We start from the raw sequence: 72,089 nt of genomic DNA on the forward strand, positions 1-72,089 counted from the left end.
TAGGCATGGCCATCCTACACCTACCCTTCTCAGATTCCTCCACCGGTCGTACATCCCGACTTTACAGCGGGCTATCTCTTTACGAGAGCAGTACCTCCGTTCGACGGAGGATTTGTTTGGCTACTACACTCCGCAGCAGCTTGCAACCTACAGCATTTCTCCGCAGACTACACCATGGGAAGTCAAGGAGGGACTCCTTACCTACAGAGCCTCGCACCGACGGCACCTCCCTCTACTCTCCCTTCCTATCGCCCTACTCCTATTCCATCGCAGGGTCCTACTCTCCTTGCATCATAGGGTCCTACTCCCCTTGCATCACAGGGTCCTACTCCCATGGCATCACAAGGTCCTACGCCACTCCATTCCACTTCGGCTTTGCCAGAACATCGTCGACGGACTTCCTCTGGCAGTGCGCGTCGACGCTCATCTCAGGACAGCGAGCGCCGTGAGAGACGAAGCGGCGGCGGATCTTGTGGTTTTGCATGTTTTGGTAGTGGCGGGGGAACGGAGTCCCCACTTGCAGAGCGTGCCGCCCCTGACACCGAGGATGAGGATACTGACGCACCCGTGCCAGACACGCATGGGTGCTACTACAGGATTAAATATGGCGGGGAGGTGGATTTTAGCACAGCACAGGGCAGGGCATTTCGTACAAATTCGTATACATTCAATGTATAAGAGTTGTTTTATAAATTTTAGAGACCAACTGCCCGATCATGCACAGTACATTGAGGACGCTTTGTTAGTTAGATTTCCAAACGCCCCCGATCAACGTTTTTCACAACAATGGTTGGAGGGCTACATAAAGACATTTCTAAAAAACAAGCAGTCCAGTGTGCGACGCGCAGCAGCCAACGAGGTCATAGATCCAGACAGGAGTTCCCGCGGTGCAACATGACAGATCCGGAGTGGGAGTGGGCAATTCAAGAGAAGAGCGATCAAGCTACGACGGGCTCATCATATAGACAACAACGCCAGGCCCGCGCAAGACAAACTCCCACGTACTATGGCTTAGGAGGCAAGGGAGCTTGGAAGGATAAATATGTAAGATTATTTGAATTATAACGTTGATCGGTGATTATAAAGATTGTAGTTGATGATTTGGTATTGTTATTGCTAACTTAGGAAAATGTCACTCTCTCTCGACCAATCAGAGAGATGGTCAAGTATCGGGAGCAACATACAAAATTTGATACTTGGCAATGATTGTTCGAAAACAACCACATCTCTCGCGAGCAATTCGACGCGACGGTTGGACCACTACAAGCGGTAAGTTTAACCAAGTAATTTTGTATCAATTGTTTTAAGATGTGGATAATTGTTTAATTTGGTTTGCGTTTATGTAGAGTCAAAGTGATCCAACATACGTGCCTCTGGACGACGACGAGGATTAGATTAAAAAAATGTTTTGTCAAAACTTCCATAAAGTCCCAATGTGGCACAATGTATATAGAACTATTTACTTTTTATTATAACTTATAAATGGTTGATCTTTTACTTTTTATTATAACTTTTTTAAATGCTTGATCTTTTACATTTTCAATTGTCAAGGTAAAGTTAATTCATATTTAGTTCTCTGGTATTTTTTATACTCTTTCAAAAAACAATTGATGTTTTATTGTTTTATGCAAGTAAAAAACAAAGGTGCTCATTTGGGCCACCCAAATTTGGGTGGCCCAAATGAACACCTTTATTTTTGAATTGGCGTGTAGCGGTAACAAGCGCGGTAATAACAGCAGCAAAGGTCACGGTAATAGCAGCGGGTATATTTCCGCGACTATTACCGCGCTTATTACTGAGAAACCACTATCGTGTTCATAGCCACGATTATTGCCGCCCCCGCAAATTTTTCTCTCTCCTTTTTCCTTTGTTTTTCCGCGGCAATACGATTATAGACAACTCCTCTTATAGTGTAACAAGCCGATTTTAAGTTAAAAGTGTGCCAGATGCGGCTCTAAGAGCCAAAAGATGCCTTGGTAATGCTAAACATTGAGTATGCTTGAAGTGGTCATAGCTGGGATTTTATTGATCAAAATTGTAGTACTTGAAGTGCTCTAAAGGGCTGTATTTACGGCTTGTCAATTGGAGCTACATATAAGAAGTTATGGCAGTTTGAAGTTGAGTGAGTAGCAGATCCGTACCGGATTGGGTAGTTGCTAATAAAAGGTCAAGGATGTTGTAAATGCATGGACATAAAGTGCTCACTTCCAAGAGCATGTCCGTCTTTCCAGTTTGTCAATCGGGGTTTCGATTGATAAGATATGGCCAGTTTAAGTATCACCGGGGCCCAGTTCCGTACCGCTCTAGTTGCCTTGATCAGTCAAGTTCATCTGGTATTTTTTTTTTAGCTTCAGCCAGGCTCTGGGAAATGGAGCCGCCAGAGCAGAATATATGCCTTGATCAATACATGTGCCAAGTATGGTGGCAACCGAAGGTCGTCTTCACTAGCAATGTATTTTCAAGTTCGCCAGTATACACGATTAATGCAATGCAGTGCCCGATATGTATGCCAAATGTGGGCTGATACACAAGCATTTGTTTTATACATATAATTTCTTGTCTTGACGGACATGTAAGCTGAATTGTGGGGGAACCGAAGTCGTGCTTGGCATTGCCTTGGCCGGGTTTTGAGACGTGTATGCCTACTATGGCACCGTAATGAAAGCACAAAAAGATCTTAATGAGTTCATAGTGCAGTGCATTGAGTGCCGGCGTTGCTTTGTTCGATATGTATGCCCAATCTATGAAGCCAAAAGGTCCGCCCACTTAAGTTAGTGGCCGCCCATAATGAGCCCACCACCAAGTTAATGGCCACCCTATTTTGTAATGGGTGTATGAAGCCAAAAGGGCCGCCCACTTAAGTTAGTGGCCGCCCATAATGAGCCCACCAAGTTAATGGCCACCCTATTTTGTAATGGGTGTGTGAAGCGATAAAGAAAAAATCCATGGCATGAAGGCAAGGAGGGCGCATGCAGCGTGGAGGAAGGAGGAAGGAGACACGCAGGCCGCAGCAGTGCTCGGATGAGCTCGCCCAAGAGACAAAAATTGCAGAGCTTGCCAAGGCGCTCCTATTTGGAGCCACTCCCCCTCGATTTGGTGCAAGCCCGAATTCGATTGCCATGTCACCAAGGGGTGCTACCCATTAGCGACATCGCTAATGGGTTAGCCGTTTTTAGCAAGAAAAGTTTCCCATGCAACCCAAAGTGGGCTATTATAAAAAGGGGAAGCAACTCTTTTGGGCTCTCTCCTCGACACTCATTAGCCATCATAAGCCCAAGCTCTCTAAAGCAAGCCAACATAATCCTAAGCTCTAAATCAAGCCATCATAATCCTCGGATCTCATTAGCCATCATAAGCTCAAGCTCTCTAAAGCAAGCCATCATAATCCTAAGCTCTAAACCAAGCCATCATAATCCTCGGATCTCATTAGCCATCATAAGTCCAAGCTCTCTAAAGCAAGCCATCATAAGCCGAAGCTCTCAAAAGCAAGCCAGCATAATCTTAAGCTCTAAACCAAAGCTTCATAAATGGGCTTATTCCAATTCTACTTGATCCTCCCTCTTCTTCTCATTCATCTAAGCCATAATCCCGAAGCCGACAACCTTAAGCCAAATCAAAACTCCTAAGACCATTTGAAGCTGAAGCTCCCATAGCCATAACGGAAGGAAAATCAACTCTCTCTCAACCTTGAATCAGCAGAAGGAAAACGAAGCAGATCAAGGCAGTTTTTGGCAGACCAATTAAGGCAAACGTTTTTATTTGGTATTGTTTCATCGGACCAGACATTATCATCACTACTGAAGCTTGAATTTCTTAATTAGCACCTGGATTAAGGCAGGTTAAACCTTGTAAGGAGCATAAACTCCTCCGTTAACATTTGATTAAACATGGATACTGTTAAGTATTTGATTTGAGTTATCAGGCTTCAGAATCTGAATCAAATTGTCTGTTTAAAGCTCTGTCCCCATTAATTGTGTCTACTACGACTCTTTTCCTCGCACCTCTCACAGTCAGGGGCCCTGTGCCTTCTCGGCTCACCTTTCGAATACAAATCCCCCGACAACGGTATCTTACATGTTGACCTACCCCCTACACACGGACAAGATATGGATGTTCTAACAATGAGCCATCCCCCCTCATACGAATTTCGTACAGAATGTAATGACCCACTATTGTATGCCTACTAGTAACATGACAACTTAGAAAGCACATGACATACAATCTCGTGATGGAGGTCCTGAGCTCGATATTTACTAGGTGTTGAGTGTGAGCCTTGAGGATTTTGCATAAACAAAAAGACCTAGTTGAAGAGGAAGAGGACTGTGGATAGATTGTATCCAATTGAGTGTGGAAAGACCCACTAGTAGGGGAGAAAAGGCATATCTTCAAGTTTAAAAGACTTTTCTTTGGGATTAGGGATGAAAAAACAAATCATTAACAAACTACAACTTCTTTGGAGCAGAGATGAATACAAGTCTACCATTACTATTTAACAAACTGATTGGACGCTAGTGAGCCACATGCCAACCAAAGATTCCTTACTATTCTTGTGCAAATCTTCTCGCACACTAGCAAGTGTCTTATTGGCCTACCATGGCCTATCCTATAGTAATTTGACTTGTTCTATCTAAGTTTGTGAAGCAAGGAGCTTATGACACCCTCTCAAGCTATCCATCTCCTTGTCTTTCCCCCCATAGTAGCATTTTCTTCACTCTCTTTATCCTCGTTGCACTACATTTGAACTTGGGGATTTTTCGTTCTGCAAACAAATTAAGGGGGCATATTCTCTCCATAACACAGAGGAGAAGCTTCAGCCTAGCTAGTGGCAAGATGACCATGTGACAACTGGAGGCAAGTGCAGCAGAGCAGGTAGTGGATAAGATGGAAAACATCCCAAGCACGGAGGAAAAAATCCCTACTACTTTATATGCCCTCAAGCTGCTCTCCATATAAGCTAGCTCCTTGCAGCACTTCGAGCATGCAGACACCTTGACAAGACCCGTCAAAGCTGATCATGGCAGAGAACATCGGAATGGCAACTATAAACTCTTAAAGTATGTTGCAAGAGTGACCATCAAAACATATTGTGCAGTTCCTGGGCTAAGCCTTGTTTCAATTATATTATGTAAAACTGCCTCTGCGTGCTCTGGATCACTTTCCTTGCCATAAGAGTCCAAGAGCACATGCATTGTCCCAAGTGTTGGTTGAGTGCATGTAGCTTGTTGGGATGCGAGGTTTTGTTGCATCTCTTGTGTGAACACTCTCTTCCACCTAGAAAAGTCTTATGTGTCAAACCATGTGAAGAACCTCTTACAACCTTTGTATAAAGCACCACCACTTGTATTTGTGCATGCACAGCCACCTCTTGTGCTCATATATGTCAAAAGGTTGTCTATTTGTATAAGCTTATATAGAGGCACATTATACTGAATATATGTAAGCTTTATCATTTGCAAGTATACTTTATATTGTATTGTGCAATAGCTCTTTGCACAAGCTCTATTTTGAATCCCTAAACTCTGAAATTTGATATGATTAACCCTCACTCTCAACAACCAGAAGTGTATGACTTTTGTCTTGAAAAACTTTGGAATCCCTTGGACGATTTGGAATTGTGTGTGTGTGTGTGTATGGCTTCTTGTCTTTTGGTGGTGGGAACCACTTGATTCTAGGAGGCAAAAAGGTCATATGTGAGTGAGAGGTAGGGCCTGGCTGCCCACTATCTACGCCCAGTTCAGCATCACCGTCCCTAACGTGTAATCAAGCCCTCGTTCGCTCGACCCCGAATTGCCAAGGTGCCATAACACCCGATCAACACCAATCCTCGGCTGCTCGGAGACCAACCCCGCCCCCTTCAGTCGAGCTGGCCTGGCTTGCAGAGCCATACTGCCAATACACCTCCGACTGGCTCCCTGTCGCGCTACCATATCATCACCGCAGTGTTTGAAGCTTGTCATCAAGGATGGGCCCAAATACCTATTCTACTGCAGCGCTACCACATCATCAGTGTTGCTAGGCATCGTCAATATTACCTCATGCTCGCAATCAGAGGCTTTCAATTAATCGTAACTTAACAGCCCTTTTGTTGCAATCAAATCGTGGAGAGCTCACATTGGTGGCATTGCTTCACAATCTCAATCAAACCTGCAATCTACGTTACCTGCTCAACAGCTCGCCTGCGCTATCTCAATAGCCTGCATTAACGCGACCTCAACCAAATTGGTGCCCCCTCTCTGTTGGTTGCCTCGTCCTGGACTCGTTCTGCTCTCTGCTCACGGACCCGCACCTGCCAGGTTTCCTACAACCAACCAATGGTGCGCTACTGATCTGCTTTGCTCATCCTCATTATCATCTTGCTGGCCCGCGCACCTGTAGCTTTTGACCCCACCTCCCTCGTCGACATCTGCAGTAGCTGTATATTCGTCATTTTTTTTGTTTTTTTGCATTAAGCATTCAAAAATAAAAAATAAACAAAAAAAATAGAGGCCCATTTCCACCGAGGTTTCAACACTATTTGGAGCTGTAAATCTCTCATCCTAGCCTAAGCCAGCTACCGTTCCCACGGCCAGGAATTTTTACCTCTCGACACAATAGAAAGGTCCTTCCCATAATCTACATCTTAGCCTTGTCCCACGAGCTTCACGCTCCTCCAAAGCTACAAAATTAGCAGTACACCACTTATGGAAAGGCACCAAACCGAGCTATGTATGTCAAACTCATGCACCACTATAACATCACAATTCATATGTATGTGTATACTAGTGCAATGTATGTATTGTACCCCATTCGCCCTGGACATTGCATCTTTGTCCAAACGGACCAACATCATGAATGAAGAAAATCAACATCAACATCCTGATGATGCAGAAAGAACAACACAGACGAAGCTCGCGACACCAAGATGCAAGGATAGCAGTTAGGAAACTTTCTCCCACATCTACAAATAATCCTTTTTGCATAGCTAAAATAATAATGAGGGCTTTTTCCCGCGTGGTTTTTTCCTCTATTGTCCATATATGTGCATTGTGTCTTCCTTTGCATTATGCATTGGATCAAAACATCAATGACAATGACAACAACAACATAACAATGAGGCAAAAACAGCAAACGACAAGTACTCTGAGAATTCTCTCAATTGTACCTTACCCTCTATTTGTGCCAGGGGAGGCTTGTGTGTGCCTACACCCTGATGTTTTGTGTGCCTACACCCTTTGTGTCTAAGGGAGGCAACTTTATGTTAAAGGGGAGGCTTGTGAATTGTGTGCCTCACCTTAGTGTGTTTTGAGGGGAGGATTGTGTAAGCGATATGCAACCAAAACCCACATAGGGGAGGATTGTTGGGATGCGAGGTTTTGTTGCATCTCTTGTGTGAACAGTCTCTTCCACCTAGAAAACCCTTATGTGTCAAGCCATGTGAAGAACCTCTTACAACCTTTGTGTAAAGCACCACCACTTGTATTTGTGCATAGGTAGCCACCCCTTGTGCTCATGTGTCAAAAGGCTGTCTATTTGTATAAGCCTATATACCACATTCTGTTGAATATATGTAAGCTTTATCATTTGCAAGTATACTCTATATTGTATTGTACAATAGTTTCTCTCTCAATCTCTACACTAACCTCTCCAAGCATGCTTATGCCATGAATGGCACACTAACCTATCCACCTTCACCCTACACAGCTTTCATCTTTTGCAATAGCTTCTCCACTTGGTCATGCTGGCCAGCTTTGCGGTAAACGTTCATCATAGCGTGAAACACCTTTGAGTTTAACTGGCAGCCATGCGCATCCTTGAAAAGGACTTCTGCTGCTTCTATCATGTCGAGACACCCGCATGCTGATATCAATGCCATGTATGACTCAACATCATGTGCAAAACGTGCCTTCTCCATCTGACAAACAATTGCTAAAGCTTCTTGAATATTCAAGCGCTTGCTAAAAATCCATATCAAAGAATTATACGTGTAACTATCTGGAGAGCATCCTACAGCCTGCATCCTCATGAACATTTGTGCACCCTTGCTAAAGTAACCCAGTTTTCCATAAAGTGTGATCATATTGTTATAAATGATCACATCAGGAGAGAACCCGTTGGCCTCCATTTATTTGATCATGACCTTTGCATGATTTGGGTGTTTTGATTTTGTGAACGACAAACTTAGGCTTTTGTTAACCTACATGTTTGGAAAATAACTGGCATTTTTCAAATGATAAAACACTGCTTTTGATGCATGTCCTTTGTCTCCTTTGACAAAAGATTCAATGATATTCATCAAAACATTCTTGCTTCACCTTACTCCATATTGATGCATTTCTTGAAGCACATTACATATCTCCTTCATTCAGCATTGACCACTACCTGAAGCAAAGCAGTGCATGTCCTTTCTGTGGGTGTTTTACCATCATCAATCATCTCGGCAATGGCAAATCTTGCATTATCATACTCCCCACAAAAACGAATAGGCAAAGATGAGAGGATTCCAGGCTTTAAGAGACTCTTCTTGCATTTCTCTAAATGTACATTTTTCCCTTTCCCAAAGCCATGCTTGCCATATTCCCCTATCATGGAAATGTATGCCTCTAAAGGCAACTCAGTGTCAGCATCTTTTGTTGATCTATTAGATGACATTTGATCTGACTCCGTTTATCAGATGCACCTAAGACAAATTTCATCCATTTCAACACAAAAACGTTGTGTGTCAAAAGATATAAGCAGTATTTGATCTGGCAACTGTACATCCTGAAATAGGGTGATAAGGGTCTTGTATGCATCCAGACTCGTGATTTTCCATAGATTCTAGCTGTATCAAGCTCAATCTTAACTGCATCAACCACAAGAAGATTTAGAAATTTTCTCATGTAGGAAAACCGAGCATTTCTCAATGTTTTTCATACAATGTATAACATCATGAGCTTCTGCTCAAGAGGCACCGCATACCTAGCTAGGTACGATTGGGGGCAGGGGACCACCGGCCCCCCCACCGGACTTGTGGTCCCTTGCCCCCAATTGTACCTAGCTAGGTATGCGGTGCCTCCCTCATAGAAGCTCATGATGTTGAGGTAAGTCACAATGTCGAAAATATTGTGAAATTTTTTCCAAAACTTCTTGTGAACCTGCTTGGCTTTCGCCAATATTGTAAGCAAGAACTCATGCATTTGTGAACCTAGCTTGGAGCTAAAGCCAGATAATAAAGAATCAACAAACAGCTGGGCTTCATGATATTTTGCTAAATCACCCAAGGTTTGCAATATGCAAAGAAGTAATTTCTCATCAACATGTGGCCCTTGAGCCAAAACCGACAGCAGTAGCTCAGAAGCTTTATTGGGTAAATGAGCCTCTAAACGTGTGGTGCACACCTCAATGTGAGAAAATCCAGCATTTAAGAAATCATTGCTGATCATATCCACAACCCTTATTGTGCTCTCTTGTGACAACAATTGTAGCGAAGTACTGTATACTTTTGAATCAGGCACAAAACCCAGCCTTCTCGCCTTCTAGTAGACTATCATAGCTTTTTTGGAGCAGGTTGATCTTTTGCAATACGTCTATCAAGAGACAAAATGCTCTATGATCTGGGGGGGGACACTATTGCCATGGCCTACTGGAGCCGATGAGCAGAGAGGCAGGGAGTGGTGGCATGGAGCATGGTTGTGGGGAGCCACACACACACACACACACACACACACACACAAAAAGAGAGAGAGAGAGAGGGAGAGAGAGAGAGAGAGAGTCAGGCAACAAGGGGGGCTTCTGAGCCTCGTGATTAATTGACACCCTGTCTGTCAGGTGGGATCTACAGTCCCTATTGATTGGGGGCGGCAGGATCGCTTTTGCACCATCCAATGGCGGATTAATCCCCAAGTGATCACTATGTGATCACAATTAAAGTGAACTCCACGTAAACTTGACATGAACATCAAATGATCGCCAAGTGATCCCTGTGTGAATCCCAATCAAGATGTGATCACCTTGTGAACCCACTTATTTCAAAGTGATCATGGCGTGATCTCGAGCATCCCAAAGTGATCTTCGAGTGAACACCATGTGATCCTCACCCCATCATTTTTGTTATACATGACCGAAAGTCTCACCTCCATTTCAAGTAGCATGCGATAGCTTAATGGAAGATTCTTGGTCTCCGGTGTGGTAGGTGGTGGGTTCAAGTCATGGGGGCTCAACCGGTCGGAATCTTTTTATTCCTAAGAGTAAACGGACGGTCGAGATCGTTCAAAGATTGCCGACCGTTGATCCCACCTAACAAGGGGGTGTCAAATAGTCCCGAGGAGGCAATGGTAGGTAGGCTAGTGTTTTGAAGTTTCGAAAAAAATAACTTCACAAACATACAAAAGTCCCTTCAGGGTAGATTCCCTTCAATTGAAGTTATTTAACTCAATTTCCTTGATTTTTCAAACGGATTTTCTCCTTCTCCCTTTCCTTTGATTGACGGTTTTTACTTTTCAACCGGCTCAAGACTAAGATGAGGCACACTTTTCATGAACACTCGGAATCACATTGCACAATGCAGATGAAGCAGTGAAGTAGTTTAGACTCTAGCTGTATATCTAGTCTCTAGTAATTTTGGTGAATACCAGTGAATTATTAAAGAGACACTTTAGGGAGACAGTAGCAATGAGCTAATGATCAGATATCTTTTTTTGCACACTCAATCTTTGTAAATCAATGACAATAATCTTTTCAACCAATGGAATATTTTCATAATTTATAAAGTGTTTATTGATTTTTACTAACTAAAAAGAGAATTTGTCTCTATGGCCTTTGCCATTTGGGCAGGTAAGAAAGGGGAGGCATAACTAAGGCCTCATCCCTTTGGGGCAGGCCAAAATAGGCTCTTTTGAATTTCAAGCGAAAGCTTTATAAAAGCTTAAAATAGAATAACCCTTCAACTTTATAAATTAGACTCTTTTGTATTTTGTAGTGCTAGTTTTGAAAGCTTAAAAGAACATAACCCTTCAACTAATAAATTAATACTTTTACGTTTTTGTGTTTGTTGTTGGATGAAGGAGTGGCTACGTGTAAGAGGAGATGTGGGGCTCGATTGGGGCCTTAGTTGGGGCTTCGCAAGGTGGGGATTCAGCCTGGCAATGTTGAGTGTCATGGTGTAGATTCCTTTTGACGGCACTCGCGTCAGGGCCTTGGTGGGCTTAGGGTGTGCAAGTGAGCTCTAAGGTCTGGTGGATTCCCTTGCTTGTGATGAGTTGAGGACCCAGCTTGAGAATATTTAAAGAGGCTTCTTTTTAATGATTTCAAGGTTGAGCGAGAGTTTTCAACAGAGCCCTTCAAATGACGGCACGGACGAGATCGGTAATGCCACTTCATATGAAGGGTTTGGAGCTAAAAAAATAGATAAGTCTAGGGGAGAGGGAAGAGCATGGAACATATGAGGTGCTTCTCCATCTTTGATAGAGAAAAATATTTGTATTGTATGCTGCTATGATAGATATTTTCATTGCACCATCCCATACTTTCTATAAGAAAGCCCATACTTTCTATAAGAGCTTTCTTGTGAGGCGTGTTTTGACAATCAAAGCGGTCAATTTAGGCCTTGGTCCACATATTCCCACTGTCTTTCTAAAATCTTTGGAATAAATAATAGACATGTTTTAAAAATGGTATAGTAAAAAAATTCCCATCTGTAAATAAATTTTGTAAATCTATGTTCCATTTAAAACCCCTCTGTTGTTTGCACGTGTTATCATACATATTAGTGAGTGACCCCCCCCCCCCCCCCCCCCCCCCCGAGAGTGCAAATATGTCCTTTTAGAGGGAATAGGAGTTGATGCTCTCTCTCTCTCTCTCTCTCCAACCATTGTATTTAAGGTGGCCCAAGTAGTTGTATGTAGCCCCCCCCCCCCCCACCCGCCCCTCCCTTATGTATATAGTATGAAGTGTAAAAGTGCAAGAGCTCCATCTCCTTTTCCAAGCTTGTTGAGAAGTTGAGAGCCTACACCAACAATCTTGGCTATGGAATGCAAATCCAACCAAGAGCCATGCTTCAATGCTTAAACTTTCCATCTTCTTCATCTTCATTACTATGCTAGTATGCTATGCTAAGCAAGAAGAGTGATGATAAGGGAGGAACTATCTCTTTCTCCTATGAATGATTCTTCTTCCTCTTTCCTACCCTCATTCCCCGCTAGCTCTCTCCACCTTCGAAGGTGTTTGAGGCCTTGGGAGTGAGGCTTGGGATAGTTTATGCTTTTTGCAAAGTTTATGTTATGCTCCCAATGCATGAAGCTTTCCATCTTCATAGCATCACCAAGGTCACAAGGAACATAAAGATTGTATTGTAACAAGTCTCTTTTGATGGGAGAATCTATAATACAAACGTCTTTTGGAGGGGGGACCGGCTTCAAGTAAATCTGGTCTGGAATTGGAGCTGATCTCTTGAGATAGCTAATTCGAGTTTTGGAAGATTTCAGCTACTGGTGATGTATGAGTTCAGACAGCAGGCTGGACAAAGGAACAGAAACTCAACTGGAATATACCTATTGGAATAAGAACCAGACTATGTACTGAGAATGATATTCAAATTTCAGATTCAGATCTAGATTACTGAGTTCAGAGTAAGTATAACTAGAATATATTGCCGTATTTGAAATTACAGATGAAGGATTACAATGAGTACAATGTGGCTTATGAACAAAAGGATAGACAGTGCACAATTGACAACAACTGCCAATGATTGACAACTCGAGTACAATTGCCAACAAATGCCACCAAAACACTAACCCGATTATGCTAACCTGATTACAATGTAATGGGCCCTATTTATATGCCTTGGGTTTACCATGGTAATCATTGTAGTAATTACTGATTGATTCACTGCCCGTGTCATAAGAGAGCGTTCTCACCTAGTGAAACTGTCTCAGCCGTCTACATGGTCCTCAAGTATTGTTATGCTCTCTAATACTCTCTCTCTCTCTCTCTCTCTCTCTCTTGCAAAAGTATTGTTCATGCCAAGTTAAATAAGTACTATGTTTATGTTGCTACCGTCAATTAAGTTCACCCCCTATGTTTTCAAAGTAATCTCACAAAAATGCTCACTCTAATTCTCTTAATTCCACTATTCTCAAAGTTCATAGGCCATTTCCATTACATTGGTATCGGAGCATTTGGTTTTTCTTTTCTTGCTTAAGAAGAGAGGTCCTTAAGTAGACTATTAATGATTGATTTTGTTAATTATATTAGGGTAAGTGGGACTGGGATCTATTATCGGTTTTGTTGAGCCCACTATGTGGGATATGGTGCACACCTCGAGAGCTTTAATCTTAATAATGGGGTATTTTTAGACTTGCCTACGGCTTTACCATTATTGAGCCATAAGAAGTCCGAAAGGAACTATTCCTCAGCAATTTTGCTATGATAGACCCACTCCACTACTCTCTATAATAAACCAATTTGAGCCATGGGTGTAGATAAATAAGTGCTTATTTTCAAAGGCTAAGAGGAGTAGCAACTAAGGTTTTGAATTGCCAAAGGATACACTAAGTAAACACATAAATATAATTAGCATGGCTGACAATAACCAAGAGAGTAGAATGAACATTAATAACTTTGATTTTGCACATGAAGATGCTAATGATGATGCCCCCATGTTTATCAATCATCTTGTTACGAGGTTACATCAAGCTATGGGCAACCCTACTTTTCAAGCTGAAGTTACCCAACAACTTCGTACTTATGGGATTTTCCTTCCTCTCCAAGAGGAGAGAGACTTTAGGAGGCCTCTTGATGAGACTCCCGAAAGAATACTCTCTCCCATAAGAGAGGAGGAATCCAAAAAACGAGAAAGAAGTGAATTCCTAAGTTCCTCTAAAGATGTGGCTCCACGAAGACGGCAGTCTAGACTATCACCAACTCCTCCCAAGAGGAAACGGTCAATCCATAGTCCTTCTCCTCATCATTTCAAAAGGTAAGAGAGGAAACAAAGGAAGAAAAAGGCAAGAAAGAGATCACTCTCTTCTCCTTGTTCTTCACCTACCTCCTCTTCCGATGAAAGTTTCTCCTAGAGAATACAAGAGGAGAGGAGATCGCAAAACTTACCCTGCATGGCGAAGGTCCCAAAAGCTCAAGAAATTCAAAGAGGAGGAAAGAGTATCTCTTTTCTCACCTATGATGGCACCTTTGGTGCCACCAAACAATTAGTGGCCTTCATCCAACAATTTAATGTGGCCTTTGGAGACAAGGGCTTCACGGAGTCCTCCAAGCTATGCCATGTAGCTATGAACTTCCAGAAATGTGCTCGTCAATGGTAGTCTAGCCTTCACTGCAACGGCGAGGCCCCAAAGACATGGAAAACTCTACGAGTTTCCATCATGAAGCAATTCCTTTTGCAAGCAATGCCAAGGACAAAGTGCTCATTGAATGGCAAAGCTTGAAGCTACTCTTCAGCAAGTCTATCCACAACTATGTAGACAGGTTTTGGGATTTACATCTCAAAGCTAGAGTATTTCAAAGGATAAACTTTGTCGAAAAAAAGAAACAATTTTGTGCGGTATTACCTGAAGAAATGGCCGAGTATGTCAAATCACAACGGCCTAGCACTATTATCGAATTCATCCACCACACTACTATGGTTGCTTCAAGGATCAATTTTCAACAAGGGGCGAGAAGAAATTTCAAGCCCATGGAAAACAAGGATCGAAATGAAGCTAAAGGGAAGAGCAATGCTCAAAACTCTTTCCAAGGCAACACCAACAACAACAAGGCCAAGGAGGAAGGAGCTTAAAAAGGTAAAAATAAGTTCTCTCCCAAAGAATTAGAGGCCTTTCATAAAGACCATAAATGCTTTAAGTGTGGGGAGCAAAGACATGGTTATCGTTCTTGCCCCAAAACAAATGTACTTAGTGACACTCCTAGAGCTTCAATAGTTGAAGCTCCAAAAGAGGATACTCATTGCAAAGGATCATACCTCTCCTATGCTTGGGGAAAAGTAAGGGAGCATGATGTCCATGCAGTAGAGATTCTACAAGGAAGCTCACCGCCTAATAAACCTCCTTATTCAGTTTCACAAGCTCAACAAGAGGAGATCATGAGGCAAGTGCATGAATTGGTGAAAAAAGGGACGGTGAGAAGCCTAGCTCCTCTCCATTCTATTCACCAATACTTTTAGTGCAAAAGAAAGATGGCACATATCACATGTGTGTCGACTATAGAGCACTAAATAGGATCACTATTAAAAAAAAAATCCCATGCCGTGGATAGAAGATCTATTTGATAAGTTATAAGTTTTGGACTTCAAAATACTTCAGCCGCATTCAAACTCACGATAGACAAAAATCTTCAGGCCACTCAAATTCTCTTCAGGAGTACAAGTGACACCTCCAGGTAATCTTTCATGTTGTGAGAGAGAATAAGCTTTTCATTAATCAAAAGAAAAGTGAATTTTTCCTACAAGAGATTCAATATTTAGGTCACATTATCTCTTAAGATAGTATATGTATGAATCCATCAAAGTTGGAGGTAATAAAAGCATGGCCTAATCCAAGGAATCTACATAAACTAAGAAGCTTTATTGGTATGTGTGCATACTATAAATGATTCATAGCAAAGTTCTCTCAAATAGCAGGACCATTGCATGACTTAACAAGGAAGAACGTCAAGTACTCAAGGACTACTAAAGGACAAAATGCTTCTGACAAGCTCAAAGAGAAGCTTACCTCCCAACCAGTCCTTATGCTTCCGGATCTCTCAAAGCCATTTAAGGTCCAATGTGATGCTTGTGCTGATTGCCTTGGAGCAGTTTTGCTTCAAGAAGGGCATGCCATAGCATATGAGAGCCGAAGGCTCAATGCTAATGAACGACTATTGGGCATATATGAAAAATAACTTTTAGTTGTTCTACATGCCCTAGACATATGGATGCATTATCTCTTGGGGGCTCCATTCATCCTACAAATGGATCACAAAGCCTCAAGAAATTCATGACACAAACCAAGCTCTCCGACAAACAAATGAGGTGGGTAAATTTCTTTCACAATTTAAATTTCATATTGCTCACATTGCTGGCAAGCACAATCAAGTGGTCGATGCACTTTCACAATGGCCAAGGGTAAATAAGGTGTCGATAGCAACTCACAATTATCTATCTTTTATGATAGATGAGTATGCTACCGACCAAGACTTTAAGTAGGTAATTACAGCCTTTGCATTAGGGAAGAAAAAAATAACCATTCACATTGGAGGATGGTTATCTTCCAAACGGAAATAGGCTATGTGTTACTCACCCATACAATAAGAAAGTCAAGTATGAATCCCATGCTTCTCATTATGCGGGGCAAAGAAGGATTCCATAATCTACCCTTGGAGGAGTAGAAATTTACTTCTGTTGGTGTACCATGAAAAGTAAACATACAAGAGTGTTTCAAAGTGCGTGGTATACCAAAAAGTGAAATTTGATTGAGAGAAGCAACTTGGATTGTTTCAATCAACAGGCTTAGCAAGAAAACACACTCTATGCCTGTCAAAAAGACTATTAAGGCACATCAAACGGCGACCCTCTTTAGATCTTAAATTTTCAAGTATCATGGCTTGCCAACATCCATAGTGTTGTCGGACAAAGTTCCTAGAATGACCAGTAATTTCTAGAAGGGTCTCTTTGAGAATCTAGGAAGTAGATTAAATTTCTCTTTCGGCCTATCATCCACAAACGGATGACCAAAGTGAAATAACTAATCTAATGATTCTTGAATCTACTAAAAGCCTATGTCATGGAAGTAGATCAACGTTCTCAATGAGAGAAGTACCTACCTCTTATAGAGTATGCCTACAATGACATTGTACATACTTCTATGGGAAAAGCACCTTTTGAGGTTAAAGAAGGAAGATCCAAAAGTCCCTTACTACTTAAAGTACATGGGAAGATCTTCGCTGCTGATGAATATAGTCAAGACTCACAAGAATCTTTTCCAAAGATTAAAGAGGTTATATTCATTTCAAAGCAAATGCAAAAAGGGTTGCTGCTAATAATCACAGAAGAGCCTTACCCTTCTTTAAGGAAAATGATTGGGTCTTGCTAAAAGTTTCTCAAGGCTTGTCTAAGGCACTACTACGAGCAAGAATCCTACGGGCCACCAAGGGTATTGTGCTAAACTAGCAAAAAGATACTATGGTCCTTTCTTTTTAAAAATTTTAAGCCAATCAATGAGATGGCTTATTAGTTAAAGCTGCCCAACCATTGTCTCATTCACAATGCTAACCATGTGAGTCTACTCAAGCCTTACAAAGGAGAGCCACAAAGAAAACCAATAATGGAGGACCCGCCAGAGATCGAAGATCAAGAAGAGGTGTTGCAGCCCGAATCGATTCTTTGACACGAAGAAAAGGTACTAACAAATGGTAATGTTATCCAATGATATCTTGTTAAGTTTAAGAATTATCCTTTTAAATGCTAGATGCATGCAAGGAACCTAGCTTAAGGATAATATGAACCTTGTCAATGCTTACAATGCTACACTAGAGTAAGCAAATGAAAATGCATTCTAAATGAACAATGTTTTTGTCTTATAAGACTCATTCTCTTTCTTTTATTGTGCACAAAATTTAAGAAGTATGCATGCTTAGGATTATGTTTGTGGTGACGACGTCTGCCAAACACCAAGTAGAACTTGTCACTCTACTTTGGAAGTATGATATGGACTAAAGAGCAGACATGCTTGCGGTAGCTAAGTCTCCCGAGCACCAAATGGATTAGTCATCCATTCTGGAATGGTGTCGTAGGGTAAAAGGGATCCTCTACCCACTAAGAAACATGGACTAATGACTAGGATTTATCTTCTTTGCCTCATAGTCGAGGACGACTATGATTTCAAGAGAGAGGTAATAAAATATCTAACTTTCCCAAATGATTTTCTCATATTAAACTGATCATTTAATATGGGAAGATAAAGGGGGAACAAGAATTTGGATATAGATATGAGCTTCTAGACCTATCTCAACAGGGGACCAAAAGGAGAAATGGTTGCATCTCAATAGGGATCCAAAAGGAGACGGTCTACCAAAGAGCGATGTGCAGTAAGTGCTTCTAGATTTACCTTAGCAAGGGACCAAGAGAAGAGATGGTTACATCTCAATAGGGGTCCAAAATGAGGTAGTATATCAAAGAACAACGTGCATCTAATGGAGCTTAAAAGAACTTAGGGTTAGCTTCATTAAAGACCTCCAAACGTTAGTGTTAAAAAGTCCTTTGACCTTAGGCAAATTGACCTTAGGAAAGCTAGGGCTGACCTTGAGGTGGGAATCCTACCCAAGCATGAGGTGCTTGTTGATCTGCTAAGTGTTTGTGGGAACCTTGCCCAAAGCTTGAGGTGATTTTTATGCTTAAAAGACTAAGGTTCTTGAAGTGTTCAATTCAAAGATAAACTCTCAAGAGGCATAAACGGTTTCCATGCTTGAAAAACTAGATGCTTGAAGTGTTCAATTCAAAAAAAAATGACTTAAGAAGCATAAAAGACACATGTTAAGATAACCTCCACATGTGGTCCTCATAATGTGTTTAATTTCTATTGGATAGGATTTAAAGGGGTCCAATGAAAATTTAGATGCATAAAAGTAAATAATTAAGTTCTTTCTCTCAAAGAGGAAAAAGAGGACACATGTCCAAATGATATAATTAAATAAAAAGAGAGAGAGAGAGAAAGAGAGAGAGAGAGAGAGAGAGAGAGGTGGATCAAACTTGAAAGGGGGTATACTCTCCCACACACACACACATTCTCTCATCGTGTGGAGTACAAAAGTGCAAGAGCTCCATCTCCTTCTCCAAACTTGTTGAGAAGTTGAGAGCCTACACCAACAATCTTGGCTATGGAATGCAAATCCAACCAAGAGCCATGCTTCAATGCTTAAGCTTTCCATCTTATTCATCTTCATTACTATGCTATTATGCTATGCTAATCAAGAAGAGTGATGATAAGTGAGTAACTAGGGCTGACCTAGAGGTAGGAATCCTACCAAAGCATGAGGTGCTTGTAGGCTTGCTAAGTGTTTGTCGGAACTTTGCCCAAAGCTTGAGGTGATTTTTATTATTAAAAGACTAAGGTTCTTGAAGTGTTCAATTCAAAGATAAACTCTCAAGAGGCATAAATGGTTTCCATGCTTGAAAAACTAGATGCTTGAAGTGTTCAATTCAAACAAAAATGACTTAAGGAACATAAAAGATACATGTTAAGATAACCTCCACATGTGGTCCTCATAATGTGCTTAATTCCTATTGGATAGGATTTAAAGGGGTCCAATGAAAATTTAGATGCATAAAAGTAAATAATTAAGTTCTTTCTCTCAAAGAGGAAAAAGAGGACACATGTCCAAATGATATAATTAAATAAAACGAGAGAGAGAGAGAGAGAGAGAGAGAGAGAGAGAGAGAGAGGTGGACCAAACTTGAGAGGGGGTATACTCTCCCACACACACACACATTCTGTCATCGTGTGGAGTGTAAAAGTGCAAGAGCTCCATCTCCTTCTCCAAGCTTGTTGAGAAGTTGAGAGCCTACACCAACAATCTTGGCTATGGAATGCAAATCCAACCAAGAGCCATGCTTCAATGCTTAAGCTTTCCATCTTCTTCATCTTCATTACTATGCTAGTATGCTATGCTAAGCAAGAAGAGTGATGATAAGGGAGGAACTATCTCTTTCTCCTATGAATGATTCTTCTTCCTCTTTCCTACCCTCATTCCCCGCTAGCTCTCTCCACCTTCGAAGGTGTTTGAGGGCTTGGGAGTGAGGCTTGGGATAGTTTATGCTTTTTGCAAAGTTTATGTTATGCTCATGATACATGAAGCTTTCCATCTTCATAGCATCACCAAGGTCACAAGGAACACAAAGATTGTATTGTAACAAGTCTCTCTTGATGGGAGAATCTATAATACAAACATCTTTTGAAGGGGGGACCGGCTCCAAGTAAATCCAGTCCTCAACTATTTGTCATGTTCTCTAATATACTCTCTCTCTCTCTTTCTCTCTCTCTCTCTCTCTCTCTCTCTCTCTCTCTCTCTCTCTCTCTCTCTCTCTCTCTCTCTCTCGCAAAGGTATTGTTCATGTCAAGTTAATTAAGTACTATGTTTATGTTTCTACCATCAAGTAAGTTCGCCCCCTATGTTCTCAAAGTAATCTCACAAAAATGCTCACTATAATTCTATTAATTCCTCTATTCTCAAAGTTCATAGGCCATTTCCAATATCGTGGATGTTCCCTACATAGACCTTCCTAGTCCAAGCAAGAAACAATTCTTTGGGGAGCAAGCATTGCAAAACTCTATCGAGGTAACCTACACAGAACAAATAGTAGTTTGTCATTTTTTAATGCAATGACAAAGCCCAACACCTTGAAAAAGCTTCTTTCAAAGATGGTGGAAACCCAACAAGCGTTAAAAATACCAAAGGGTTACCATGGTAACATGGTGTTTGAGTTTCCATCGTCCTTAGGATGCTATGGATCATAAGTATGATCCACCTCAAACATCGCATTTTCCTTGAGTGTGTCACATAAGTTAGTGTGTAGGCACCAGGTGCTCTAAAGTGTTTCAATGAAAGTTATCCCAAATTGGTTAATTTTGGGAAGTCAAACACAACACATTTCAATGGCAGTATACTAAAATTACGTTGCATGAGCAAGTTTTGTGACGGACTTGGAAGCAAGCTTACTTGCCACAATTGTGGACAACCACCCATTTGTTTGCGTACATGTGATTGCTTTGTATATTATGTCATGGCAAGGGATGAAAGCATGAGCAAATTGATGGTACATCAAGGAAGTCAACAACATTTGACATGAGGGATGGTATGTCCAAAGGGCTCATCAACAAAACCAAAGAAATTGTTGCACGAGTTCTTAGTGTAGATAGACATGCAGCAAGTACACAAAATACACAAATATGTATGGCAAAGGAAATTGTGACAGCAATTTTGATGCAAGAGGGGGGATCTTTCCATGTACTTGGCGAGCAAGAATTTCTAAATGTTGATGAAGCAATGGGTCCCTTAGTGGAGGACAATTGGTGAAGATGATTACTTGTTTCTCTTGTTTGTGCATATTATTTCACAGTAACTTAATTCTATAATACAGGTTTCGACGGTCCGTGGCAACAACTAGAAATGGACCAACAAAGGAGAGCTTCGCTGTGGACTTCTTGTTGCGGCTAAAAAGGGATTACACATATGATTTTTTTCGCAATAGCGGGTTTCTGAGCAAGGAGCGGTGCTTTGTGTTCAAGATGTCTACGTTTGGTCATGCATCTAGATTGGATTTGGTTATTTGATTGGATTTGTTTTATCGAATGCGATGAAGTGGATCTGGAGATCTTTGGCACTCTGGGGTGCAATTTGATCACACTCATTGAGTGGCAGATTTGGTGACCATGGCATGCCATGTTTATGATCAAAGGTTCGTTGTTTTAGAAACATATTTCTCAATGCAAGTTTGGCATATTTTAAAAAACAACCAACAGATGATATTATCAATGGAATGCAAGAATTGAGGTTAAAGCTTGCAAGTCTAGAGGAAAAGGGGCAATCGTCAAGCATATCTATAGGGCAAAGATCTCAAAAAACAGAAGGATTTGTAAATAGATGCCTATGGTGTGATAGTACATACCATGGAAGGAGGGATTGTGAAAGTTTCAAAGATGCTTTGATGAAGGAGCTTGTTTCCTTTAAAGATGGCAAGAATCCCTTAACTAAAATAGGTAAGCTCTTGGGGGGAAAACTTTGGCAAAGGCACAGTGAAGAAGCTAGTTGAGGATATGGCTACTAGCCATGCCATCTCAATGGTTGAGGCAGCCACCTATGTGTTGAAGGAGCCACCTACGTGTTGAAGGCGAAGCCTATTAACAAGAAAGGAGTTAGTTTTGGAGAAGAAGCATCATCACTACTAGATCTCTCAAATCCATTTGAGGTCCAATGTGATGCTTGTGGTGATTGCCTTGGAGCTATTTTGCTTCAAGAAGGGCATGCCATAGCATATGAGAGTCAAAGACTCAACTTCGATAAGTGATTATTGGGCAAATACAAAAAAGAGCAACTACCTATTCTATATGCCCTAAACACGTGGAAACACTATCTCTTGGGGACTCCATTCATCGTACGAATGGATCACAAAGCCTCAAGAACTTCATGACGCAAACCAATCTCTCCGACAAACAAATGAGGTGGGAAAAGTTTCTTTTGGAATTTACATTATATTGCTCACATTGTTGGCAAGCACAATCAAGTGGGTCCATGCACTTTCACAATGACCAAGGGTAAATGTGGTGTATATAGAAACTCATAATTATCTATCTTTTATGATAGATGAGTATGCTACTGACCGAGACTTTAAGTATGTAATTAGAGCCTTTGCATTAGGGAAGGAAAAAAAAAAAGAACCATTCACCTTGAAGGATGGTTATCTTCCAAATGGCAATAGGCTATGTGTTACTCACCCATACAATACGAAAGTCATGTATGAATCCCATACTTCTCCTTTTGCAGGGTAAAGAGGGAATCCATAATCTACTCTTCAAGGAGTAGAAATGTATTTCTGTTGGTCTACCATGAAAAGTAAACATACAAGAGTATGTTCCAAAATGCGTGGTATACCAAAAGTTGAGATTTGATTGAGGGAAGCAACTTGGATTGTTTCAGTCGACAGGCTTAGCAAGAAAACTCACGCTATGCCTGTCAAAAAGACTATTAAGGCACATCAAATGGCAACCCTCTTCAAATCTCAAATTTTCAAGCATCATGGATTTCCAACACCCATAGTGTTGGAAAAAGAGCCTAGAATGACCAGTAATTTCTAGAAGGGCTTCTTTGAAAATCTAGGAAGTAGATTAAATTTCTCTTTCGGCCTATCATCTACAAATGGATGACCGAAGTGAAATAACTAATCTAACGATTCTTGATATACTAAAAGCCTATGTCATGGAAGTAGATCAATGTTCTCAATGATAGAAGTGCGTACCTCTTATAGAGTATGCGTGCAATGATATTGTACATACTTCTATGGGGAAAGTACCTTTGGAGGTTAAAGAAGGAAGATCCAAAAGTTCCTTACTACTTAAAGTACATGGGAAGATCTTCGTTGCTGATGAATATAGCCGAGACCTACAAAAATCTTTTCCAAAGATTAAAGGGGTTATATCCATCTCACAGGAAAGGAAAAAAGGGTTGCTGTTAATAAGCACAGAAGAGCCTTAGCCTTTAAGGAAAATGATTGGGTCTTGCTAAAGTTTCTCAAGGCTCATCTGAGGAATACTACGGGCAAGAGTCCTATGGACCACCAAGAATATGATGTTAAACTAAAAAAAAATATTATGGTCCTTTTTAAATTCTTAAGCTAATCAATGAGATGGCTTATTAATTAAAGTTGCCCAGCCATTGGCTCATGCACCATGTTTTTCATGAGAGCCTTAGAGTAAGCATATGAAAATGCATTTTAAATGAAAAATATTTTTGTCTTTTAAGACTAGTTCTCTTTTTATTGTGCACAAATTTAAGAAGTATGCACGCTTAAGATCATGTTTGTGGTGTGACGACGTCTCCCAAACACCAAGTAGAACTTGTCACTCTACTTTGGAAATATGATATAGACTAAAGAGCAGACACGTTTGCGGCAGCTACGTCTCCCAAGCACCAAATGGATTAGTCATCCATCTTGGAATGATGTCGAAGGGTAAAAAGGGATCCTCTATCTACTAAGTAACACGGACTAATGACTAGGCTTTATCTTCTCTACCTCATAGTCGAGAACGACTATGATTTCAAAAGAGAGGTAATGTCATAAAATATAGTATATAACTTTATCAAATATTTTCTCATATTAAACTGATCATTTAATGTGGGAGAATAAACAGGAACAAGAGTTAGAATAGAGACATGTGCTTCTAGACCTATCTCAACACGGGACCAAAAGGACAGATAGTTGCATCTCAATAGGGGTCCAAAAGGAGATGGTCTATCAAAGAGCAATGTGCAATGGAAACCACTGAAGACGGTCTATCAAAGAGCAATGTGCAATAAGTGCTTCTGAGCTTGCCTCAACAGTGGACCAAGAGGAGAGATAGTTACATCTCAATAAGTATACAAAAGGAGGTAGTCTATCAAAGAGCAATGTGCATCTAATGGAGCTTAAAAGACCTTAGGTTTTGCTTCATTAAAGGCCTCCAATGGTTAGTGTTAAAAGTCCTTTGACCTTAGGCAAGCTAGGGCTGAGCTTGAGGTAGGAACCCGACCTAAACTTACCTTTGACCTTACGCAAGCTAGCGCTGAGCTTGAGGTGGGAACCTGACTTAAACTTGCCTTTGACCTTAGGCAAGCTAGGGCTGAGCTTGAGGTGGGAACTCCACCTAAGGTGCTTGTCATGCTTAATGGCTAAGGTACTTGAGGTACTTGTCATACTTAATGAGTAAGGTGCTTGAGAAGCTTCCTATGCATGGAGGGTAAGCTGCTTGAGTCAAAAAGAGACCCTACAAACTTAATGAGGAAGTTGCTTGAGAAGCTTCCTATGCATGGGAGCTAAGGTGCTTAAGTCAAAAAGAGGGACGCTACAAACTTAATCAGGAAGTTGCTTGAGAAGCTTCCTATACATGGGGGATAAGGTGCTTGAGTCAAAAAGAGACCCTACAAACTTAATGAGGAAGTTGCTTGAGAAGCTTCCTATGCATGAAAGTCTCGAAGTTAGGGGAATCTTTGACCTAACCTTCCACTCACCCAAAGGGCATCCCTTTTCTAAAAGGGCACATGGGACACATGTCAGACTCTCACTAAGCTTAACCACATGGTGTGCTTGAATGCTATTGGTTGGGCTAAAGAGGGGTCCAATGAGCTTCTAGCTACATCCAACAAATATCTAGATATTTTCAAGCTCTCTCTCTCTCTAAGGGGTAGGGAGGACACTTGTCCAAATACTACCCACGTACTTGAATGCATGCTACATGTGATTGGCTAAGGGGAAAAGGGGTCCAATGAGCTTGAAACATGTGTAAAAGCTACAACTCGCCCCAAGCAAGCAAGGGGGGTGCTGGGGGGATATACACCACACACACACACACTCATTTGGTGGATTCATTCTCACTTGGTGAAAGTTGAGGAACTCCACCTCCTTTTCCAAGCTTGTGAGAAGTGAGAGCCTACACCAATACTCTTGGCTATGGAATGCAAATCCAACCAAGAGCCATGATTCAATGCTTAAGCTTACCATCTTCTCCATCTTCATTACTATGCTATTATGTATGCTAACAAGAAGAGTGATGATAAGTGAGGAACTATTTCTTTCTCCTATGGAATGTTTCTTCTTTCTCTTCCCTATCCTCATTCCCCGCTAGCTCTCTCCACCTTCGAAGGTGTTTGAGGCCTTGGGACTGAGGCTTGGGATAGTTAATGCTTTCTACAAAGTTTATGTTATGTTTGTGATGCATGAATCTTTCCATCTTCATTGCATCATTTAAGTCACAAGGAACACAAAGATTGTATTGTACCAAGTCTCTCTTGATGGGAGAAACTATAATACAAATGCCTATTAGAGGGGGAACCGGCTCCTTATGAATACGGTCCTCAACTATTGTCGAGGGTGATGATGTAGGAGGCATGATATTTTATAGTAGCTCTCATGACAAGGGTGATCATGTTTTCATGTCAAATGCACTTGAGTCATTTATAGAGGACCTAGATCAAGGTGACTGGTTGTTGATTGGACGCTATTTTAGCACTTTGGGTGGACTGATCAAGAGTTCAAAAGAATTTGCAAAAAAACCTATGGATACTTTTTGAAATATGGGTACTTATGGAAGCATCCAAAACGAAGAAATGGGATATCGTTGAGAGTTGTGAATGATAAGGACACTCAAAATGAGCTCATCAAAAAGTTTCATGAGATTTTTTATGCTACCTTCGGGTTTGGTTGTAGATGTATTGGCACCACACAGAGGTGTATGGCCCACCTTTACTAAAATAAAAGAGAGGTATTGTTGGAAAGGTATGTTTAAAGATGTATCTCACTTTGTGGAGTCTTGTGAAACCTGTCAAATGTATTCAAATGTACATCATCATGATGGGTCGCACCCTACTCACCCATTGGCCATGCACCATAAGTGGGTAGTAGATGTGGTTACAATGCCATTGAGATCATGGAAAATGAGAAACATAGTTCTTTCACGAGAAGACTTCACCAACCAAGTTGAAGGTCGTGCTCTAAGAACAAAAAGCACGGAAGGAATATGTAAGTTTCTCTCGAACGATGTGATTAGCCATTATGGTTGTGTTGGAAAAATAGCAGCAGACAGAGGTGAACTGGATGTCAACAAAGCCGAGGAATTCTTCTCTAGGTCAGGCATTAAACATACTCTCACTACTGCATACAATCGTGAAGAAAATGGAAAATCAGGGAGTGGGCATCCTTCTATCATTAAAGCTTTGTCTAAGGCCTGCAAAGGTAAACTAGGAGAGTGACCTAGGTTATTGCCTTATGTCTTATGGGTTGATCGTACAACTCATAGCTCAATTAATGGTTATATGCCTTTTGAGTTCATGTATGGTTAGAAACATGTAATGCCAATTGAGGATGTATTCCCACATGGTATTGCCTTGGGAGGATGGAATGAGTAGGGAAGATCTTCTTGATTTTTGCATAAAGTAGTTAGAAAGAAGGCCTCAAGATATTGAGATTGCAGTAGAATGATTGAAAGATACAAGGTTAAAGAATAAGGACATATTTGATAAGAGGCATAGACTCATACCTAAAGCTATTAAGGAAGGTGATTGGGTGTTTGTGTTGGACAATATTCTTGACAACCAACATTCAACAATAAGAAAGCTTTCAAAGAGATGGTTTGGTCCTTATATGGTTAAGCATATACATGGGGATGCAACTTATATCTTGCATGAATTAGATGGGACAGAAATTAAAATTCCCTTTGCAGGGAAAAAAATCAAGTTATTCGAAAGAAGAGGTGATAAAGATCCCTTTGATTCATAGGAAAGTCAAAATGAAGGCTGTGATGAAAATCTTATGTGGTGAGGATGAAGAAATAGAGAAAAATGCTTTACGTGTTGTTAGAAGTGATGATGAAATTGACATGTATGCTGACAAAAATGAAGACTAAACCTACTGCAAAAAGATATGTGTGGCACATGCTAGAGGATGCGTAGGTTTAAAGGGGATAGATGTCGTGTTGTGGCATGTGCAAAATGTGAAACTAAAAATATCTACCTCACTCTTAATTCTTTTGATGCGTGGGACCAAACGCTACAATATACATAGTGTGATATATGCAAAAACGAATGCCACGGTTGCACGCATGTGCATACCTTATAGATAGACGAGGCCTGGGACATGGCACCGTTGCATGTTTTATCACATTAAAACATTCCTAATTTTATTTAGAATTATAAAAATGTCAAGTATTTTGAAGTGACACACTCATTTTGCCTAGAAAGGTCAATGCGGGCGATCTCGGCCAAAAATAACAAGTTTCATGCATGGGCATAAAAGATTCATCCAAAGTGCTTTCCAAGTGGAAAAATCATGTAATTTTGTCCAATGGGATTTACTCACAATCTTAGGATTTCTTTTCCAGATCGTTTTGACATTCTACAGACAAAAAGAGGCATTTTTGGATTGAAAAGGACTAAAAATGGTTAACAATAGCCCAAAAATAGAAATAGAGGATTCAAAATGCCACACCAACAACAATACCATGGTTGTCAAGCTGTGTGTGAGTTTTTAGAGCCAAGAATGAGCTTTTTTGGACATATATCAAGGGAGACACAAGCGTTCTAAAAACCGGGGTCCTAGTGCAGTCCTGTGCTGCTTCCACTGCATATTCGAAGGTATGAGGCTACCAACTAGGGTTTTCCCTCTTCAAATAACCACTTAGGCTTCCCTAATGAAGTTTTGAAGCTTCCATGAAATGGTCACAACGAAGAATTGAAGCGTTCATTCAGGGGTTTTATCAAGGCAAAAGAGCACTGCATCTATGCAATTGGGAGCGAGGCTACACATAATTTTCACACACACAAGAGCTTTGAGTTATTCTTGGTTCTTTTTCAAAGTGAAGCTTTCATGGCTGGAGTTTTTATAATTTTACGTGTATCTTTCAAATCCTCTACGATTTACTTGCTTTTGCTGTGAGAGGCCCGACGCTTTTCTAGCCGTAGTACGCACTTCTTGACAACGTGAGTGCAACAAAAGGGGTTATTAAATTTCTTTTTTTCTCACATTTTCACATACAAAAAGGCACCATTAAAATGGAATTGAAAAAAATATTTACAGATTGAATGAGAGCCAAACGTCTTTCGCATTTTAGTGAATGCATAACATGGAACATGCAAAGTCCACCAATGTGGACTTGCAAGGCTTTGTTGTAGCCTCCTCCTTGGTGGAGCTTTGGTCCGCATGTGTGCCATATGTGGCTTATTCTATATTGCATCATCGCTTAACGATAAGATTATGCAACCTTCATTATATTGTGACATATCCATAATCAAAGAAAAGGCATATGAAGCTCTAGGTAATGCTAATATGTTTACTAAGAAAGGGATGATATACATGTAATGTCGGAGAAAACCATATCAAATGTATATAAGGACTTTTGCAAACTCGATAATCCTACTCAACCTCCCACAAAAGAAACACAATGCAATCCTTCCTTATGCTATCTTGGGCTATTTCATATGGAAAATTCTTTTCCAGATTTGTCATAAGTAGATGAAGGACCTTATGTGAAGATCGTTTGGCCGATATTTTATCTTCAAGCTCTTATGTACAGACTTCAAGTTAGACGCCCAAATATCATAGGTACTTATGTAGCCTAGTACCTCTTTTATCAACAGATCAAGAGTCCAACGTTAGAATGGACTTTATAAATTTAGTATCTTGAGCCAAGATGAACATGAATTCTCTAGTATACACGTAGCAACAAAATCATACTAGAAGAGAATTTTTGTTAAGGTGTCATCCTCTAGGTCCTCTTGGTTAAGGATCCCAGAAAAATGAGCTTCAGATATAAACAAAAACCATCAGAGGGCTTAAGTAAACTTGATGTCAAGCCACACATTTGGCAATCCAAACACATGCTACCAAAGTAGTAATCAATTCAAATTCAAGACATGTGTAGGATTCTAAATTACCCACAATAGCCAACAACCATGCCCAATGGTACAAGGTATCAAAAGAAGAAAAAATGAATCCAATCGCCAACCTTGTGCAGGTGGAAGCACCCTTGGAATACCATGCCTCAATATTCAAACCCTTATGTTACAAGGACATGGACCTCAAGCTACCCTACTACTCAAGCGAGAAAAAAGGAAGAAGGCAATCAGGGACTAGGGCTCGTGATTGATCTCACATTATGCAAGAGCTCAATATATATCGCATGTATGGTTTGGTTCACGTGGAGACTAGAGGGCCACCAGGGTGGTTCAAGAGGGGTAGAATGCACTCTCTTTCTCTTCTATCTCTTGGCTCTAGAACATGCACTCCCATGGTGGTACATAATACTACAATTCAAACTCTCTCTCTCTCTGTCTCTCTCTCTCTAAGTCAAAGGTATGTGAGTCCTAGTACATTGTAAGTACTCTCCATGTACTTCAAGAACATACAACAAATCAAACACACAGGACAAAGGCCAATAAATACACTTAGAGCATAAATCTTGCATACATTTTGCAGTGCTGCTTTAGCCTAGGAACGTGTTGGAAGCCCTGCAATGGCACTGAATCATGAGTGCCTGTCATTTGAATCTAGAAAACTATAAGGATGTCCACTTGAATGGCCGAGGAATTACATACACAAAGAATATTTAACATCGCTTCAAAGATTCTCCCTTCAGAGCTCACGATGAGTGGAGATGATTCACACTGAAGAGACCCTCCCGTAACACCTTCCTGGTCCTCCTCCCATCAATAAGGTTGCAACTTTTGATGTGGAATTGCTGATACTCCCCTTCCACAAGTAGAACTTGACTGCTTAGCTTTCTTCAACAGTTTTTCCAGAATGGATTCTTCGCGCTTATGGAACAGATTGTCAAGTGGATCGACCAAGTTTTTCCCACTGTATGCATCCCTCTTTGAGGCCCGTGGGGGAAGGCTAGCAAAAGAAGAAAAGCCCACCAAAGGCACGACGACGAGCACGGGGTCCAACCAACTGTGTGATGTGGCGCGCAAGCACCTCGTCTCAACCACTCATCACCACAAAAGTTGCACACTGCGTATTATTAGCCAATTTGATGGCTTCAACCCGACCAAACTGCACAAAATATCCTTCAACCTCGCCCAAAGTAGTCACTACCCACTGGCCATGAAACCTTCAACATTTTCTCCGTGCCTTTTCTAGCCCGCATGGATCCATGCAATTTCTGCCTTGAAACGCTCAGAAGCAACGTCGTGTATTCACCTTCGCCGCTCCCATTTGGCTTTGAGCCCTTTTTGCTTTCTAAAAGAAACCTTAGTGTTGTGTTGGGTTAGGGAGACTTTCATTGTTTTCAGTGCAGGATGGAGACTTACTTTAAATGTTTATTTCACTTTCATTTCATATCCTGACATGTCTTGACTTTTTTGGCTTTCTAAAAAAAGCATTTAGACTTGAGTTGAGTTAGGCATACTTTCAATGTTTCCAGTGATGATTGAGAGATACATTAAATGTTGTTTTAATTTTAAAATAGTATATGGATTTTTTTATATTACTTTCATTTCATATCTTGATATGTCTTGACTTTTCTTGCATTCTATTGTTTTAGAATGTTTTAAAGTGAAACTTCTCGTGCATAATTTTAGTAAATCCTATACACACACACACACATATATTAATGAGTTTTTTTTTTATTTCACAGCCTCACATGGCTTGACTTTTCTTACATTCTATAACTTAATTCTAGTAAATATTCAGGAAATCTCTTTTATTTAGCAACGATCGTGGCTAAGTTTCCTTTCCACAAAGAAGCAAACCAAATAAATTTAAAATTTGCAGGATTTTTGAACTATTTTCTCACATATTTCACCAGTTTTTCTTCCCTTTACCATGGTTTACAACCAACTAGTCTCTGTTTTCAAGCGACAAAACTCAACCTAATGATTTTATCACGTTCTAATTATTTTAGAAAGCCACCGTGATTCTTTCACTTGTTCATAAGCGTTTTGGGAAACCTCATGAGAAAGGGTGTCGTAGGCGCTCCGGAGATTCTGAAATTGTGCAGTAGTGAGGGGGTTGTCAAGCCTCTTGTTCGAGTGACAGATCAGGGCTTTAGCAAGAAAAGCCTTGTGGATTTTCTGTGATGAAGCTCCTTCCTTGACGCCCAGGATTGGGTAACAATCCTCCACCTCCATGTTTTTGTTGCTTCGCTTCTGCTTCTCTCTCTCTCTCTCTCTCTCTCTCTCTCTCTCTCTCTCTCTCTCTCTCTCTCTCTCTCTCTCTCTCTCTGGGGGACAATAAAGAAAAAGGTAACAAGTGTAAGGCCGGGCTCAGACTGCATGGCCCATGCCAACTTTTTCTTAGGTTGATCAATGAGATTTGTCACCCCAAATTGTGCCATTCAAATTTCATACTGCACACTTTCCACCCACCTTGAATCCTACATGGCATGCTGACTCACGGCCATCTCCATGTGCAGATGTTCTAGGCTGCACATGCCATCCATGGATGGAACACTATAAGCTCAACCAATGAGAGAGAGAGAGAGAGAGAGAGAGAGAGAGAGAGAGAGAGAGAGAGAGAGAGAGAGAGAGAGAGAGAGAGAGAGAGAGAGAGAGAGAGAGAGAGAGAGAGAGAGTTTGACACACTAGCCTTTTTTTGCCATCCTAGCACTCAGATGGGAGCCTCTCCTTCGTCGTTTCTTGTGTGGAAAAGTGGAGGAGTTCCCTTGCGCAGTCTGAATGCCCCCTAAGTGTGCTATGAACTATAAATCCTATAAATCGATGTAGAAGAAGTAACGATACTTATGGTAGTCATCAAAGTAGAGTAGCATGCTTGAGTTGATAGATATGGTTTGCTGTTAACTAGTAGCTTAGCAAAAAGAAAAAAGAGAGAACAGGGTAATTAAAGTTAAAAGAGAAGAAAAATTACAAAGTCCCCTAAGGTAGAAAAGGGAAAATCCTTGCTAAGAACAAGTAGCACAGATGAAAGGGATACAAAGAAAAGCATCATACGAATAGACAAGAGCATTAATTCTGGATGAGGTACAACCTTGAAGGTTCATAAGAGAACAAAATAGTCTTCCATTTATGCAATCTGATATGCTTATGGATATCCTTGACTTTAAAACTTGAAAGTAAATCTACCATATAAAGAATCTCTCTCATAACTCCCAAAAAACTGAGATGCAATGGAACAACTGATTCATCATGAGCAAGGCCAAGTAGGGCTTTGTTCCTTTCAATCCAGATTTGCCAAAGAAAAGTACTCCTAAGGCAGGTCCAAAGGGGGACATCCATAAAACTACATTCTCCCAAAAGCAAAGCTCTCCAATTAAGCAAGGAGAGATCCACATTGTAAGCTCTTTGAAGTTCAAGCATGAGCAACTGATTGGATTTACAGTTAACAAAAAGGTGTGATAGAGATTCTTCATGCAACTTGCATTTGGGACATATGCCATCTGAGACTCCAATCCTTTTAGCTTTAGAGTATGTCCAAACTCCTTGGTGAAGCACTAGCCACAAAAGGCAGCTATGCTTTATGGCAAAGGGAAAAGCCCAAATACACTTGAATCTGTACTCTCATTGTTTTGCATTCCAGGACAAATTCCATTTATGGTTGAGGTTTCCTAACAAGAAGTGGGTCCATTGTAGCTATTGTTGTCTTAGCTAGGTAAATAGTCTTACATATTAAAGGTATAGATACAAGAAAGATTCTTGCATAAAACTCAGTTTTATCTTGAAATTTTTGACACCTCTCTACAACCAGGGCAGTACATCCATGAGAAATATGGTACTGCTGGCATATCTCCTCTATAGTGAGCCATCTTCCTTCCTTGTACACATCTTTCCAACACTTGATTCTAGCTTTGAACCATTTGTGAGACTTCTTGGATAATTGCCAAAGAATGGGCAAGGAATTTCCAGTCTAAGGGAGGAGAACAACAACTCTTAAGCCCATTCCAAGCTTTCCAGAACATGTAAACAAGCTGAGAGCTTTCCAGAACATGTAAACAATTTGAGAACCTCTATGGGTAAATTTAACATTAGAACATAAAACATCTTGTAGAGAAAGACCAGTCCAAGCTCTGTATCCTTTAAAATGAAATTGGTAGACATTCCTAGTAATAAGGACAACCCAAAAATCTGAAGAAGAAGAAGCACTAACAATCCATTTGCTAGCCAGCTTCTTGGATAGGTGCTAAAGGTTGAGGATCCCCAAACCTCCTAGCTCTTTAGGCCTACAACAAATATCCCAAGCAACTTTTCTTCTTAGCCTCTTCATAGAAACCTTCTTGCCAAAGTGTACACCTTGTTCATCTAGTATTGTGAAGGAGACCAATAGGATGGAAAATAAACCCGAGATGAGAGTAAGTAGTGATTCAAAACAGACACCCTTGCAGAGATGTTAGACTCGTGGTTCTACAAAGCAAAGAGTCTTTTCTTGTATCTCTCTAATACACAATTCCATCTATGGTTGAATGAGACCTTAAACCCCATTGGAATGCCCAATAGTCTGAATATAAATCCATCTTCAATAACTTTACAGCCAGATTGGATGATGATGCCAGGACAAGGAGGGAGATTGGATGATCATGTCAGGACAAGGCCCTCCTGAGACTTTGTAACCAATTTTGATATGATTGATACTAGATCCACTTCCAAGGAAAAATGTATTTAGACAGGAACAAAATGCCTCAACAGATTGAAATTCATTTTTAACTATTGCATTAGTGTCATCTGCAAACTGCTGTAAACATATTTGATCCACAGAGTTAGGAATGCTAATAGATTTAAGGTTCCTTTTCATAATGGCATCTTTAACTTACCAGTCCAAAGCATCAAATGATATGGCATACAGATTTAGAGAGAGGGGGTAGCCTTGTCTGATAAACTTGTGTAGAGGAATAGCTTCAATAAGAGATCCATTGACAACAATCCTAGCTGATGCATTTCCAAATAATGTATGAACAAACCTTATGAGCAGTTTGCCTAAACCCATTCCATCTAATCTTTGAAGACTAAACTCCCACTCTATCCTGTCATATGCTTTATCAAAGTTAATTTTGAAAAAGATGTAATCTTGCTCAGACTCCTTTGCATACTCCATGCCTTCCCAAAGAGAAATTATGGCATATAGGATAAACCTTTCTTTAATAAAATCCTTCTGCTCTTTAAGAATAAACATGTCCATAAGAGGGCTGAATTTTCTAGCTAAGGTCAAGAACAAGATCTTATACACAGAAGTCAGACAAGTAATTGGTCTCCAATTGGCTAGATCATCCCTTGATTCTTAGCAATATTGGTTCTTTCAATCAACTAAAAATATTTAGTCTAATGTATTCTTGTGTGTGTTATCAGATACACACATACTCGTGAAAAGGGTGGATGCACACAAATAAGAAATAATGCATGTAGAAATACAACCCCACTTTGCACAATGTATTTGTAAGACATCTCCCCCATCTATCTCTTTGACTCTACGAACCACTCGAGGCAATGGAGTAGGGTAGAACAACCGGTTCAAACTTCCCTGTACTTAAAGAGGATACCCTCAACTATTTGTGATTGACACAACAAGGGGACATCTTCCCAGGTCCAATTACATTTATCAATTCCCTTATTGTGTTGATACATGTTGGTGGATGAGGGCTAAACGTCTTCTGATAATCTTCAAGAAAATGCCGCATTTTAGTGAGTGCATAATATGGAACATGCCAAGTCCATCATTGTGGACTTGCAAGGCCTTGTTGTATCCTCTTCCTTGGTGGAGCTTTGGTCCACGTGTGCCATATGTGGTTTATTATATATTGCATAATCACTAAAGGCTAAGATTATGAAAAGTTCCATTATATTGCGACATTAAAAAATAAAAATAAAAATCATATAAAGCTCAAAGTAATGCTAATATTTTTACTAAGAAAGGGCTGATATACATGTAATCTCGGAGAAAACCGTCTCCAAATATATGAAAGTACTTTTGCCAAATCAATAAACTTACTCAACATCCTTGCATAAAAGAAACACAATGCAATCCTTACTCTTGCTATCTTGGGCTAATCCATATGGGGAAAAGCTTTTCAGATTTGTCATGAGTACATAAAGGACCTTATGTGAAGATCGTTTGGAATAAGACTTTTATGCACAAACTTAAAGTTAGAAGCCCAGAGATCATATGTACCTTGGTTCGACTTATAAATTAGAGCCGTTTTGCGCGTGGCAGTGGGATGAACAGGGTCGCACCCAGTTTTCTTTCAGCACAGAAAAGAGCCTTGCCTTGCTCGCCTTGCTCTCATTGGCTCCTGCAACCATACGATGGAGGAGGAAGCAGATCTCCCGTAACCTTCGCTTAGCCACTCCCTTTTCAAAGTGATACTAGGGTTACTGGCAGCTTTTGGCTTTTGTGCAAATATTTTCGGATTTTCTGAAAATGGTAAACATCCTTCCTCTTCTGCCCCCATTCCCCTTGACATTTACAACTCAAACCTTCTATGACTTCCTAGAACAATGAGACCTGAGCTGTTAAAAAAAGTAAGGTTTTTAACAGCTCAAGTCTGTTGGATTTTTCTACTACATTAAAACTTCTCTTCTCTTCTTGCTCTGTATTCGGATTTTTCTACTACATTAAAACTTCTCTTGTCTTTTTGCTCTGTATTCGGAGGACAGTATCAAAGTTGATTTGTGGCGATTTCTCTGCAGTAAGAGGATGAGTTTTAGTATCAAGGTTGGCTCGTAGCGAGACATTTGGTACGTCGTTACTCTTCAGCCGATGACATGCCAGTTTCACTTTTGCCATCAACAAACTCTCTACAAGGTATATATCAATGTCAAAATAAAAAGCTTATCTAGTCTCATTGATATAGAGCCAAAGCTGAATTTCAAAAAAAAGAAATTTTGTTAAAGAGTCTTCTAGTAAATATTAAAAAAATAAAAGTTTGTTTGGTTATAGATGTGACTAGAGCAAAAGAAACTTTGTTAACGACTGCTCTAGCAATACTTTAAAAAAAAAGTTTGGTTATAAATGTGGTTAGAGCAAAATGCACGGAGTTTACTAGAATGGGCCAAAAAAGCTTTGGAAGTGCATGATGTGGATAAGTTGCTGTCTAAGCAAGCTTGGAACACATTTTGAATAATAGTTAGTGTAGAGAAATGAAGAAAGAGATGATAACCAAGATTGAAGGGACTCAAGAAAGAGAGGTTACAACTGAAGTTGTTTAAACTCTATGCAATATCTATATACATTGAACAGACACATCCACGACGGACGCTACCTTGCAGAAATGCAAGCATCAATAAGTGACATCTTATGAATTCACAGAGGATCACTCACTTGGCAGTAATGCCAGATTTTGACGTGTCTTGGTGATAATCTCTCCGTGAAAATAGACAAGAATTGTCCCTTTGAGAAACATCTTTGTTTGAGAGAGAGAGAGAGAGAGAGAGAGAGAGAGAGAGAGAGAGAGAGAGAGAGAGAGAGAGAGAGAGGTGGCTGTTGCGCGAACCCTACCTTTGCCTGCGCGAACCCTGTCTTGCCGCGCGCGAAACCCTAACTGTGCGCGAAACCCTACCCTTGCCTGCGCGCGACCCCTGTCTTGTTGCGCGCGAACTCTGCCCTGCTACGCGCGAAACCCTAACTGCGCGATTCTGCTTGCTGCCTGCGCGTGGCGACCCTGCTGCCTGTGTGAAGCCGCTGCCGCCAGCCCGAAACCCTAAGTACGTGCCCGAAACCCTAATTGTGCGAAGCCCTAACTGTGGGTTGCGTGCATTTGTCTACTGCTTGCGAGAGAGAGAGAGAGAGAGAGAGAGAGAGAGAGAGAGAGAGAGAGAGAGTCCAAGCATCGCTTTGGGTCCTGCTTTTATCATTTGCTAGTCTCGCCCATTCTTCATGGCGGCTTTGTCGGTCTCGAGTGCTTCTCATGGCGCTCCATCACCACTTGCCTGTCACGTGGATTACACTTGCGACCTATTGACACGCATTGACTCCAAAGTACATCACTTTTGGCTCAGCATACCTTAGTTGGCCGGATGATTGGACAGTCTCCACCCCGATCTTCTATCCATGATTGGTGTCAGATTGCATTGGACACTACTCAGGGACGGATCTCGGAGCTTACACTCCTTGGCAGAGGCATATTCATGGTACGTCTTTCAGATCCCACCACCGTCTCAGCTCTCCTGGCTCGCTCTCCGATACTCTCTGATCACAAGATGATATACTTGACGAGGTGGTATCCCGAGTTTTCCATCGAGGAGTTTGACAGTCGACACCTTATTCCCAGATTCCCTCTGACGCTCTCCTTTCCGGATATGCCTCTCCATTTTATTGATAAACATCTCCTCCAGATGATTGCTGCTCATTTTGGCACGGTAGTTCCAGGATCCTGTATCTTCTCATCTGGCCCACCTCGCATTCAGGTCTTGGTGTTTGGGGATACTTCATTACCAGATAGAGTTACTGTGGCTGTGCGCGATCGAGACTACTCTCTCCGTATGGTAGTCACTGGCCGCCCAGGACAGTGCTTACGCTGTCACGAGATGGGACACTTGGCGCGAGATTGCCCCACCCTGCCACGACACCGACGGCAACAACAGCCGGTCCGCGGCAGTCATGCTCAACCACGTGGTCAGCGTCAACAACAGGTTTCTCCTTCTTTCCCATCTACTACTCGAGCACCTCAACAGCCTACAGGCGCTCGTCGACCTCCTGTTCTCCATGGTCCTCCCTCAGCTTCAGCTCCCACTGAGGTAGCATGGCAGACAGTGAGTCATAATCATTCCTTCCGTCCTCGTCAGCAACCAACAACGCAACCAGCTCCCAGTGTTACCTCTCTTGCTCCCTCGCAAGTTTCCACCACCCCCTTACCCCCTGCATCTCCTCGCCATTCTTCTTCTTCGCGACAGGATCACTTGCCTCTGCTACCAGCTCCTCCTTCACCTGCAGTTCCCCCGCCTGCTCCTTCCCCTCTTCCCGAGGTCCTTGTTCCCATGCAGATGGATCATTCACCGCTACTACCTCTCCCTTCTCCTCCTCTTCCTCTCGCCCTTACTCTCCCCCCTCCGCCTTCTGGTCCTCCCTCTCCCTCAGCAGCTCATACCTACGTCTCACGCAGTTTTCTCAGCTCTTGTCCTCTTTTCTGGGGCACTCATCGGGCTGCGATGTAAGGTGACTCTCGCTAATGCCGCAGTGAGACAACCAACTGTGGGTGATGAAGCTGATGAGAGAGCAGCAATGTATGATGCAACTGCTAATCCTAGAGAGCAATAAATCAAGCACCAGAATCTCATCAAAGTTCAGCAGAATAAGACGCATAAAGCTAAAGACTACTCTATTATCGAAGGATATCTTTACTTTAGACAAAGGATATATGTACCTAAGTAGTTAGCATAGAGTTTATCCAGATGTATTCTTGAGATGAGGACATCTCAATTTTTCACGTTGGGGAGGTTGTCAGGTCTCTGACCCCAACCAAAAAGAGCACCCTTGTACCATGAAATGATCATAATGGAAAAAAAGTTACTATTTTTAGCAGTTTTCTGAATTCTGTCAGTGCTGGCTAGTTTTCCTGATTTGTTCATTACTTCATATGAAGAGATCAAAGGATTCAAGGGTGAAGAGATGCATATAGAGCTGAAAGAGGGTGCTAAGCCAGTGCGGCAAAGGCTAAGAAGGATGGGTCAGGAGCAGATGGAATCCTTGCGGGAAGAGGTGGACAAGTTATTGAAGGCAGGGTTCATAGTCCCAGTGGAAACCACAGAATGGGTGAGTCCAGTAGTAGTCAGTCCAAAGAAGTATGGGAAATGGAGGATTTGTGTCTATTTTAAACCTTTAAACGCAACCACTAAGAAGAACCCATATCCTCTTCCATTCATTGATCAGATCTTGAATTCAGTGCTAGTTATGAGAGGTACAGTGTGTGTGATGGTTTTTCAGTCTATTTTCAATTGAAGATTTCTCTTAAAGACCGCGAAGGGCCATTGCGGGTGCAGCTCTATCTTATGCATCACAAGACAGGTTGTGTTCCCTCTTTAATAGGTAGTCGCTCTCAGCCTACCCATTCCTTTTTCCTTCCATTCCACGCTGCTCAGGAATGGACCGAGGATCAGGTTCTACATTTTGTGCACGCACAGGCTATGGCTCAGCTTCATTTATGGTTGTCTACTTCGGCTCCTGATGTTTTGTCTCCTCACTACCCTTCATGTATTGGTGCTATGGAGTGGAGTGATGTTTATGCTTGCTATTCATTGCCTATGGTCATTCATGTATCCTCAGATGTGGTGCTTCCTATGTCTATGCGCATTTGGGGTGTCAAAGCTGCAGCATCGGTAATGCAATGTAAACAAGCTGAGGTACGCAGTTGGTGCAATGAGACACCATATCTTAGAGAGGGCTTGCGGGTAGCTTTCCTACCGCCTGAAGCTCACCCCTTGGATGGCCCAGCTGCCTCCAAGAAGATGCGTAGTTAGTCAGATGCTATTCAAACTCTTTCATGCAGTCTATGGATTTACATGTAGTTTCTTGGAATGCTAATGGTTTACAGACTTCTCGGGTAAAAGGTTCTCGTAAGCTTTTACTTCGCAGAGATTTACACTCATGTAGTGGGCACTGTGGATATATTGCTAGTACATGAGCATAAGATTGCCACTCCCTTTGGCAATCTCATGCCCTCGGGCGCCCGCACTTTTTGGGAGCTTGCTTTGGGCCTTCATGGACAGAGTTGCAGTGTATGCATCTCAGTGGGACCACGTTACTTGGCCTCAGTTCAGCAGCATGGCACCCTTGTCGCTGGCAGAGTAGTTTATGTTTCTATTCGGATTCGGGAATCTATCATTGGTTTTATGTCAGTCTATGCACCCACTACTCCTCGGGAGAGGGCTACATTTTGGTCCTCTTTGGCTGCTGTTCTACCTGCTGTAGACTCTTGGGTTGTTGGAGGTGACTTCAACAACGTTGAGAGCGACTCTGATTGGCGAGCCATCACACCTCTAGTTCTATCATCCATCTCTCTCGATGAGCAGCCAGCTTGGGATCGATTTCTTCTAGCTATTCAAGGTGTTGACGCCTGACACTTACCCTCTTTTGGTCATTACCCTGCTACACTTCATTACTCTTGGGGGTTTTAGAGACAGCAGGGGAGATTATTAGAGCGACTTGATCGTTTTTACTGTGGACCTTGGGCAGCAGCTCTAGGCGGATTCACTACTATATGGAGAGGGACCAGCCTCTCAGATCATTTACCCATCTCATTGTTTATCTCCTTCACTAGATCCTCTGCACAGAGACAAGGCTGCCGCATCCCTGACAGTGTTCTCACCACCCCAGTATTGCAGCAGCAGATTCGTGACTTATGGTCCTCGGATGCTTCTTATTGTGGACCCCCTGGAGAGTTTCTTGCTCATTGCATTACTCAGTCTAGTATTTACTGCCGTGATCAGACCACTATTATTCATCGTCAGTTGAGAGTATGGGAGTCGGATCTTCACATCCCTCTTGGTTCCACTCAGCGCTTGCTTGAGGAGTGGCCTCAGGATGCATACCTCGCTGCTAGACAGACAGAGCTCACAGAGGAGATTTTTCGCGTACAAGATGTTAGGTCAGAGTTCACTCATCATGCTTCAGTATCTCATTGGATAGCTAAAGCTGATCGAATGAATAAAGACTTCTTCGCTGCGCATAAAGAGCACCCTCCTGGCACCACCCTTCGGACTTTGTGCGATGCTCAGGGGACACTACATATGCATCGTGATGTTATACTTGATATGTCTGCAGATTATTTTGAGACATTGTTCACTGCTGATGTATGCACTACTGAGGTTTTACTTGCCCGTGAGTAGATTTGGCATCACACGAGACACCGTTGTACAGACACTATGGCAGAGATCTTGTTGGCACCTTTCACACTTGCAGAGCTCCATGCTGCTATAGAGAGTCTTGATCCATCCTCCTGTCCAAGAGAGGATGGCCTCACTAGAGCTTTCTGTTTGACATATTGGGATGTATTGCATATACCACTGCTTCGCGGTTGCCAGGATATCTTTGTATCAGGATATATGCATCCAGATCTTTGTTCAGGTCTCATATCTCTTATTCCGAAGGGGGGTGACACCACTCAGCTCCGACAGTGGAGACCTATTACCCTACTCCCTTCGGTCTATAAGATATTAGCGTTACTGATCAGCCATCGCTTGCGGCCGTTCTTACCAGATATTATTCACACTTCTCAGACAGGCTTTGTCATGGATCGATGCATCCTGGATAATATCTTCACTTTTTATGAGGCAGTAGTAGAGTGGGCTAGATCATCTTCTGAGCCTCTCGCTTTTTTCATCCTTGACTTCGAGAAAGCATACGATCGTGTTGAGTGGGACTTTCTTGAAGGAACTTTAGCCAGGATGGGTTTTCCTTCGAGATGGATCTCAGGCATTTCTGCTCTTTTCAGGACTGCCAGCAGTGCTATTACTATTGGTGGCTGTGTCAGTCGCAGTTTTGAGCTTTCTCGATCTGTCCGTCAGGGATGTCCGCTAGCAGCATATCTGTATCTGTTTGTAGGAGAGACTATGTCCGACTTTCTTCGTGCTCATAGTCATGCATTTTGTGGCTTGACCATGCCAGTACCTACAGCTCCAGACCTTATTGATCAGGAGTTTGCTGATGACACTATGCTCATGTTACGCTATTTGCTAGCTGCTCTTGATGCTATGCGGGAGGCCCTAGAGGTTTTTTGCATTGCTAGTGGCGCTCGGATTAATTGGCATAAATCCTATGGGTTACTGGTTGGCAGTGATGACATACCTACTTGGGGGGTAACTGATGGTTTCACATTGCTGCGACCGGGTCAGACATGTAGATATCTGGGCTTTCAGGTTGGATTCGATGTTACCTCACAACAGCAGTTTGCTTCCGTACTACAGTGTATTCGCAGATAGTTCTAGTTGAGTTGTCACTATAGTGGCTCTCCTCCTTCCATTCAGCTTGTACACCCCACGTGATAGGCTATTTTGGCATCCGCTAGGGATTATATTGTACTCAGTAATATACAGCCCTGACTTTTTTCAAAAAAGAGAGAGAGAGAGAGAGAGAGAGAGAGAGAGAGAGAGAGAGAGATGAAATGAAATGTTATATTAAACGTCTTCAAAAGACCTGTGAGACCACACTGATACAATCCTTGTAAATATAATCCAATGTCTGAGTACAAAAATAAAATGAAGTGAAGACTAAAACTAAAAGACTCAAATCGTCAGCCTGAAAATCATCATCATCATCATCATCCATGCCCGAGGATGCCCGACATCGGACGTTGTCCGAGAAAGTATTGCATTGGTCGCTAAAGAGCTTCGTCAATGTCCACCTCTGTAAATAATTGTATTGGGCGTCTCCCATGTTGTGCTAGAATAGTTCTGATTCTCTGGTGGAGCCTTTGCCAATGTCGTGGTCGCTCCGGTAGACGTGGCGTCTAACTCTCCCGAGCGTCGTGGCTTTGTCCACTAATATACCTCTGGTAGAAGTGGGCTCCGAAGTCTGTTGCGAAGAATGCTCACTTGGCTGCTGAGTCCTTGCTACAGTGATCTCCCTCTGTGAACGTCTCCCACTACCTGAACTCCTTAAGAGACTTTCCTTGTGTGCGCAGCTCTAGCAAAAACAACCTGAGGCATCTCTGATCTTGATATCTCAAGACTCTAGCCAATGGTCCAAAGCCCTCTCTGAATAGACAGTGAAATCGGTCTCGTATCTTGTAGTATACTGGACAATGACAAATGTGATGTAACTCTGTCTCTGGCTCTATATGACATAACTGACATATCCTGGCTTCTGCTGGTACTCTCCTAAATCTACCAGTCTCAATCTCTAGCTGTTTTGATGATGTGCGCATTTGACCAATAGCACATCATATTCCATAGGATAAATGAGTGTCCATATAGGCCGGTCTGATCACATATCCATGCTCTGTTAGTTGGAGAAGATGCTCTCTATAGAAAGCCATCTTCGTATCCAACTCTTGTATCGGTTGTATCTATGTGCTTCTGGTATCTAGCTGAATCAAATCCTGATGTATAAGTCTAGTGGTCTCCATCCGTGTGAGAGAAAGGGAGGGCGCATCCAAGGAGTACTGGAATGGAGGCAGTCTATCCATGTTGAAGCCGTGTGACTTAAACCATGATTTCAACTGCTCATACCAACATGCTGTCTCCTTGTAGCGCTAGCTGTCGAGATGACTCAAGTGCAATCGCTTTCTTTACGATCTCGGCGGTAAAGATATCACTTATGTGTGGGCATGGCATTGGCGGATCTTGAAGAGGTGGCTGTCCCAAGACAGTGTAGAGAGATGATGCATTCTAATCCTGTACCTCCGTAGAAGTGATGACCTTGGGGGGAGTGCTCATGGAAGAGTGGCCATGCCTCGCTAAGTCGCTTGAATCCTGGCTCAAAAACAACTGATATAAATCCTGCTCTAGCCGAGCTAGAAACGCCCTCTTCTTTCGTCGTACTAAACGTCGAGAAGCAATCGGTAGACTGTCTGTGAGTAATGACACCTAGAAGTACCTCCCTCTGAAGTCGAGTTCTCGTCTCTCTACACTCCTCATCATGCCCGTTATTTTGGGGTGTGCTTCCAGAAAGTTTGCGTTGCCCAGGCTCAGTATGGGTGTAACAAATTGCCGACGTGTAGAAACCCTAATTCTGTTGAAACTCTAACCCTAAAATCAAAAACCCTAATTTTGCCCGAAACCCTAATTCTGCTAAAACCCTAATCTTAAAATCAGAAACCCTAATTCTATCCGAAACCCTAACCCTAACCCTAACCCTGATTTGCTGACGTAGCGGACTGACACGTGGCTTGCTGTACGGACGCCAGTGTGATTTACGAAAAGCTGGCAGCTTTTGGCATTGCTTTTTGGACCAGGAGCTTTTGAGTTTTGAAGGCTTTTCATTGTAATTGCTTTTTAGGTCAAGGGCCTTTAAATATGAGGCTAGGGCTCATTCTCTAGCATGCTTCCTAGAGAAGGTGTAGAGTTTGGGGTCCTGCTTGTACTATGTTGATGCAATATAAAGAAATACCGAAAGGGGCGCCAAGGTTTGGGGCCAATACTCTCTGGGGTGAAATTCCGCCACTCCGTGTCGTGTGTCGTCTCTTTCTTTCTTTCAGTTCAGTTGTTATTAAAGTGTTAAAAGTCTGTTCAGTCTGTTCTTTTCTGTTGGCACGTGGTTCCCACCTTGTGACAGTGATATCAGAGCATTAGGCGTGTACTTTTCTGAAAGCATACCGGTTCTACAAAAGAGCAGGCAGAGCAAACCAAGGACTACTGGAATTTTATTCGAAGAAGCTTCGTGCTCCGACCCCGGACTTATTAGCTACTTCCACTCTTACTTCATCGCGCATCGGGCGCGCTCCCGTCTTCACCGCTCATGTCTTACAGGGCATAAGGCATTAAGATCACTTGCAAGAGAAGTATCCGATATTTGTTTCGAGTCACTGTTTTTCTCAAAAGCAGTGCCATGCAGATGTTGATGTCTATAGCTACCAAGCCGCACACTCCAAGTACTTGGCAAGCTTTCAAGAAATTTTTTTTTGTCCGAAGTTATATGGTTTTTGACATCTTCCTTCGAAGTGCAACTTTTGGTAGAGTGGGGTATCATGAAATGCTTGCTATGGAAACCCTAGCAGATTATAACTTGAAATTTCTCGACATCTCTCAGTAGATGTCTCTTCACGAGCAGATGACCTCGGAGGTTCAGTGTGATTGCTATCGCTTGGGACTACCATCGTCGCCAAAGAAACACTGTCTGTCCAAGAGCGGATGGACCATGTTGTGCTCGGCTACGACCTCATGGAAGGAACCTAACCCTAATTTTTGGTGCAGGTTTCAAGATGGAAAGTCAGTCGACTTTTCGAGCTCGATTGATGTCGAGATTGCTTTCTAAGTTTGAGTTCTGTTTGATCTTCTTTGGTGATCCTGTTTGGAATTTGTTTGAAATGGATGGTATCTGTTTTGAACCTGTTTTGGTGCCAATTTGAATTGTTTGACTCTGGTTTGATATTGGTTTCAATGATTGGTGATTTTACTCCCGAGTGGAGAAGTGAGAAATACTGTTTTGGTATTATTTGAACCTCGGAACGACGCAGGCCGATGCCTGGTGAACGTTTCGTTGTATGTTTAAAAACCTCGGAATGACACAGGCCGGTGCTTGGGGAGCGTTCTGTTGTATGCTAGAAAACCTCCGAATGACCTAGGCCGATGCCTGGGGAGCGTTTGGTTGTATGCTTGAACCTCCGAGCGACGCAGACTGCGGTTTGGGGAGCGTTTGGTTGTACACTCCTCTGAGCTCATGGCCCGGACCTTTTTAGGTTATTTGCGGGGGGAGTGACGAGGTAGTCGTTGAGTAGCTTCATACCGCAGACCGTTTGTCTTGGGGGAGTGCTCAGCGGCGCTGTTTTGTTGTGTCTTGTAACATGCATATATAAGAATTTGTGTTGCATTGTGATGTGCCAATTACTGAATATTCCTAATTGGATGAGATTGCCTGGGTATGTAATTTTAGTGCATCAAGACACCCGTGGAAGATCAGTACGGTCCGGGTGTGAGGGCTAATTTTTACTACGCCGGATTATCAAGAGTTCCGATCTGGACGAAAGGAGAAGCTAACTCCTTGATCAAAAGAGTAGAAAGGAGAAGCTAACTCCTTGATCAAAAGAGCAGAAAGGAGAAGCTAACTCCTTGATCAAAAGAGCAGAAACGAGAAGCTAACTCCTAATAAAAAGAGCTAATTGATTGTCCCTCGAAATGTCTCTCGGAAATTTTTGAGCTAACTTGAGTTGTTTTGCAGATATGCTGTAATCGCGGACGATTACTCTCTTTCAAGAAGGGGAGATGTAACAAACTGCTGACGCGTCGAAACCCTAATTCTGATGAAACCCTAACCCCTAAAATAAAAAACCCTAATTTTGTTGAAACCCTAATTTTGCTGAAACCCTAAAATTAGAAATCCTAATTTTGTCCGAAACCCTAATTTTGTTGAAACTCTAAACCTAAAATCAAAAACCCTAATTTTGCTCGAAACCCTAATTCTGTTGAAATCCTAATCTTAAAATCAGAAACCCTAATTCTGTCCGAAACCCTAACCCTAACCCTAACCTTGATTTGCTGACGTGGCGGACTGATACGTGGTCGCTGTATGGACGCCAGCGCGATTTACGAAAAGCTGACAGCTTTTGGCATTGCTTTTTGGACTAGGAGCTTTTGAGTTTTGAAGGCTTTTCATTGTAATTGCTGTTTAGGCCAAGGGCCTTTAAATATGAGGCTAGGGCTCATTCTCTGGCATGCTTCCTGGAGAAGGTGCAGAGTCTGGAGTACCGGCTTGTACTGTGTTGATGCAATATAAAGAAATACCGAAAGGGGCGCCAAGGTTTGGGGCCAATACTCTCTGGAGTGGAATTCTGCCACTCCGTGTCTCTTGTCGTCTCTCTCTCTCTCTTTCAGTTCAGTTGTTATTGAAGTGCTAAAAGTCTGTTCAGTCTGTTCTTTTCTGTTGGCACGTGGTTCCTGCCTTGTGACAATGGGGGTATGTCTCTACTGTTGTATACTGTAGTGTCTTTGCAAATATATAAGTGAGCTCCCCTAAAGGTCTCTCCGGATCCTCTATGCATAAGCGTTTGTAGATACTATCTATGTAGACAAAATTAGTCTCTGAAGTAAAAGTGTATCGGGTATGCATAGGTATCTGTGCCAGTCGAGCTATGCTGAACTGGAATGAGACGGTAAACGTGAGGAGAGCATGATCTACTGCTACCCCAATAGGCCTTGGTCCGATTGTAAAATCCTGAATAGAGGGTATGAAACTGGGCTGAGCCAAAACATAATCCGCTGTGCCTGCAATTCCCAAATCTGTCAAATATCCCCCATATGCAGTGTGCTCTTCATCGTGCGAACACCTAGCCACTCCCTTATCACTGACATCCAATTCTCTCAACAGAGGTATCGTAGAAAGCTGTCTGAGACTGGCTCGTCCTGGCATTAAAGTCTTCCAAAAGAATGACATCTCCATCCCTAGAGAAATCCCATATGTCCTCATCCAATATCATGTAGGGTGATTCCCCCTTGGGCAATGCATAATGGGATGTGCTGAGGTAAAAATAGTATATTGCAATGTGGCCTCCCTGTCTCTACTATCACTTTGACCCACATATATCTGGCCTGCTCATCCCTCCGAACAATACAAATGAGGGGTTGCAACTCCTCCGTGAATAGGACTGCCACACCTCTTGACCCCCATCCTCTATGCTTTGATCTCACTTCTTGCCTACAAGTAGTCTCCCAATGGTATCCCGTCACTCTAGGTAATGTGCTGCCAGGTCTGATGCATTTTCGAGTAAAAAATAATGTCTCTTTCCTTATATCTTGTTAGGTGCAGCGGAAGTGAATGTTGAACTTTGCTCAAGATGAGTGGTCCGAACTGTGCTCAAGGGTTCCTTTTACTTACGGAAGGGAGAGTCTTCCGTTCCTTTAGTGAGAGAGTGCAATGGACACGAACAAAGTGAATGGACATTGTGAATGAAAGTGCATGAGACTGAGAGATAGAGAAGAGAATATGACACCAGAGACGTTGTAAACCCTCCTCCAAGGGCCCCACACTCGATAGCGAGAGTGGTCTACTATTGATTGCACAATCTGGTACAATGGCTGATGCAAATCTAATGGCTATATCGATGTTGACGACGAGGACGAGGACGATGAGACTAGGCTGAAATCTGAAAATGAATGGCTGTCGTAATGGCTGAAAACTAATGACTATAAATCCGGCTACGCAAGCTCTCATGGCGACGATCTGTTGCGGGTTCGGGTCGGTTCGTAGAGGCTAATTGCTGAATTCAGAAAACGCTGGCAGATTTGCAGGCAAATGCGAAAACGCTAGGGCTGTCCGGGGGTTCTTCACGATGGTACCGATGCAGCAGGAATCTGCATCAAAGGGGCAATCGCTGGCTGATCTGCAAGGCGATGTGGCTGAACCAAACTGGCAGCAGAAGGTCCAAATCTGAAAACGCTAGCACAAATGCTGAGTGCAGGTCTTGGGAAAAACGCTAGGCTAAAGGTTGATAAAAAAATGTTGGTATGCTGCTGAAATCCGCCAAGGCTGAAAACGCTAGCATGAAGGGGGGGTCTATTCTTGCTGAGAGGGAGAGGGAGATGCTTGCTGCAAGGGGGCCTTGCCTGTGCACTTTCCTCTTCTTCTGCCAGATAGTGCTAGCCTTGGGTCGCTTATATATTATCTTAGCAAAATTGCTTTACCTAGTTCCCAACAAAAGTCACTTAAAAATAATAAGTGAAAAATGTCAAAAATAGGGAAAATAGGTTTAATGCACTGGAAAATTCCCCTGATGGATTCTGATGGGAATGTTGATGATCATGCTGTGTGCAACCGGAGGATATGCATCTACTCTAAGTGATTGGGCATGCACAGTCTGCGAACAAACTCACAAAAGTGCCAGATCACTTCCAATTCTAGACTGACTTGACTGACTAAACCCTGGTCATGCTATAGCTTGTCCACGGACACATAGGGTTGGATGTGTCACGTGACATCCCCTCCTTTTCAAAGTGAGGTACTGGTACCGAACTGTATGGCGTCGAGGTAGATCGCCAACAACATCCTCGAAAGGACTCTTCGTCGGCCCACTCTGAGGTGTGGGTTGTGCGATACTTGAACTTCATAAAGGTTTGCAACGCTTGCTTCTTTGGGCGGCGCTGAAAGCGACACAAAGGCTTCTGTAGCTGCTTCAATGCTTTGACTTTGTCTATGGACGTAGGTCCACCTTCTTCAAGAATCTCCAAGGTTGGAAATTCCTGAAACCACTTCCAACACAAAAACATGAACATACCTATTTCATGTAAGGTGGCTGGAAAAATACCATTCCTTCGAAAAAACTGTGCATGCAATGTAGATGAACATAGAGACGGAGTGCCAAACCGTCCACCACACACATGCAAACAATAAGATCGAATCTTGTCTTTCTGATCTATATCAATCAACTGTGGCAAAACACAATGGAAATGCCGATGCTTGGTGCTCAATCTTTCTTGTGCTCTTTCTACGACTGTGTCATGCCAAGGAAGAGACATGAAATGTGACGCATACTTTTCAGCTTTTCATGGACAATCCGCATACATCCGTGTTCATTCATGAGTGAAACGTGCTTAACGTACAATATGCCATGCCTAGGAAAAGGGATCACATAAAGACGCTAACTAAAATACAGGAAACAATCACGAATAAACACTCGAAGAATGCGTGCTGACGAATTATTCGAACACATAGTACTTCCTGTAAGGGTTCTTTGGACCTAGGATCGAGAGCCAAGATCAGTTCGTCGTGTTTGATCGAATCTGCCTGGGGGTTTGCTGTGGACCTGGACTCGAAAGCCAAGATCGATTCTTCGTGATCGATCGAATCTGCAACGAGGTTAGCTTTGCTAGAAAAAGCATCAACTAAACCATCATCCTTTTGAACAATCACGTCTTGATCATACAAATCATCATGCTTGTGAGAAATCACATCTTGATCATGCAAATCATCATGCTTGTCATTGGCATCCAAATCATCATGCTCATCATTACCATTCAAATCATCATGCTTATCATCATGCAACTCCTGTGTATCATGCTTTGGAGAAGACGAGACCGAGAGAGTCTCCTTCACCTGAATCTGTTTAATCTTCGCCTGCATATTAGAAATGAGAGATGAAGAATGAATAACTTGCTCTCCATGAATGACGATGGGAGTGAACGTATTTTTTGCCCAATTAATGAGAGGGTTATGCTCACGAAACCATCAAATGCCCAAAATCATATCACATCTTGAGAGAGGAGAGACAAAAATTTCTACGAAAAGCAGCTTGTTAAACTGTAAACAACACATCAAGGCACTCTTTCGTGATGAGAGAGTCCATACCGGGAGCGAAGCCAGAAACCTCAAGAGGAGATTTCTGACTAGCCTCTAGGCGGGCTTTCTCAACAAGAGAGGGACTAATCACATCATGCATACTGGCTGGGTCAAACAATATGACAAAACACTGCCTTGTCATATGACCATAACATTTAATGAGAGACTCATCAATGGGAGGGTCAAGAGAAACTTGGGGCACACTCGTGTTGTCATTTATTGCATTGACAGAGGAAGTGGGTTCTGTGGATTCTTTAGATTCATTAGAGTCAAGCTTAGGACATGTTCTTTTTATGTGACCCTTAATGTGACAATGAAAACAACGACCTTCCTTAGAATAAGTGCTTTGCTCGTCCGACTTGATGTATTTTCCTAAAATTCCTTGTGCTACCTTTTCATCTGGAGTGAGCTTAGGTTTAGCAATTGTGTTAGCTTTACCCTTAGGTTCAATGGAAGAGTTCTTTTCGGAGAGACTATTGGAAGATTGGTTAGAAGATTTACCGTTCTTACCATTCTTACCGTTTTGAGGGTTCTGTGAAGTCTGAGAGGTACTTGTGGAAGTCTTGTTTTCCTTAGGCTTTCCCTTGTTGTGCTTCATCTCTTGTGCGAGAGCAATCGCTACCGCCTTGTTGAGATCGATTGGTTCGAGCATCTCAACATCATACTTGATATACTCGTCCAATCCATAAAGGAATGCCTCCTTGCGTTCCGCATCCGATTTGCGTAATTGAGTACCGAGCTGCAAAACACGATTAGAGAAAGACATAACTGGCATATCATTTTTTTTTGAGACCGCGCCAATCGTCCTTCAATCGTGCTAGGTATTGTGGGGGCATAAACCGCGCCTTGAGCTTGTCTTGGAAATCAGCTCAATTGAAGGAAAGGGGCGTGAATTCGTTGGCATCCTCTAGGTGCGCGGCTAACTGTGTCTCTTGCCATGCTGGTACCAATCGATGGCATCACCGCAAGGTACATAGCTGCCGTCAAAACCTTGCTATTTCTTGTCTTCTTAGTTGTCGCAAAATAAGCATTAAATTGATGCAACCAAGAATGAATAACCGTAGCATCTATCTTACCATCATACTTACTGAACTGGATCTTCTCTATGACTGGGTTGTTGGAGTCCGAATCTCGGCTTGCGCCACTTGATGAACTACCAACGTCTTTGGCTGGTTCGGACTTCGAGGCAAGAACGTGTCGAACCAATTCTTGCGTGCGTAGGTCTCGCTGAATCTCACGATCGGTCTCCAAGGCTGCTCGTCTTTCTTCGGCTGTCTCCTTTCTTTGTGCTTTTCTTTCTTTTCGTGCATCGCGCTCGCGTTCCAAAGTAATGCGAGTTGCTTGTTGTGCCAGCGGAACGCGATTCGCTTCTTGTTGTTGTGCCATCATGTCCATCATTGACTTTACCAAAGCCTGCATAGGATTTGGTGCAATCCCTAGCGTAGATGGCGAAGGGGGAGGGTCAGGAAAACCTCCATGGTGAGGAAATTCTTCTTCACTCCTATCACCTTTATGCAAAGTATCCTATCCGCTTCGGGTGATGACCATACACTTGTTGAAGTCTTGGGTTCTTAAGTTCACGAGGAACTTGGGTTCTTGTAGGTCTTGGGTTCTTGGGTTCTTGAGGGTCTTGAGGTTCTTGAGTGTTTTGAGGGTCTGGGTTCTTGAGGTTCTTCTTTCGCTTGCAATCTGTGTTAGAGAAGGATCTTCTCTTCAACTGAGTTCTACTCTTTTCCACGGGGGTACCCCTTGGCGGCCTTGCGCTCACACCAAGGTTGCTTTTTCCCACCTCACGTCGATTGGCCGGCCGCTAAGTGCACGGTCCGCTCTCAATGAGTGAAAAGAGGCACAAGGGAAGGCTGGACAAGCCCTTCTTTCTTGGGTTTCTTGTTACTCTTCAAAAACACGATTAGGAATCGACACGCCCAAGTGAACTCGGGTTCGTGCGACCTCAACAAGCAAAAAAAATATGTGGTTCTTGTGGTTCTTTCCTTGAGTGATATAGACACTGCCAAAGCTCTCATACCAATGTTAGGTGCAGCGGAAGTGAATGTTGAACTTTGCTCAAGATGAGTGCTCTGAATTGTGCTCAAGGGTTCCTTTTACTTACGGAAGGGAGAGCCTTCCGTTCCTTTAGTGAGAGAGTGCAATGGACACAAACAAACTGAATGGACACTGTGAATGAAAGTGCATGAGACTGAGAGATAGAGAACAGAATACGTGTCACGTGACATATCCAACCCTATGTGTCGGTGGACAAGGTACAGCATGATCCGGGTTCAGTTCAGTCAAGTCAGTCTAGAATAGGAAGTGATCTGGCACTTTTGTGAGTCTGTTTGCAGACCGTGCATGTCCAGACACTTAGATTAGATGCATATCCTCTGGTTGCACACACCATGACCATCAGATTCCAATCAGATCCCATCAGTAGCATTTTTACAGTGCATTTAGCCTATTTTCCATATTTTTGACATTTTTCACTTATTATTTTTAAGTGACTTTTGTTGGAAAGTAGGTAGGGCAAATTGAGTAAGTTCGTATATGAGCAAACCTAGACTAGCACTAAATGGCAGAAGAGGCAGCAAGAGCTCCACCTCTCAACAAGCAACTTCTCAAGCAATACCCCCTTGGTGGTTCCAAGAAGATCCATCAACCTAGCGTTTTCTCCAACAAGCAAGCCTAGTGTTTTTGGACATCATCGCCCAACAGACTCAAGACCGCCTTTTTCAGCAGATTTTCACCGCAAGGACCCCTCAGCTCTAGCATTAGTAAAATCCTTAGATCTCCCACTTCTGGCCTGGCGTTTTTCAGCAATGAAGTAACCTCAATTTCGACCATAAGACCATCAGTTTTCAGCCTACATGAAGTGCAGTTTTCAGCCATAAAGACCAGTAGGAAATCAACGCTTTCAACAAGCCAAATCAGTGTTTTTCCGCCGCAACAGAATTCAGCCATTAGCGTTTTTGGACGGCAGTGGAAGGACCTCAGATTTCAGCCCATAGCGTTTTTGGATAGCAGTTAAAAGATTGCAGATTTCAGCCCTTAGGTCGGTTTCGTCATCACCGTCGTCATCACCGACATAGCTTGGACTTGCATCAGTCACATGTATTCAATTTGTACCGGTTTGTGCAATCAATAGTAGATCACTTTCGCCGACGAGAGTGGGGCCTTCGGAGGAGGGTTTTACGTCGTCTCTGGTGTTGTATCTCTCTTCTCTCTCTATCTCTCAGTCTCATACACTTGCACGCACAGTGTCCATTCACTTTGTTAGGATCATTGCACTCTCTCATTAAGAACGGAAGGCTCTACCTTCCATAAGAATAAAAGGAACCTTGAGTATAGTTCGGAGCACTCATCTTGGTGGAGGGTTTTACAACATCTCTGGTGTCGTATCTCTCTTCTCTCTCTATCTCTCAGTCTCATACACTTGCATGCACAGTGTCCATTCACTTTGTTAGGATCATTGCACTCTCTCATTAAGAACGGAAGGCTCTACCTTCCATAAGAATAAAAGGAACCTTGAGCACAGTTCGGAGCACTCATCTTGGAGGAGGGTTTTACAACATCTCTGGTGTCGTATCTCTCTTCTCTCTCTATCTCTCAGTCTCATACACTTGCACGCACAGTGTCCATTCACTTTGTTAGGATTATTGCACTCTCTCATTAAGAACGGAAGGCTCTACCTTCCATAAGAATAAAAGGAACCTTAAGCACATCCAACCCTATGGGTCCGTGGACAAGCTACAGCATGGTCAGGGTTCAGTTCAGTCAAGTCAGTTTAGAATAGGAAGTGATCTGGCACTTTTGTGAGTCTCTTTGCAGACCGTGCATGTCCAGACACTCAGATTAGATACATATCCTCTGGTTGCACACACCATGACCATCATATTCCAATCAGATCCCATCAATAGCATTTTTACAGTGCATTTAGTCTATTTTCCCTATTTTTGACATTTTTCACTTATTATTTTTAAGTGACTTTTGTTGGAAAGTAGGTAGGGCAAATTGAGTAAGTTTGTATATAAGCAAACCTAGACTAGTGTTAGGGAATAAAGGCCTAAGTGCCTTGTATTTACTAACTTATAAGTTAAAAGACTTATAAGTGAGGGGGACCAAGTGTGAATGGCCCCCTAGTCACTTACTCATATACTCAAAGGTCAAGCCCAAATAAAAATATAGTGACTTCTCCCAATTTCTTACGAGCGTTCTCTCTCTCTCTCTCACGTTTCTCTCTGCGTGAGCTTCTTCTGCGCCACTCTCCTCTTCTCCTTCACTCTCATTGCATAGGACAGCAAGTTGGCTCTCTCTCCTGCTCCCCCACACATGGTATCAGAGCTTTAGGGTTTCCAAGAGAGCCATTCTCGCAACACAGATCAGAATTCTGTTCTTGCTCGCTGCAGGAAGGATATTCAACCGTTTTTGATCAACTCTGTCGCGAAGGGATCCTCTCACCGTGTAGAATCGACCTCCGGTGACAGTTTCCCCAAAATTAGGGTTTCAAAAACTGGCGAACAGCAGCCTATTTCTGCTGAAATTGACCAATTTCGGGGTCAATTTGATGCAATTTCATTAGGGCAAGTCTCACAGGTCAATCTTACAGGTGTTTCCACCAACAAGGTTCTGAAAATTCAGCAAAACAGGTGTTTACAGGTCTGATTTTTGCCCCAAAACAGGGAATTTCAGCAAGCAAATGATTTATACACCTTGTGGAAACCTTTGGTAAGGGTTTGGCAGTGAATGTACGCCGTTTTGGGGTGATTTCGCGTGAAATTTGCTCGCTGTTTTTCTGTAACAGCAAGCTGTTTTTTGCCCGATTGCGCACATTTGGGCGTGTTTAGGTCGGAAAAACAGGGTTTCAGTGTTTGCAATCACTCAGAATGGCTTCTAGCAGTGAAAGTGGCAATTTGTTGCACATTCGCAAGCTTGAAGGTGCCCATAACTTTGCTATATGGAAGAAGCAATGTTATAATGTGATGTTGCAGAAGAAACATGCGAAACCTATTAAGTTACAGGGTGTGAAACCGGTTGATATGGAGGTTGAAGAATGGGAAGAAGTGGACGAGTTGGCTCGCTCCACGATCATGCTTTCGGTGTCTGACAATTTACTCTTCAATGTAGAGAATGAGCAGACAGCATGGGGCATGTGGAAGCGTTTAGACGAGTTGTATGCACAGCAGAGTGCTGCCAGTAAAGTGTATTGGCTTAAGAAGCTTATGGATCTCCGCATGAAGGAGGGCACGCACATGTCAGTGCACTTCAATGAATTCAATTCTATTTTCAGCCAACTGACAGAGCTGAAATTCACGATTGATGAGGAGTTCAAAGCTACTTTTCTGCTATGCACATTGCCCGAGAGTTGGGATGTATTCCGGACAGCTCTTAGTAACTCAAGTGCGTCACTTAAGTATGCAGATGTAGAGAGTTCTCTCTTGATGGAAGAGATGAACAGGAAGAACACCACAGGTGGGTCTTCTAATGCACTGCACTTGAGAGGCAGGTCTCAACAGAGGGAGAAATCTGACAGTAAGGACAGGGCACGCAGCAAATCTCGTAGGAAAGATGTTGTGTGTCATCATTGTGGAAAGAAAGGGCATTATAAACGGGAATGCTATGAGTGGAAGAAAGAGAAGAACAAGGGTGCTGAAACTGATGCAAAGGACAAGGGAAATGCCAAGAAGAGCACTGTGTTGATTGAGGAAATCAATGTTGCTAGTAGTTGTGACAGTGTCAGCAGCACTGATGTACTCAATGCCTCTTCTGTGGATGCACATACCCTTGCTATGGGTTCTGATGTGGACATGCATACTTGGATTCTTGATTCAGGTGCCTCCTTTCATGTAACACCTCATAGGGATTGGTTTACACAGTACTCAGGTGAGGTGCAGGGCACTGTTTATTTGGGAGATAACTATGCATGTGACATTGCAGGTATTGGCAGTGTCCAGTTTTCCTTTGCTGATGGTATGACTTTTGTTTTGCACAAAGTGCGCCATGTGCCACAACTCAAGAAGAGTTTGATTAGTACAGGGCAGCTAGATGATGCAGGCTATCACACCACTTTTGGTGATAGCAAGTGGAAAATTTGTAAAGGGGCCCGGATTGTAGCCAAGGGTTGTAAATCGGACACTTTGTATCCTTTGCATGTATCTAGTGTGCGTGACCATGTTGTCGCCGTAACCGAGCAGCCAAGTGTTTCTTTGTGGCATGGCCGGTTGGGACACATGAGTAAAAGAGGAATGGAAACTTTGTCTCGTTGTGGTTATTTGCCGTGTTTGAGGTATACTGATTTTTCTCATTGTGAGCACTGTATTTATGGTAAGCACAGTCAAACACCGCACAAAAGGTCTCTTTCTTTGAAGTCTGACAGGTTAGACTTAGTGCATTCCGATGTATGTGAAATGCCACAGTTGTCCTTAGGGGGAAAGAAATATTTTGTCTCGTTTATCGATGATGCTACACGTAAGGTGTGGGTGTATCCAATACGTGCTAAAAGCGATGTTTTGGATACTTTCAAGAAGTTTCTTGCGTTTGTTGAGAATCAAACTGACAAGAAGCTTAGGTCTTTGCGCTCAGACAATGGGGGGGAGTATGTATCAAAAGCATTTATTGACTTTTGTGCTACTAAAGGTATTAAAAGAGAGCTCACGGCTCCTTTTAATCCCTCTCAGAATGGAGTTGCAGAGAGGTTGAACCGGACTATCCAAGAGAAAGTTCGGAGTATGCTGTCACATGCTGCATTACCTCATGGTTTTTGGGCAGAAGCTGTGCAAACAGCTATTCACTTGATTAATCGCTCACCTAGCAAGGCTTTGGGTGGAAAGGTGCCTGAGGAGGTGTGGTCTGGCAAGCCACCCTCATATGCACATTTAAGAGTGTTTGGTTGTGAGGCCTATGTTCACATCCGGAGTGAACTCCGCACCAAACTAGAACCAAAGTCTCATAAATGCATTTTCCTAGGATATGGTGAGGATGGTGAAATGGGGTATAGATTATGGGATCCCGCACTACGAAAAATCATACGCAGCAATGATGTCATCTTCAATGAGAATTGCATGCACAAACAGCCCACAAAGGTCGAGGAAGTGCGTCGGGTTGTTTTTCGTGAAGATGTTACATATGGACAGCCAAGAAGGCCCAATGTTCAGCAGCCTTTACACGCTGAAAATGCTGCTGAAAATCAGCCCCAACAAGTTGCCATTGATGCACCACAGGTAGGGGAACAGGTTGATGCTCCTAGACCGCCCGTTGTTGCGATGCAACCGGCTGAACAGCCTGCTGTTTTTGATGGTTTACAGGCTGAAAATCCACCTGTTATGGATCATTGGGTGCGTAGATCTACTCGGGTGACAAGGCCCCCCGATAGATATGAACCGTCTTTGGACTATGTCATGCTTACTGATTGTGGTGAGCCGTCTTGCTATAAAGAGGCTATGCAACGTGAAGACAGTAAGAAATGGTTCAAAGCAATGGTTTCGGAAATGCAGTCTTTGGAGAAAAACCATACATGGGACTTGGTTGATTTGCCTAAAGGGCATAAGGCTCTGCCATGTAAATGGGTTTACAAGACCAAGGTCACATCTGATGCTTCTTCTAAGTACAAGGCACGTTTGGTTGCTAAAGGGTACAAGCAAAAGCATGGTGTTGATTTTGATGAGATTTTTTCTCCTCTTGTAAAGCTTGCCACATTACGTCTTGTTTTAGGCCTGGTTGCTTCTGAAGATATGGAGTTAAAGCAAATGGATGTCAAAACAACGTTTTTGCATGGCGATTTGCTTGAGATGATCTATATGATGCAGCCAGAAGGTTTTGTGTCAAAGGGGCAAGAGAAGAAAGTATGTAGACTCTTGAAGAGCTTGTATGGTTTGAAACAGTCTCCCCGTGCATGGTATCACAAGTTTGATACATTCATGAGGTCTCAAGGATACAAAAGAAGTAATTCTGATCACTGTTTGTATATCAAAACGGCAAGTGATGGATCTCTTCTATTGCTGATTTTGTATGTTGATGACATGCTTATTGCGGGTAAAAATGTCACGGAGTTGGATGCATTACAGCAAAGCTTAAAGAATCGCTTTGACATGAAGGATCTTGGTGATGCTAATCATATTTTGGGCATGCGTATCTCTCGAGATAGACCCAACAGGCGTCTGTATCTATCTCAACGAGATTATGTTAATAAGGTGCTACATCGTTTTCATATGGATGGGGGAAAGGCACTTGGTACTCCGCTGCCTCCATATGTAAAACTGACTGCACATGACTGCCCAAACACAGATGATATGCGGGCTGAAATGGCCAAGATTCCTTATGCATCAGCCGTTGGCAGTTTGATGTATGCTATGGTTGCTACACGTCCGGACATTGCATTTGCGGTGGGAGTGGTAAGCAGGTACATGAGCAATCCTGGCAAAAAGCATTGGGAAGCAGTGAAGTGTATCTTGAGATACTTGAAAGGCACTAAAGACTTGTGCATTTGTTTTGGGAAGAGTGAGACATCTGTACATGGCTTTACAGATGCAGATTTTGCTGGACATCCAGATTGCAGGAAGTCTACCTCTGGATATGTGTTTACATTCACAGGAGGTGCAATTTCTTGGATTTCTAGACTGCAAAAATGTGTTGCTTTGTCTACCACTGAGGCTGAGTATGTGGCTGCCACTGAGGCATGCAAAGAAGCTTTGTGGCTCATGCGTTTGGTAGAAGAGATTGGCATTAAGTCACCGGTTCCTGTGCTACACTGTGATAGTCAGAGTGCTATTATGCTTGCAAAGATACCTGTTTTTCATGCCAAGACAAAGCACATAGAGGTGAAGTATCATTTTATCAGGAGTGTGCTTGATGACAAGAGCATTACACTTGTCAAGGTGCACACAGATGACAATCCTGCAGATCTTTTGACCAAGAGTCTTCCAGCAGAGCGGTTTGCATATTGCCGACAGATGATGGGTGTTGGATGAGTAAGTGCATGATCAGCTGATGTATCATAGTTAGTTGATTCTTTGATCTCCCAAGGTACATTGCCTTTAGGTGGGAGGTTGTTAGGGAATAAAGGCCTAAGTGCCTTGTATTTACTAACTTATAAGTTAAAAGACTTATAAGTGAGGGGGACCAAGTGTGAATGGCCCCCTAGTCACTTACTCATATACTCAAAGGTCAAGCCCAAATAAAAATATAGTGACTTCTCCCAATTTCTTACGAGCGTTCTCTCTCTCTCTCTCACGTTTCTCTCTGCGTGAGCTTCTTCTGCGCCACTCTCCTCTTCTCCTTCACTCTCATTGCATAGGACAGCAAGTTGGCTCTCTCTCCTGCTCCCCCACAACTAGCACTGTCACCAGCGTGTGACTACTATCTATCCTTTTTGTTGATTTCTTTCTTATTATTTAGTTACTTTCACTTTTTGGAAACACCCCTCGGGAAATCTAACTGCCCTGCATTGCATTGCTAGTGTGGAACTGTCCAGAGGGAGTCAAGGCTTGAGGGCAAGAGAGCACTAAGGTTGGACAAAGACTATGGTTAGCCAAAGTGGGGTCATTGACTAGCCAAAGTGGAATCCTTTGCTACAGAGGCTACATTTCCGTTTTGGGTGTGGCTACAATGTACAAAGGGGGTCAGATGACCTAGAAAGATACAATGGTAGCATCTCCTAAAATTTAGGGAACTGCTATTTTGGGACCTGTTTGCGTCATTACCTCCGGAATGACAAGGAGAACATTTTCTTACTCTGCCGTGAAGTCAACTGGGCAACCGGTTGGGAGATTTTTAGGCAGCAACCCGAAACGGGAAAATGCTTGTAAATGCTCCAAGTGGCACATTCTGGTGCACTTTCCTCATGCAGAAAAATGGGCGCTGATTTTTAAGCTGGGAGAGGCTCATTTTCAGATTTTGTCACAGGTTAAGAGCTATGGAGTGCTTCCTTTCCCTCCTATGTAGAGTGCGGTGCTAGGAGTGATGCCCTGCACGCTACGCACTGCCCTCTCCCTCCCCTATGGCAGTATGTTATGCCCCTCTAGTGTGCTTTTCAATTGACCAATGTACAGTTGTGTGGGTTCATGCGCGATTGCCGAGGCAAGAGCCTCTTGCACAGGTACTGGATTAGCTAGTGGCTAATCCCCCGCAGGTATAGGTGAATTCGGAGAGGTTTCACGCCAGGTACAAGTGAATTCGGAGAGGTTTCCTCTTCACAGGGACAGGACTTGCTACGGATGCGACCGGCACGCGAAACGGAGCCCGAAACAGTAAATTACAGCCTGCTGTGTATTTTTGCAGGTTTAGGGTTTTGGCCCTAAACGGTCCCTAATACCCCCAGGAGATTCGGGGACGCGAGGGGACCGCTGTACAGGTGATCTGGCGCATTTTCCGGGCTGAAAACAGACAATTCAGCGTGCTGCAGATTCTCGCCAGGTTTTGCAAAGTGCCCGTATGCGTCGGGAAAGTCAATCAATGCGTGGGAATACTCACTGTGAAGGGTCCTAGTACAGTTATGTTGCCGAAATCAGGCCGGAACAGTTGAAATTCAGCCAAGTTTGTGCGGGGCAGCTTGTAGGGAACCACATCGTTTATTCCCTCTTTTGAACAATAAAGAAATACGGAAAGGGGCGCCTAAGTTAGGGGCCAATGTGGTGTCGGTCTACTTATACAAGTGTAATCTAGCAGCCTGTATCCCTCTCCCCTTTGTTGTGTCTTGAAAGTACAGGTAAAGTGGGCGACAAATTAAATGGGTGAAAGCAAATAAGGTTTAAGTCTAAAGTCTACCGCCCTTTTTGAAAGTACAGGCCGGTTTCATGGTTTTGTTGCCGGGACTAAATCACTTTTTCCCATAGAAGTGAGCCTTGGTCAGGTTGGGCTCTAAGACACAGGGGATCATAGACCAGACACAGAGAATTGCAATTATGGCTGACAGACCAGGCGATGTGACTGAAGAGGTTTCCTCTTCACAGGGTCAACAGACACATGAAGTGGGTGAGTCTTCAAGACCACCACAGACGGATGAAGTGGGTGAGTCTTCAAGACCACCACAGACGGATGAAGACTCACTCACATGAAGTGGGTGAGTCTTCAAGACCACCACAGACGGATGATGATATATTCAGGACCCAGTTGGCTACTGCTGTGGCTATGTTCACACAAGTAATGCAGAACCCGAGGTTTGTAGCCTTTCTGCAACCTCCTGCTCCGTCTCAGCAAATCTGGAATTACAAATTTTGGTATGGTTGGAATTACAAATCAACAGCCAAATATGGCATTTCCAGGTCAACTCAATTGCGGTCAGGGAACACAAATGAACCCTAACAGTGTTCCCATGTTTCAGTCACTTCCATATGGCAATTTAACGCCGCTAGAGAGGCCAACTCCGTACAAAGAAGGTGGCAAAGGTGTGACTTTCACGACCTTTACAGGGTTTGATGACAGGAAGAAGGCTCTCTCATTCCTCCAGCAGTTTGACAAGGCCTATGCAGGGGGAAACTTTACAGAGGCTTCAAAGGTCCGCAAGGCAGCCACTTTCTTGACAGGGAATGCGGGACAATGGTGGACAACTTTATTGCTTCAAGGGAAAGCTCCGTCCACATGGATTTACTTCAAGCAGATTTTTGCAGCAGCATGGTTATCTGATGACTTTGAAGCAGATGTCATGACAGAATGGCACCAGCTTAATGTTGCCACTTGTAAGAATCTGGATGACTATAAGCGGAAGTTTTGGAAAACTCTACTTCCAGTAACTTCCTATAGGTTTGTGCCATTGACAGAACAGATTGAAAAATACTGTTATGGCCTACCCAAAGGATTGAGAAAATACTGCACGAAGACCAAAGTCACTACTTTGACGCAGCTCATCGAGGTAGCAAACGCTGGCAATGGTTTGCTCAAGGGAGAGGATTGTGAATTCAATACTTGCGTCAATGAAGGATCAGCCAAGAAAATTCAGCGAAGAAGTATGTTCCCAAGGAGGCTTCGAAAGTGACTCAGGAGCCGGCCAACGTAGGGAAAGACAAAGCTACGGCTGAATCAGAAAAGGGACCAGCGAAGAAATGGAAAAGACGTTTTCCTCGCAAGTCGGAAGAGCAAAAGAAGGTCTTGAGGTCAGAGAACAAATGCTTCATTTGTGAGCAGCCTGGCCACATTGCTTACAATTGTCCTACAAAGAAAAGGCCAGCTGATTCTGAAGACAAGGAGGACAAGAAAGGAAAGAAGCCCATGGCTGGTTTAGTGCCAGATATGGTGGGCGACAAGCCAAATTCAGATGCAAGTGAGCTTTGCAGAGCATGGGGAAAGGTTAGGGATCAAACAGTGCTTATCTTCTTTGATATAGGTGCCAAAGCCAACTTCATTTCCCCAGAATTGGCTTCAAAGTTGGGAATTAGACCTGAAGAGATGGGTATACAACAGAGGCAGGTTTGGCATGTCCTGGCCATACAGAGGCTGTGACACCCATCATTGGAAAGTTGCGCCTACATATCCAGTCCTATGTAGATGCTGAGGAATTTTACATCATGCCACTGAACGGATGTGATGTGTTGTTAGGTATTCCTTGGTTATTTCGTGTACAGGGAATCATGGACGCCTACAACAAAAAGATCACTGTACAGAGCAGGGGAAAGACTCACATTCTGGATGTAAAGCTTAAAGGGGAGTCTATTCCCACTGTATCAGCTTCTGCTATTACTTCTGTAATGAAAAAGCATCTTTCTGCGTACTTGGTTTTTGCACGTGAAGTGTCAGATTGTGATGAATCAAATTTATCTGTGCTAGATAAAGAAAGGTCAATGTTTTTACAACAGTATAGTGACTGTTTTTCCGATTCATTACCGTCTCAATTACCGCCACAGAGACCCGAGGACCATGCGATAGATTTGGTGCCAGGTAGTCGCCCACCAAATAAGCCTTCGTATAGGGTTAGTGCGGCTCAGCAGAAAGAGATAATGGGCCAAGTACAGGAGCTGTTAGAAAAGGGGCTGATTCAGCCCAGTTCATCCCCATTCTGTTCTCCAGTGTTGTTGGTGCAGAAAAAGGATGGCTCATGGCGTATGTGCATCGACTACCGTGCACTGAACAAGAATACCATCAAGAATAGGTTCCCTATACCTAGAATTGATGATATTCTGGACAAATTAGAAGGAGCAGCTATGTTTAGCAGGATAGATCTAAAGAGTGGGTACCATCAGATCCGCATTAGATCAGAGTGCTTTGATCAACGTTTGGCCTTTACGAATTTTTAGTGATGCCCTTTGGTCTCACAAATGCTCCTGCTACGTTCAATAGGATGATGGACAGAATTTTCCGTCCACATCAACAGTTTGTTGGTACATTCTTTGATGACATGATAGTCTACTCAAAGAATGAAGAGGAGCATAGGCATCACTTGCCATTGTGTTCAAAGAGCTACGCAGTCATAGGTTTCTCATCAATGCAAAGAAAAGCGAATTTTTTCTGGAAGAGATTCACTTTCTGGGACACATTGTCTCAAAGGATGGTGTCAGAATGGATCCTGCAAAAGTTGAAGCGATCAAGTCATGGCCAGATTTGAAGACGGTGCACGATGTCCGAAGTTTCTTGGGACTATGCTCCTATTACAGAAGGTTTATCCGAAATTTCGCTGAGATTGCTTCACCTTTACATGCTCTTCAAAAGAAGACAGTCACCTTTAGATGGACACAGAAAGAGATTTCAGCTTTTAATCTCTTAAAGGAAAAGATGACTTCAGATCCAGTCATTGTGTTGCTAGATCTTAGGAAGTCATTTGTGGTCCAGTGTGATGCCTGTGGTAGTAGCATTGGTGCAGTGATAATGCAAGATGGCAGGGTAGTAGCCTATGAGAGCAGAATTTTGCAAGGGCCAGAGATGACCATGCAGGTCTATGAGAAAGAGTTACTGGCTGTGATTCATGCGCTCTTAAGTTGGAAACACTACCTGCTAGGTGCAGATTTCGTTGTCCAAACGGACCATCAGACCTTGCGATACTTCTTAACACAGGCAAAGTTATCTGAGAAGCATATGCGATGGGCAAATATCTTGTCCATGTTCCATTTTCAGATTGTGCATGTGGAAGGCAAGAAGAACGTTGTGGCTGATGCCTTGTCAAGGAAGCCACAAATTTCAGCTGTGTCAATTCCTTATCATTATGAACTTGATGATATGAGGGAACAATATGAAAATGATGAAGATTTTGCAAGGGTCTTCGAACAACTAATGCATGAACAACGTCATGAACACTATCTTCTCAAAGATGGGTTCATGATGATGCATGGCAGATTGTGTGTCACAAAGCCATTGCGACGCAAAGTTATGGAAGAGAGTCATGTCCCACCGTATGCAGGGCATCGTGGTATCGATGCTACAGTTAAAGCGGTTGAGACATTCTTCTACTGGCCTACATTGAGAAGAGATGTGGATGCCTTTGTGCGAGAATGCCTAATATGCCAAAAGGTCAAGTTTGACAGGCAAAAGGCACCAGGGTTATTGCAACCACTATCTATTCCAAATAAACCATGGAAAAGTATTGCTATCGATTTTATCTTTTATCTTCCGAGAACGAAGACAGGAAACGATGGTATTTGGACCATTATTTGCAGATTCAGCAAACAGGCTCATTTTATTCCTGTCAGGAAGAAGATAAAGCCAGATCAGATGGCACGCTTGTTTATGAGCAATATTTTCAAGTATCATGGCATGCCACAGTCGATTATTAGCGATCGTGATCCACGCATGACAAGTTTGTTCTGGAGAGGCTTGTTTGAGAATATGGGCACAACGCTCAAATTCTCTTCGTCATTTCATCCTCAAACAGATGGGCAGTCAGAAGAGGCAAATTCTACTGTCCTAGATCTGCTAAAGTGCTACGTGTCAGAGCATAAAGGAAAGTGGGAGCAGTATTTGCCATTGGTGGAGTATGCATACAATAATACAATGCATTCATCAACTGGCAAGGCACCTTTTGAGATAGTTGAAGGTGGCAAGAAAGTTCCTCCCATACTGCATATAAAGGACAAGATATTTGAAGCAGATAAATATGTTCAGGACATGGATGAAATGTACAAGAAGGTCAAAGTGGCCTTAGAAAAGACTCAGGCAAAGCAAAAGAAAGCAGATGATCGTCACCGTCCTAAAGTGATATATTCACTTGGTGATTGGGTGCTTTTGCGCTTTGACAAGGCAAGGTTAAAGAAGGTGAAGGGCAAGGAAAGACTGTTTCCAAAGCTCAGCATGCGTTACTATGGGCCTTTTCAAGTGTGCGACATAATCAGTGATGTTGCATATAGGCTAAAATTGCCTGACAGTTGGAAGATTCACAATGCGTTTCATGTGAGTCTTCTCAGACCCAATGTGGGTGATGTGCCACAGGATATGCCAGCTGAAGATCAGCCGGAAGTCGAGGAACTTGACGAGATCTTGGTCCCGGAACAGATTTTGGCACATAAAGAAAGAAAAGTGAAAGGCAAGGTTGCTAGGCGTTACTTGGTAAAGTTCAGAAACTATCCACCAATGGATGCTAAGTGGATGGAAGAAGGTGAACTTGCAGAGTCACCAACTGTGTTATCACTTTAGCTTGAAGCCTTCGATTTGCAACCTACCTTGACCCCTTGAGTTTCAAAGCTACATGGATTGTCAGTGTGACAATGGCTTCTGAAACAATTGATGTACATGGTATTTAAAGTGAGCTCAAATGAAATACCTGTTACATGAATGTTAAGAGCTCTACAGATTGTCAGTTTGGCAATTGCTCTTATGGAATGTCCAAAAGTTTGGTTAGTGCTATAGAAGTGAGTATTTCTTGTCAGTTTGTCAAGGATACAGTAATTGCTTCTATTAAAGAGTACATGTGTAACTGCATTCTTAAACTGTCGGTTTGGGTATGCTCGAAAGTGTTACGGGATCCAACGTGTACTATAAGACAGTGGCAAAATGTGTAGCTACCATTTTGTCATTGGAAAGTTAGTGACTCAAAGCAATGGCAGAGTGCGAAGCTACCACTATGTCATTGGGACAGGGTTCACACGCAGGCAATACATGTGTCGACGAGGTGTTGAATACACCAGGGTTGACAATGAGCATGTATGTGTCGTACATGTGTCGACAGGTGTTGAATACATTAGTGTTGACCAGGAGCATGTACGACATAGATGCAAACGAGGACGTTTGAGATTTCAAGAGGGGGGTATGTCACCAGCGTGTGACTACTATCTATCCTTTTTGTTGATTTATTTCTTATTATTTATTTACTTTCACTTTTTGGAAACACCCCTCGGGAAATCTAATTGCCCTGCATTGCATAGCTAGTGTGGAACTGTCCAGAGGGAGTCCAGGCTTGAGGGCAAGAGAGCACTAAGGTTGGACAAAGACTATGGTTAGCCAAAGTGGGGTCATTGACTAGCCAAAGTGGAATCCTTTGCTACAGAGGCTACATTTCAGTTTTGGGTGTGGCTACAGTGTACAAAGGGGGTCAGATGACCTAGAAAGATACAATGGTAGCATCTCCTAAAATTTAGGGAACTGCTATTTTGGGACCTATTTGCGTCATTACCTCCGGAATGACAAGGAGAACATTTTCTTACTCTGCCGTGAAGTCAACTGGGCACCGGTTGGGAGATTTTTAGGCGGCAACCTCGGAACGGGAAAATGCTTGTAAATGCGCTAAGTGGCACATTCTGGTGCACTTTCCTCATGCAGAAAAATGGGCGCTGATTTTTAAGCTGGGAGGCTCATTTTCAGATTTTGTCACAGGTTAAGAGCTATGGAGTGCTTCCTTTCCCTTCTATGTATAATGCGGTGCCAGGAGTGATGCCCTGCACGCTACGCACTGCCCTCTCTCTCCCCTATGGCAGTATGTTATGCCCCTCTAGTGGGCTTTTCAATTGACCAATGTACAGTTGTGTGGGTTCATGCGCGATTGCCGAGGCAAGAGCCTCTTGCACATGTACTGGATTAGCTAGCAGCTAATCCCCCGTAGGTACAGGTGAATTCGGAGAGGTTTCACGCCAGAAATCTCGTCCGATTCAAAGGGCAAGTAGCCCTACAAGTACGGGAGCTCGAGGACTTCCTACGGATGCGACCGGGACGCGAAACGGAGCCCGAAACAGTAAATTACAGCCTGCTGTGTATTTTTGCAGGTTTCGGGTTTTGGTCCTAAACGGTCCCTAATACCCCCAGAAGATTCGGGGACGCGAGGGGACCGTTGTACGGGTGATCTGGCGCATTTTCGGGGCTGAAAACAGACAATTCAGCGTGCTGCAGATTCTCGCCAGGTTTTGCAAAGTGCCCGTATGCGCAGGGAAAGTCAGTCAATGCGCGGGAATACTGACTGTGAAGGGTCCTAGTATAGTTATGCTGCCGAAATCGGGCCGGAACAGTTGAAATTCAGCCAAGTTTGTGCGGGGCAGCTTGTAGGGAACCACAACGTTTATTCCCTCTTTTGAACAATAAAGAAATACGGAAAGGGGCGCCTAAGTTAGGGGCCAATGTGGTGTCGGTCTACTTATACAGGTGCAATCTAGCAGCCTGTATCCCTCTCCCCTTTGTTGTGTCTTGAAAGTATAGGTAAAGTGGGTGACAAATTAAATGGGTGAAAGCAAATAAGGTTTAAGTCTAAAGTCTACCGCCCTTTTTGAAAGTACAGGCCGGTTTCAAGCACTAAATGGCAGAAGAGGCAGCAAGAGCTCCACCGCTCAACAAGCAACTTCTCAAGCAAGACCCCCTTGGTGGTTCCAAGAAGATCCATCAACCTAGCGTTTTCTCCAACAAGCAAGCCTAGCGTTTTTGGACATCATTGCCCAGCAGACTCAAGACCGCCTTTTTCAGCAGATTTTGATCGCAAGGACCCCTCAGCCCTAGCATTAGTAAAATCCCCAGATCGCCCACTTTTGGCTTGGCGTTTTTCAGCAATGAAGCAACCTCAACTTCGACCATAAGACCATCAATTTTCAGCCTACATGAAGTGCAGTTTTCAGCGAGAAAGACCAGTAGGAAATCAACGCTTTCAACAAGCCAAATCAGCGTTTTTCCGCCGCAATAGAATTCAGCCATTAGCGTTTTTGGACAGCAGCTAAAAGATTGCAGATTTCAGCCCTTAGGTCGGTTTCGTCATCACCGTTGTCATCGCCGACATAGTCTAGACTTGCATCAGTCACATGCATTCAGTTTGTACCGGTTTGTGCAATCAATAGTAGACCACTCTCGTCGACGAGAGTGGGGCCTTCGGAGGAGGGTTTTACGTCTCTGGTGTCGTATCTCTCTTCTCTCTCTATCTCTCAGTCTCATAGACTTGCACGCACAGTGTCCATTCACTTTGTTAGGATCATTGCACTCTCTCATTAAGAATGGAAGGCTCTACCTTCCATAAGAATAAAAGGAACCTTGAGCACAGTTCAGAGTACTCATCTTGGAGGAGGGTTTTACAATATCTCTGGTGTCGTATCTCTCTTCTCTCTCTATCTCTCAGTCTCATACACTTGCACGCACAGTGTCCATTCACTTTGTTAGGATCATTGCACTCTCTCATTAAGAACTGAAGGCTCTACCTTCCATAAGAATATATGGAACCTTGAGCACATCTAACCCTATGTGTCCGTGGACAAGCTACAGCATGATCAGGGTTCAGTTCAGTCAAGTCAGTCTAGCATAGGAAGTGATCTGGCACTTTTGTGAGTCTGTTTGCAGACCGTGCATGTCCAGACACTTAGATAGATGCATATCCCCTTGTTGCACACACCATGACCATCAGATTCCAATCAGATCCCATTAGTAGCATTTTTACAGTGCATTTAGTCTATTTTCCCTATTTTTGACATTTTTCACTTATTATTTTTAAGTGACTTTTGTTGGAAAGTAGGTAGGGCAAATTGAGTAAGTTTGTATATAAGCAAACCTAGACTAGCACTAAATGGCAGAAGAGGCAGCATGAGCTCCACCGCTCAACAGGCAACTTCTCAAGCAAGACCCCCTTGGTGGTTCCCCCTCCAAGCAAGAAGATCCATCAACCTAGCGTTTTCTCCAACAAGCAAGCCTAGCGTTTTTGGACATCATCGCTCAGCAGACTCATGACCGCCTTTTTCAGCAGATTTTCACCGCAAGGACCCCTCAACCCTAGCGTTAGTAAAATCCCCAGATCGCCCACTTCTGGCCTGGCGTTTGTCAGCAATGAAGCAACCTCAGCTTCGACCATAAGACCTTCAATTTTCAGCCTACATGAAGTGCAGTTTACAGCCATAAAGACCAGCAGGAAATCAGCGTTTTCAACAAGCCAAATCAGCGTTTTTCCGCTACAACAGAATTCAGCCATTAGCGTTTTTTGACAGTAGTAGAAGGACCTCAGATTTCAACCCATAGCGTTTTTAGACAGCAGATAAAAGATTGCAGATTTCAGCCCTTAGGTCGGTTTCGTCATCACCGTCGTCATTGCCGACATAGCCTAGACTTGCATCAGTCACATGCATTCAGTTTGTACCGGTTTGTGCAATCAATAGTAGACCACTCTCGCCGACGAGTGGGGCCTTCGGAGGAGGGTTTTACGTCGTCTCTGGTGTCATATCTCTCTTCTCTCTCTATCTCTCAGTCTCATACACTTACACACATAGTGTCCATTCACTTTGTTAGGATCATTGCACTCTCTCATTAAGAACGGAAGGCTCTACCTTGCATAAGAATAAAAGGAACCTTGAGCACAGTTCGGAGCACTAGTCTTGAGCAAAGTTCAAACATTCATTCCGCTGCACCTTACAATACGACACCAGAGACGTAAACCCTCCTCCAAGGGCCCCACTCGATGGCGAGAGTGGTCTACTATTGATTGCACAATCTGGTACAATGGCTGATGCAAATCTAATGGCTATGTCGATGTCGACGGCGAGGACGATGACGACGAGACTAGGTTGAAATCTGAAAATGAATGGTTGTCGTAATGACTGAAAACTGATCACTGTAATTCCTGGTACAGCAAGCTCTCGCGGCAAAGATCTGTTGTGGGTTCGGGTCGGTTTGTAGAGGCTAATTGCTGAATTCAAAAAACGCTGGCAGATTTGCAGGCAAATGCAAAAACGCTAGGGTTGTCCGTGGGTTCTTCGCGATGGTACAGATGCGGCAGGAATCTACATCAAAGGGGCAATCGCTGGCTGAAATTGGGGCTGATCTGCAAGGCGATATGGCTGAACCAAACCAGCAGCAGAAGGTCCAAATCTGAAAACGCTAGCACAAATGCTGAGTGCAGGTCTTGGGAAAAACGCCAAGCTAAGGGTTGATAAAAAACGCTGGTATGCTGCTGAAATCCGCCAAGGCTGAAAACGCTAGCATGAAGGGGGGGTCTATTCTTTTTGAGTGGGAGAGGGAGACGCCTGCTGTAAGGGGGCCTTGCCTGTGCACTTTCCTCTTCTTCTGCCAGATAGTGCTAGCCTTGGGTTGCTTATATATTATCTTAGCAAAATTGCCCTACCTAGTTCTCAACAAAAGTCACTTAAAAATAATAAGTGAAAAATGTCAAAAATAGGTTTAATGCACTGGAAAATTCCCTTGATGGATTCTGATGGGAATGTTGATGATCATGCTGTGTGCAACCGGAGGATATGCATCTACTCTAAGTGGTTGGTCATGCACGGTCTGCGAACAAACTCACAAAAGTGCCAGATCACTTTCTATTCTAAACTGACTTGACTGATTGAACCTGGGCATGCTGTAGCTTGTTCATGGACACATAGGGTTGGATGTGTCACGTGACAAAGCTATCCTCAAATGCGCCTACATCTAGCTTCATTGATCTGTTACAATTCCACGGTGCCATTTTAAGGTTTCTTATGAGAGAGAGAGAGAGAGAGAGAGAGAGAGAGAGAGAGAGAGAGAGAGAGAGAGAGAGAGAGAGAGAGAGAGAGAGAGAGAGAGAGAGAGAGTTGCTTGGAGACCGCATGCTCTTTCTTTTTATCTGTAGCGTCCTTAGATAGCTTCACATAGTAGGCTTCAACATCTATGTTGTCAATTTCTCCGTTCTAAAATTGTATGTTCTTAATCGTAAAATTTTGTTGCTTGTGTTTTGTGCAACTGCCTTTGCTTACAACGGGCTTGATTAATATGCATTTTCTGCCTTTGCTCACTGCCATGATGTGCAATCTTTGTCGTACACCATTGCTTTTTTATTGCTTACTGAACAACACCCGACCTTATCTAGAGCTTGTGTGCCCTTTGGTTTGTTTGTGGTTTCATTCACACTCACTGTCTAAGGGGCTCTGCCTGTTGTAATTGTTGATTAGTTTCGCGTGGTTTTTGTAAGATCTATCTAATACTTAGCCTCTGAGAAGAGAGGTAGCCAAACCAATCTGGTTGAGCTGCTATATCACCTGTCTTCAATCCTCAGGCTTCTAAAATGAAACTTAGTGTGGCTCTCTATTTGCATGAGCTAGGAGAGAACCTTTGTCTACATCGGGGGATATGCCTACTAGCATGTTACGAGAGTGTGTGTATGTCAGAAATGGGTGACGTGGCATGGCATGACCTTGGACATTTGGGCAGCAGAGCACACACACCCTCCCCATCTGGCATGGACAGTCCCAAAAAAATGACTGAAAACGCTCACGTGGCACTGCCATACGGACACCCCCGGAAAATGTGGTGCTATTTGCGGAAAGTCGTACGGATAGATGACGTGGTAGTAGCGTACGATGTTCTTGCTTTTTGGCTACTCAATGCCGGGCTGAAATCTTACGCAATGCTTGATGGAAAAGCTACGCAAGTTGCTTTAATTTTCTTAAGCAAGCTTGTGAGAGGACTTATTTTATTTTTGTATGATTTTTGGGGCAGCTTTTGGGGCTCTGCTTTTAACATCCCTTGTAAACCTTTATAAGAGTAGTGGGGCTCCCACTTCTCAGAGCATCTGGATGCAGAGTCTGAGAATGAGACCAACCACTCCGTGTACTTTGTGCAACAGATTAATACAAAAAGAAATACGAAAGGAGGCACCAGTCTTTGGGGCCAATATCTCTAGGCACGGAACTCCGCCGGACCGTGTCAAATCAATTGTGAATTGTTTTGAAGTGAATTCCTGTCGTGTCGCGGTAGAATCTTGACTTGG

The 72,089-nt window shown here is 42.9% G+C and overlaps 1 pseudogene; it reads right to left on the reverse strand.

The window, feature by feature from the left end:
* Positions 1–5,039: 5,039 nt before the first annotated feature.
* On the reverse strand, positions 5,040–34,306 carry LOC147421228 (uncharacterized; annotated as a pseudogene).
* Between the last annotated feature and the right edge of the window lie 37,783 nt (positions 34,307–72,089).

The sequence above is a fragment of the Adiantum capillus-veneris genome, chromosome 28 (assembly GCF_014529385.1).
Source record: "Adiantum capillus-veneris isolate H3 chromosome 28, ASM1452938v2, whole genome shotgun sequence".
NCBI classification, from domain to species: Eukaryota; Viridiplantae; Streptophyta; class Polypodiopsida; order Polypodiales; family Pteridaceae; genus Adiantum; species Adiantum capillus-veneris.